Source organism: Coffea arabica, chromosome 11e (assembly GCF_036785885.1).
Source record: "Coffea arabica cultivar ET-39 chromosome 11e, Coffea Arabica ET-39 HiFi, whole genome shotgun sequence".
Lineage (NCBI taxonomy): Eukaryota > Viridiplantae > Streptophyta > Magnoliopsida > Gentianales > Rubiaceae > Coffea > Coffea arabica.
The window spans coordinates 49126288-49198376 of NC_092331.1; the positions used below are offsets into that span (position 1 = coordinate 49126288).

General features: G+C 36.0%; 4 protein-coding genes and 1 long non-coding RNA gene across 8 annotated transcripts; 3 read left to right on the forward strand and 2 right to left on the reverse strand.

The window, feature by feature from the left end:
- Positions 1-10245: 10245 nt before the first annotated feature.
- LOC113718380 (putative F-box protein At1g67623) lies at positions 10246-11310 on the forward strand. Its single transcript, XM_027243287.2, has 3 exons — positions 10246-10370; positions 10471-10633; positions 10900-11310. Exons 1-3 carry the CDS (start codon positions 10246-10248, stop codon positions 11308-11310), a joined length of 699 nt encoding a protein of 232 aa, XP_027099088.2.
- A 16028-nt stretch (positions 11311-27338) lies between these two features.
- On the reverse strand, positions 27339-30263 carry LOC113718381 (disease resistance protein RPM1-like). The gene has a single exon (XM_027243288.2). The coding sequence runs from the start codon at positions 30117-30119 to the stop codon at positions 27339-27341; it is 2781 nt and encodes a 926-aa protein (XP_027099089.2). The 5' UTR covers positions 30120-30263.
- A 6860-nt stretch (positions 30264-37123) lies between these two features.
- On the forward strand, positions 37124-41119 carry LOC113717872 (uncharacterized). Of its 4 annotated transcripts, none has more exons than XM_027242707.2 (4): positions 37124-37321; positions 39325-39502; positions 39639-39736; positions 40724-41119. In XM_027242707.2, the coding sequence occupies exons 1-4, from the start codon at positions 37157-37159 to the stop codon at positions 40811-40813; spliced, it is 531 nt and encodes a 176-aa protein (XP_027098508.2). In that variant the 5' UTR covers positions 37124-37156; the 3' UTR covers positions 40814-41119. The 4 variants fall into 4 exon arrangements, 3 of the variants coding, with proteins under 3 accessions (XP_027098508.2, XP_027098507.2, XP_027098506.2); XM_027242706.2 differs by having other exon boundaries at positions 37125-37321; positions 40342-41119; XM_027242705.2 differs by having other exon boundaries at positions 37128-37321; positions 39639-41119.
- A 20199-nt stretch (positions 41120-61318) lies between these two features.
- On the forward strand, positions 61319-62844 carry LOC140021103 (uncharacterized). The gene is made up of 2 exons (XR_011825073.1): positions 61319-61493; positions 61685-62844. It is a non-coding gene; the product is annotated as an uncharacterized lncRNA (long non-coding RNA).
- A 4356-nt stretch (positions 62845-67200) lies between these two features.
- LOC113718382 (abscisic acid receptor PYL4-like) lies at positions 67201-67728 on the reverse strand. Its single transcript, XM_027243289.1, has one exon. It carries the CDS (start codon positions 67726-67728, stop codon positions 67201-67203), a length of 528 nt encoding a protein of 175 aa, XP_027099090.1.
- Positions 67729-72089: the final 4361 nt, after the last annotated feature.

A 72089-nucleotide genomic window follows, 5' to 3' on the forward strand; every position in this document is an offset into this window, starting at 1 on the left:
CGATGGGGAGGTTGCTTTGCACATACACCTGCATACACCTGCCTAATAACCCTCTCGCCCAGGTAGTAAAATCTTCCCATGGGGCCATCCAAAAGCAATCTCGTTGCAGTTAGTTCCTTGGATTTGAGATACCGACTGGGCAATGCCATTGCAGGGAAGGGCAGCCAGTTCACCTATGACACACAATTAACAAGCGATGTAACATTGGTTTGTTCCACAGGCGGAACAAATTCATAACAACTGTTAACACTTAGGCGGTAGAAGCTATTGGATGTTCTAAGTAGGGGAACTAACGTTTTCCGGGTCAATGGTGTCAATTGCGCGGCGAAAATTTTCGACCGTAGACGGTGCTAGTCGATTGGCTCTATTACACGAGCGCCATCGCCACATTCTGGGCAATACGTCCCTCTCGTCCCGTTTCAGTTTATACGGACTTAACTGAAGAATTTCGTAAGCCCACACCTACACGTGGTCGTACAAATTATGTCCACCGTTCGAGATGAACACTAACTGCTAGAAAAGTTTATGTAACGGAACATGGAAATGTCGAATTGACACAAAGTGAAGGCAAATCTGGACTTACCTCCCAAACGAAGCTGTAGCCGCCTAGGCTTTTCGTCAGGCGTCGGGAGACGGCGGACATAAATCTGTACAAGGTTGCCATCCCCGCCCCTCCCCAGTTATAATCCCCTATACGATCTACGTCCTCCAGCGCTGGCAGACAGCACAGGTGAATTGTTTCGGCCGTGTTGCTAAGTAAAGTGCGGCCAAGCATGTATAGAAAGAAAGCTCTAGTCAGATGTGCCAGCTGGACGTCGTCGTTCTCGTCAATCGCCTTGTCTTTGTAGAATGACAATATATCGGTAACTCTGATGGCACCGGCAGAAGCAAAAGCTGGCACCCAACCCAATTGCTCCTTGATGTAATTGGCATTTTCCCTAACATTGTAATCCCACGTAATGGGCAAGCCGCCCACTGCAACACCGGTTATACAGGTGAAGTCCAAGGGTGTCAGTGTCATCTCTCCGAAAGGCAAATGGAAGGAGTTTGTTGAGTCCCACCATCGCTCCGCAAGTGCGACAGGCAACTTCCTATCTCTATCGGCCACGGGCAAGTGGCTCAGAAAATCCCCAAACCCAGCACTAACAACTTTCGCGGCCACCTTACGAGGCAGCCTCTTCCACCACTCCATAATTTCGACTGACGACCCTCTAGGATAAATTGAATAGACTTCCTGTGCATTAATGTAGAACCAATTCAGCCATTTTTATATATGTATAAACCAAATGAGGACTTAGGGCAAAATAAGCACAAGTAATTGTCGACATTGATTCTGCAACATTTACCCCCTGTGCAAGGAAAATGTGTGATATGTGGCTTTTCCGATCAACCAGCAGTTGTTGCGAGTGTTCTTCATCACGCGGAGGCCGGTAGCGATGGAGCCTGCCCATCGCACGGCTGTTGGAGTTGGATTTTGGACGAATATTGTGACGGCGCAGGCTATCACAAAATCCCTGTCGCCCCACCCGCGATTATGAACAGCTTTGCCGTTAAGTGTTGCGGCCTTGTATGTGCGTAGGCATCTTTCTTCGCTCAGAAATTTGAAGTGCAAGACATTTTGGACGGCTGTGGCCAGGTTGGGCGTGCAATGCCCTTGTACCTTCTAAGTAGGGTTGCAAATTGGGAAATTTGTGTTACAGTGACGGTCGGCGCGTGTAAAATGTCGTGTTTTCATTGGCCTTTACATACATACCCTTTTCAGTTTTACTTGGACGACTACGGAAACAGTATTGTGGCCAACCTCCGCGTCCTAAGCAATGAAATGTCTCCGAACGTTTCATTATAGCAAGGGGGGAATGGGATTAGAAAAGATGCAAAATTTTGAATTTAAAAACACAAACCGCAATTTCGGGACATTAACAGCTCAAATTGAAAAGCAACTTGGCATGGATGGTCCGGACGATAAACGAATACGGGTTGCCACAACTCCAATGACAGTACTATGTTGACACGGGTTAATATTTCAAAAAAAAAAGTAACATTCCGCATATATTCATACTAGAGGCCAAAACCACCAGCTCTTGGGCTGGTGGCCAGCACCGAGGCCTTGAGGCTTTGGTGGGGTGGGAGGTTTGCTTCCCACAAAAAATGTGTGTTAGTGGCTCTGCTTCAAAGGGATAATTTCAGAAACTAACCTCTCCTGTGATTTGACCAATTACACTGATCTCATTCCATTTGTTACTAATCCTTTACAAATTCAGTCCAAACGATTAAAACATTGTTTTAGAGAGTGAAATTAGGATTTTGTACCTGATTTGTCCTTTCTGCTACAGGTCCAAAGAATGACAAAGTATTTCAAAATAATTAACAATTAATAAACTTTAAAAAGCGTAGTTTATAGGCAAATATGTATTATTTATTTAAAGTACCAACTCTTTACAGGTATTTTACTTTCAAACATTTACTTTATTACAAATATTTATTCTCAAATACAGATTTGTATTTACCCTCAAATATTTAATTTTTGTTAAATACAAAATCTACCAGTTTTTCTTCCATAGAAATATGAATATAACACTTTTTCAATTTGCTGTGAAAAGAAACTTCTGGCTTATAAAAAGTTAACCCCAATTTATTGTACAATGGAAAAAGAATTTTTAACCACTATTATCGAAAAGGAATGATACCAAAAAAGAAAAGAAAGCACATCCATTATGAGTGCATTATCGGTTTAATAGCAGCATAGTTTTAGTTGTAATTAAATAATGAGTAGTGATAATGTTTCTAAAATTTTAATAATTAGAAAAAATATAGAAACCCACAAAAACTTAACTGTCACTATCTGCAACATCAATAAAAAAAATACAGACTTGCATATTTTTCTTTCTTTTTTGAGAGAAATAGCAAGTTAAGCTATCCATTTAAATCATGTCTAATAGCATTACAAATAGATGAAAACATTTCTGGCTGAACTTGTTATAGAATATGTATTGCAAGTTTAAATAAAAACATGAATTGCCATATTTGTAAATCTACATATGCAAATTAAAATCCACCAATTTGTAATATTGCAAAAATGTCTTCTTAAGCAAAATAGAATTTTGTAATAATATTTTGTAGAGTGACACTCTAAGCTAAAAGCCTGAATAATAACTTCCACCACCAAATGCATTGCTTCGAAAACTGCAATTGTTTTAGCTAGTCAAATGAACAAATTATTATTAACTTCTTTAGCCAAATAGTAATGACATGTCCATTTCTATGCCTAACAATCAGCTGAAACTCTAATTACATTATCTATCATTATGGACAATATAAAAGGATAAGAGTAAGTCATGTACAACCAGTTTCAGTAAAAGATGACATTATCTAATTTTGCATTTCTTTTATTTCCAAGCTATCATTTCCTAAAATTAAAACCATGAAAATTTTGCTACCTATCATGGATACAAGCTAGTCATCTACACATTCTAAATTGCTAGCCCCAACATTTATTTTACACGTCATCCACCTTATCCATTTTCTGAGCATTTTTAACAATTAATAAACTTTATATAAATTAAAATATAATTACCTATCCATAAATGAAGAGATTCTGATTATTTTTTAATTTAATAAGCATCATATTTTTGTGACTGATCATCGTTTACCTTCGATTTTCATTTATTAGATTTTTTTGTCCTCTATTGTAGTACTATCACCTCTAGTGCAAGTTTAGATTTTTAATACTGCCATGTTTGTTGATCTTTTAAATGCATGACATTATTTCCCTTTTATTTGCTAGTTAAACTCGCACTCTTATAAAGGTATGTCTATTTCATAAATATGTAGCATAGTTATAACTAAAATTAAGATAAGAAATAACATTTGATTAAATATCTTATAACATCACAAACCACTTAAGTTGCACATAATGAGAAGATGCTCCAATATGTTACCTGTGCAAAAACAAAAAGACGGAGCTGTAATATAAACATAATTATTTTCAATTAAAAAAAGATAAAAGTTATGTTAATATACCTTGAAATTTCATCCTCTTTTATTAAAAATAAATTGAGTTTTACGTTCTTTCATAGAACTAAATTCATCTCTAATTGAATCAATGCTAAATTTCAAGGAAACTTCCTTTTTTTATGTACATTGTTAGGCAATCATTCAAGAAATGATCTTTTATCTTGTTTTGGGGCTTTATTTTGATTGTTTTGATAAGTGAAAATGTCCATTCCATAACTATAACAGGATATATCACTCAATTTCTTGTCTTCACCAAGCCTTCAAGTAATTATTTGTATATTTGTATATGAGTCAACAAGAGGATAGATCACTAAGTTTAAATTTTTGGTTCAATTAGGCTAAGGTGTATATTTGTATATGGACCAATAAAGTAATTATTTTTATTGTAGCCCATTGATAATTATGAATTAAGTCTTTTATTATAATACATCAAATTTGGTAAATATGATACGATGGATCATCAAATTATATAATTTTTTGAATGTTAAATAATTAGTACAATTAAAAATAAATAACTTTTTTTTGAACAAAAAATTATATCAAAAGGTGGTAATTCACACACACAGACACACAGATATATATAATATGTATATTAACTGTCATAATATAAACTAAATTTCTAAAAAATTAGGGGGGGCCAACTTTGACTTATACATATATTTACATATTATGAATTAAATTTTTCAAAACTTAGGGGGGGCCATGGCCCCCCTCTGCCCCCTTGGCTCCATCATTGCAAATAAATAAAATGAACAACCCATTTGCTGAACCCAACTCTTTAATTCTTTCGCTAATCTTCACAAGCCGCGAATTGTGAATTAGTAACACTTAAGTTTATCAAATGTAAAGAAAACTGTGAATTTTGCTGATTTGTCATGATTCTCATGAATGATATCGGCTGCCACTGTTCCGCCCATGGCCTGCAAAGATAACCACAAATTTTTTGGGCGGGAACATGGTCTTGTATCCTTCGCCATACGGGATAGGGAGCCGCCAGTGTTTCCCCCCAGTTTCGCATATGTGAAGGGCCATGGTTCAGTAGTCAATCAAAAGCTTCACACTGATCTTTTCACAACAAGCAAAGGTGGGCTCCCCTCCACGCACGACCGTTCATTATCTGACGAAATTGTACAACTCTTGCATCTTCTCCTGTAAGAAAGACTGGCGCCAGTCTTGTCCGCACCAGATTTACACTCCAACCGAGCAAATAACTCCTCTATAAGGTTTTTTATCTCCCTGTACGTGAGTCTTATGAATTTTTCTTTTTTTTTTCTACCAAGTTGGGTAATTGAAAAAATGCCAGTTAAATTAAGTTGTGTATGGAAAAATTTGTACTCTTTAATGGTTTAACAGCTCCTTCGCCATTGTTATTCTATAAGTACAATTTTCCATAAATAAATTTTTTTATACGTTAGTAATTGACCAGCATTTAATAAGTACAGAGCCCATAAATAAAGTTTGTATCGGGTAAAAAACTTCCTTATTTATCGATTTACGTTAATTGACCTGATCTTTATGGCTTTACGCCATTATAAGAACAGAGTACCCATTAAGGAGCATAAATAAAATTTTTATCGGGAACAAATTTTATAAAATCAATTTTCCCATTAATTGACCAGCTCTTTACGGCTTTCCTCCATTATAGAAACAGAGTACCCATTTTTCCATTAATAAAATTTTTGGTCGGGTGTCAAAAAAATTACAATCCATTTACGTCAATTGACCAGCTCTTTATGGCTTTCCTCCATTATAAGAACAGAGTACCAATTTTTCCATAAAAAAAATTTTTATATCGGGTACAAATAAAATTAAAATCGATTTACGTCAATTGACCAGCTCTTTATGGCAATTTTTCCATTATAAGAACATAGTATCCATCGTACCCTTATGTCCTCCTATAAAAGCTTCACACAACTAAACTTCTTCCTTGCATGCCCATTCACCCCGGCGTTGGTTTCGCACAACAGAGAACCCTATTGCATGCCGCTTGAGCTTCATACAACCCCGTTGTATCAGTTTCGCATCTTCCTTTTACCACCCGTAACATGTAAGTACTGGTATATTCTCATAGGGTTCTGTATGTTTATTTCCTGAACCGACCCTTCATTCCTCGTAACATAATCGATTTTCAGACTGACTCATGGCAGGGTATGGACGACTTCCTGAAATGCATGTCCTCAACAACGGAGGCATGGTCGCCTACTTTCAACACGAGCTCTTACCACTTCACCACATTGGCGTGAAGTGGATAGTTGAGGAGGCGCTGGTGCGGTTAGATAGGTTTCCGGGACCGGACTTTCCGCAGTCGATGCTGGTGTCATGCATACCGGTTCGCAACCCCATTGCGAACGAGGAAGTATTCCGTTCGCTGGTCAAGTGGCGCCGTCGTCCACTCCCCCTTATGCAGAACCTGAAGGCGTTTTACATCATGACCTACAATGCCTGGTTTGTGGGCAAGGAGGAATTTGTTGCACATTTCCTCGGTCAAAAACCACTGCTCCATACCGACGTGTGGATCCTCTTCGGCGCCAACTTTGAAGACTGGTCTGTAACACGGTTTCTTGCTGAAGAGGGGTATGCCGCCAGCTTGACACGTAACGTTGCCATTGCGGACAACCTTCACACCGCAACCATTTGCTGGAATCCATCAGCTGTAGAGATCACGTTTGAAGACAGAGATGCTATTGACAGCCTTCTCCTCACTGTGCGGCGCAAGAAATACCGCAGCTTTCTCAGGGTAGCTACCACCGTTGCCTCCTTAAACCCTATGTTTGGTCTTATTGTGGAGCGTTTCGAGTGAACGTTCGCAGTTACAGCGGTGTGCTTTTAATTTTTTTTGTTGAACATCATATTTGGAGGTTGGGCGGTTTTTTGTTCTTGGCCCTTGGTGTTGTTGGGCGTACCATGCATGGTTTTGATTGTAAGCGTACGAAGGGTAGGGGTTAGGGGATGATATTATGCAAGGCCTGAAAATGTAAGCCGTGCACCGTATTGTCGGATATGTAAGCAGTAAGCGGATGTACTTAAATCCAAATATATAAGTAAGAACTTGTTTAGGTCGTTCAACTCCACAAATTTCGCATCCGTAAACCTAACAATGCTGTGCCACATCCCAATTGGTAAGCTTCAACTTGTTCAGTTGGCTGGCTAAGCTGAAGTTCATATTTAACAACGCAGCGGTTGCCATCGCAGTGACTAATGACGTTCATCGATCCATCTACGATCCGTAGTACCTCATCCGCACACACATTGCGGGGGACAAAGGGAACAGGCGTTTCGGAAAAACACATCATGCACAATGTAAACAAAAACCAAATACGGAAACCTAGTATGTTATATAAGGGAAAATCTTAAATTACACAGTATCACTCCGCCGGTTTGGCCAACTCAGTCGCATATGCGGCAACCACCGGTTGACAACGGATGGACAAAAGGCAATGCCACAGCAGTAGCAACCACAAAAATACAAGAGGCTGTAAACGAGCCTAAATGCCCATTCTATCCTTATTGGGACCATACAAACAGTACTGCAACGGGGGGGGCATCGAGGGGATGCAATCAACGGGAACACATTCATTCACGGTTTCAGAACTAGAACAAGGACTACCGCCACCACAGCTACCACAGCAATGTTAAGGATCGTCACGTTTCTTTGCATGCTTCTCAGTTCAGCATTGATGGCAGACACCTCCGCCGCGGGTCTAATGCTGACGGGGGCGGTACTTGACGGGGCGGGATCGGGAACTTCAAACCCCGTTGCTCGAGCAAACTCATCACACCAGCCAATGAACGTTCGACAGGGCCTCTGCAATAGAACCACGTTAGCAATCTGAAATATTTGTTCGGAACAGTTGTACCGTGGAACTTACCAGGGCGTTAGCGCAGCGATAGTAGTGGCGCCCCCTGTTTGCTTCAGACTTCCAGACAACGCGAACTGCACAGCTTCGACCACAATTGCAATATAATGTAGGCCAGACCGTGCTATTGGCCGACCCGGCTGAAGACGAAGAAGCCATTCGCAAAGGTTTATCTCCTCCGGTACACCGCCTAACTTTATCCCTGCCAAACACAAGCTGAAGCGCCGCTCCCACGGTGTCCACGGACACCGCCCTTAACAATAATTTGGGGGTTGGAAGGAAGGAATAGGTTTTACTTCACAGTAGTCAACACATTTGTTTGCTCCTTATGTTGACGTTTCGGAACGAATACAGTAAATATGAATAATGTCACAAATTTGTCCCTGAGGTTTCTGACACTTTCACTGGCAACCCCTGAGCTTGTCAAGATTTCACTGACCTCCCTTAATTTTAAGTTTTTTGTAACAATGCAGTCCAAATCTGATTACAATATTATTTTCATCTGTGAGAAGGTATTTTTATATATTTTGTATGCCCCGTTTGGTCCTTGTATTGGTAGAAGATTGAAAGAAAAATAAATTATTGGAATGATTACTGAAGTTGAGGGGTTATAAGTACAATACAAAAAAATTGTAGAGGTCCGGATGTGGCAGGAAAATTGCCGATTTTCACAAATTTAAAGTCACCTTGTAGGTTACCTATTTACCATAAAATAAGTGACTAATTAGACTAATTAAATGGAAGAAACTCGTAATAGTGGAAACCTATACAAAACGGATATATTACTGGGCAATCACCTTTTTTTTTTTTACTTTCACGTATTTAAATCATGTTAAATACAAAACCTATTACTTTTCCTTTCGTAAAAATATTAGTATATCACCTTTTAAATTTTACTTACGCTAAGTAATTGCCAAAAGTATCTGGCGGTTGGTAATTACATTTAACTAGAATTTTGCAAAATTTAATATCTACTGAAGGTGATTAAAAAATTATTACTCGTAGGCGGCAATAGAAGAAGTAATTTGGCGCCAATTTGTGAAAGTTAAATTTATGTATTTAACATACCAGCTCTTTATGGCTCTTTATTGGTTTTTTATGTGTAAAATACCGGCTTTTTATGGGAAACATACCAGGTCTTTATATCCAAATTTTGGTTACATAGCGGCCAAAGGAAAACTAGTATGTTTTGTACCAACTTTTTATGGGCAACATACTACCTCTTTATAGCAGCAAATACTGGCCAAGACAGAACTAGTATGGTTTTTATTAGGAAACATTGAACATACAACGCATACTATACCAGCGCTGAATGGGAAACTGGCATGTTTTGTAGTACGATTTGTCTCCGCTTTTTTGCTGGCAACATACCAGCTCTTTATAGGGAAAATGGGTTTAATAGCGGGCAAAAGGAAACCCGACGTCTGTTTTCTGTGTAACATAAATCAAATATGTGAAAGTTACATAAAATAAAAAATGTTATGAAACAACAATTTGTGAGTAGAGGTCCCTACGTATTCCCAAGAGGATTAATTCATGAAATATTGCTATAGTATGTATAGAAGTTACAATCCATTATAGGTACAATCCTGTACTCATTTTCTCTCATAATTGAATTGAATTATAGTATTTCATGAATTTTAGTTTATAACAAAAAAAATACATAATCATATTATAATAGAGAAAAGGCTTACAAAGGATAAACACCAGCTCTTTATTACTTTTAACCCACTTGGCGAATAAACACCGGCTCTTTATGCCTCTTCTCAATTAATGGGTGACAGACTCCACAAATACATCCGTGGCAGCATACGAGGAGTCAGGCTTGCGGGAGTATATGCATTCAACATCACCTTTTGCCCTTTCGGTTGCCATTTCACCCGCCGGACCTCTCTGCCAAATCTGTGATAGCGACCATTTCCCATACCAGCTCTGGTTGCCGACCCATTACAGCTACGAACTAAGGCTCCCTGTTTATCACTGTGGAAGCTCCTTTGCTCTGCGATGAACGTCGACCAATTTACGATGTAGGTGTACATCGTGACTGTTCATGGTCCCTTGCTACCGGTGTTTTGTTACGGTGCGTATGAAATAACCGTATTGGAATAATACGTTGGTCGGTTTGTAAAATTGTTTCGGATGACTGTTTTTTGACGACAGAATGTTGCGTCGTTTGCAGGAGAAGTTGTGCCTTTCCAAATTTCTGTTCGTTTATCGCTACGGTTACTCGGTCTCCCACAAACAGGGCTATATATTACACCTTATCAATCATTATTGGATTTGATTAGGAAGTAGGTGTTGTTTGAAGTTTACTCCATTCTTGGGCGTTCGACGGATTCACTCGACTGTGGCCAGTAAAAGAAATTAACCGGACATGGCCAACGAACAAAAAGGGCGTTCAACAACCTGCATCCTGTCCCTTCCGACCGAGGTGCTATCCGAGGTGCTTGCACGTGTCGCATCTTGTTCATCCACTGATCTTTTCCGGGCAAAACTATGGTTCGTTCTGGTATTGGTGATAGAAACAGGAAGAGGCGTTTAAAATATATGACATGTTACAATCGTTTGCGTTTAATGGATCATTTCTCTTATTTTGCAGCTGTAAGTTGTTTTACGAAGTTTCGGAAGCAGACAACATTTACCACCGGGTGTCAATGGATAAGTTTGAAATCGTGCCGTGGTCAAAAAACGACCAAGTGTCGAGGTTCTTGAAGAAGTGTAGAGAAAGCAAAAATCCAGAAGCCTTGTATCGAAAAGGAGTGGTAAGCATTGGGCCGAAGTCCCGTTTGCTCGAAATTTTCTAGACTAAGCTGAGGTCATCTATATCATTTGAACTTGATGATGATTTTGGTCTGCACACTTTACCCCAAAACGTATATATACAACAGGTTACTGCAGCTTTCTGCCCCAGTAAATAATTATTGTCCCGCCGCCTTGGATGTTCACGAAGCACTTTTTTTGATTTTTTCGTTACTATTTCCCCGATGACTTTTACGGAAGAGTGTAATATCAACCTTGCACTGTTTAGGTTGATTATTTTACGGACAAGCATGAGGACTCAGCATTGGAATGCCTGGAAGAAGCTGCCATTTCAGGCCATGCGGATGCGGCATATGCGTTGGGAATAATTTACATCTTTCTTGGTGGGGACGAGTTAAAGCGCAAAGGTATGCGACTGCTGAGCGGGTTGAAGAAATCCAGAATTCTTTATGCCAAACAATTTCATCCTCGTCACAATTTGCGAGCGCTGCTGAGGATGATATGGGTCAAGAACCCTTTGTTTCTAAAGCCAACGCCCATTTGTTGTGCCATGACACACGAGAGGAAAACATCTTCATGGCCTATGGATGCCGATGACGTGGAGGAGGAGAGTACATGTGAAGCCTGCGCTTGCGATGAAGAAATTGGAGCAATTTGTGCTGCCCTACCTTATCGTTAGTGTATAAGATTGAATGTTGACAACTCCTTTTGATGCACAAATTTGTCACCATGGTGTACAAATTAATTATGTTTTTTCAGTAAATTGACCGCTACTTCTTACTCTGTTAATATTACTGGTATGAAAAGCTAAATAGCTTATCTTCAATATGTTCTGTTCTGTAAAGTATCACTTTACGTCAATTGACCAGCTCTTTATGGCTTTCCTCCATTATAAGAACAGAGTATCCATTTTGCCATAAATAAAGTTTTTTATCGGGTAAAAAAAAAAAATCCATTTACGTTAATTGACCAGCTCTTTATGGCTCTACTTCATTATACTTCATTATAAGAACAGAGTACCCAGTTTTTCGTAAAAAAAATTTTTTGTTGGGTTTAAAAAAAAATTCTAAGCGATTTACGTCAATTGACCAGCTCTTTATTTCTTTCCTCCATTATAAGAACAGAGTACCCATTTTTCCATAAATAAAATCCAAACATCGGGTAAAAAAAAAAAAACGATTTACAATAATTGACCAGCTCTTTATGGCTTTCCTCCATTATAAGAACAGAGTACCCATTTTTAGATAAATAAAATTTTGTATCGGGTAAAAATAAAATAAAATCGATTTACATTAATTGACCAGCTCTTTATGCCTTTCCTCCATTATAACAACGGAGTACCCATTTTTCCATAAATAAATTGTTCACTCCGATGAAATAAAAATTTAATCGATTTACGTTGATGTTTCTGAACTCTTTATGGCTTTCCTCCATTATAACAACAGAGTACACTCTCGGACATAACTAAATTTATTTATCGGAAAAAATGTAAAAAATAAACTCGATTTACAATAAAAGACGGACCTTTATATGGCTTTCCTTTACAATAAAGTCGATTTACGTAAACAAATTTATTTATGGGATTAAATGAAAATAAACAAGTTCCTGAATAAAACACGAGCTCTTTTTGGCTATCGTCCATAAAGATAATGTTTCTGATTTTTCCATAAGCTAATTCAGGGGAGGTTTGTGAAAGTATCCCTTATAATATATGTGTATATAATATTAATAAATTATATAAATACATAATTACATTTGTTATTATGAATAGATTGTAATATAACCCCTTGTAATTTGCCTTCCGCATAACCCGCTTCGGAATAGACGCTGGAATACCGAATCGGGTTTATCTTGATTTGACCAAATCGGGTTTGCCTCCCCTCCACGCCCGTCCCCGCCTGATCAATTATCCCACAAAAAGCTCGTCTTTGCTGAACTTCTCATACTTTCTCCTGTTTAGCCCATTAAAAGCTCCGTTGTTGTGTAAACACACTTGAAAAGCTTCGGTTTAAACTTTCCCCCCTCCCCCCCTTCTGAAATTTGGAGCAGTTCAGGCGGCAAGGTCCAAATAAATCGGATTTTTCGCGTTCGGTTCCTCTGTTGCTCAACGTACTCAACAATTGAACCGCAGCCCGAAGCAAGCATAGGCAGTAAAATGGAGGCCTGTATGAGTCTTCCAGTGTATGCAGGCATGTGGGTCGACGTACAAGCTCTCGCTGGTGAGTGTATCGATATCACGGAATATCTTAATGCCCAAAATTTGTTAAATTTGCTGGGAAATAATGACAAGTGCTATGATGCAATGGTTAGGGAATTCTATGCTAACTGTAGGGCAAATAAGCAGAAGTCTGTTCTGCGTTCAGTGGTTAGGAATGTACACATGGAATTGTCTGCTGAGGTTTTGTGTTCAGAGTTTGGGTTGGTTGACAGTGGATACACTGTTGACTATAGACGGATTAGCGCAAAGAATGTAGATAAGGTTGCTGTGAAGGGGTACAATGACCTAGAATTTCTTGGAGAGATTCGGCTAAATGGTTACAGAGTTATGAACTTGGGCAAAAAGAATAAGTTTTATGCGCCGTATATGAAAGTGGTCCCACGGCTGTTACATCTGATAATAACGCATAGCATTGTACCTAAAGCCGGAAGTATCACTTCCGTTAGTGCATTAGAAAGAGTTATACTGTGGCATATGTTACACAAACAACCTGTAAACATAGGCAATTTGATCATTGCAACTATGCTCAACAGGATTAGGAAGATTAAGAGCAGGGAGAATAAGAGAACACATCTCCCTTTTGGTATGTTGCTGACCAGGCTGTTTAGGCGCTTTGATGTGCCATTCTTGGCTGACCATGTTGACAAAGGATTTTACGGCCACAAAATGGGAGTATCGTACATCAAAAGACTGGCAGTCAAAGGTGAAGATGGTGGTTGGATGTGGAAGAAATCCTATACCTCTGATGCTGTCATTGGTCAGAATGGGGACGCGAATAGAAAACTTGTAGAAATAAAAGAGATGGATAAGCAGGGGAAGTGTGCTGGGGTCGAGGTGCGGCCGGTTGTGGGGGAAAAAGCACACCTTGAAGAAGTTGTCATACTATATGAACAGACCAGAAAAGGGGCAACTGTATGTGACATTGTTATTTTACTCCTTGTTTCTTCTTCTCGATGGCAACCCAGGAGGATAACCCAATATTTGTATGACTAGGTTGTGGATAAAGTGAAACAAATTTTACAAGGGGTTGGTGCCATCAAAGTGAAGGACTGCGGATTTGAGACATTGCCATTTCTACGAGATGTAAGACATGCTCCTGCGCTTTCCTGTAATCCCCTTTATATATGCTAATACCTTAATTTATTGTCCAGTGTCTACCACAAACTTCCGGCGTACCACCTGATGAATTGAAAGAAGCCGTATGCTTTCATGTCAGACAACTCGTCCCGCAGATGTATGTTAAACTATCGGTACTGTCAATGGCTAACAATGGTCTCGCTTTCATCTCTTTATTGTAATCATGTCAATCATTGTTCACAGCTGTGCCAGTACACTAGATAGGCAGCATCTCTTTGATATTACTAGAGAAGAACTGGAGCAAGTGATGCTTCAGGAGACATGTCTCAGTGACAAAGTAAGTTTTTATGCGATTGCACAGGCCTACCTTGTTCACTGATCTGGCTTTGTATTTCCACTCTTATTCAATGTTTGAATTTGTTCCATTCTGTGAAGGTTGTGACCCAGTACCTTCACTTACTCCAGAAACAATATAAGCAATTTGTTTTCTTCAATCCTATGTTTTGGGTACGTAATGTTAAATTATTGTATGTGCTGTTGTGCCTTGCAAAATGTGGAACTAATACTTGCTTCTCAATCACTTCGTTGTAGCTGAAATGTGTGTTAGACTATCCATGCATATCTCCCGCAACCAAAAAGCCATTCGTTGATCAAAGCAATGACGACTCCATGACAAATCCTGAAAAGGTAAACATTACCTATCATTCTCGCCTTAACATTCTTATACAATATGAGTAGCAGCTGCATGTTAGTGGAATTGGATTCAGCCTAATATGCCTTAGCTTTTAACACATTCGACATTGCTCGTTGTATGCGATTGCAGATTTTTTTCCCAATCATTTATTCAAATCATTGGTTGCTCATGATTGCACATGTCAAGGACAAAGAAGTGTACATTGTTGATTCTATGGACAATTACAAAAGCTTCTACCAAGGTTTGATGCAATCTGTGGTGAGTAAACATCGAAATCGTACCTTAGCTTCATTTCCGAAGAAGGTAACATATTTCTAACATTCGATACCTGCTGTATTTATTTCCTTCTTAGGAATGGATTTTGATGGAAATTTTCCACCAAAATCAACCCTGGACATTTATTCTTGTAAAACACAAACTAAAACAGACAGACGCGGCGAGTTGCGGGGTTTTCACCTTGAAGTTTGCGCAATGTTGGGCAAAGGGGTGTCGGCCACAATTTGTAAGTGCACAAGTATACAACCCCTTGTGGCAAGCTCACTTTATTGCGTCTGACATCATTTCTGAATGTATGTACAGCTTGATGCTGTCATTGCTAGAAAATTTATTGCCTGGGAGATCGCTTTGGGGAAACTTGCGGACCCGTTCGCTTATGCTGCGTTCCTGATAGAAAATAAACAGGCACATGAGGCTGTAACCAGAGGAGATTTGCAAAATGATGCTACCAACGATGTGGGGCATCAGGAAACAGGGAACGGTACATTATGTCTCGCCTTTACTGTAATTGGTTCGTTGCATATGAAGGCAATATTAAATTTTAAATTCTTTAGGGCATTTGCAAATTATTGGTACGAAATTAATCTTGTATAAAGGAAACCATAAAAAGTGTACGTACCTCTGTTCCGATGCATCTCCCCGTGACCATCGCATTCACAAATTGCTTTTCTACTCCCGCTATTCCATTATTAATTGACTTCTGCTCACGACATTGTAATAAATTCTCGACCCCAGATCTTTGCTTTACACTTTCCAATTCCTCTTGTTTGATTTCGCATTATGACATTCAAATTGGATCTCACATGCAAAATCCATGTGCTGAAAAATTGTATGCCTTCATTTTTTCCCCAGTCGAAGGTACAAGGGTAACAAAAAGCCCGCCAGAACTTGCGTCCGCCAATGATTCAAAGAAGAAGCTTCTTATTGTTGATTTGAATGGAGTGGTTCTGGGCAGTGCATTTCGCCATTCGACCAGAAATCGGGAGTTCAACTTCAGGCCACATTGCTTTGAATTTTTGAAGGTGTGTCTGTCATATTTTGAGGTGGCTGTTTGGTCATCGAAGCTAAGGTATCCGCGAACCTATATTTGAATTACTTCATTAACTGGAACTTCAATACAAGTTTTTGTGTTATCATTCGAATTGAAGACATTTGTGTTTTCTGCAGCCACAATATTCAACCAGTGTTGGACAGTCTATCCAAAAAAATGAATGAACGTTTGGAGCAGAGACTGTTATTTGTTTGGGTGAGATGTAATTCACAAATTACTTCGATTGTGTGTAGTCAGTCCGTGTGCAAGACTTCTGATAAAGGAAAGTCGGGAACAATCAATATTGTGCAGGATCAGTCGCGGTGCACTATGACACAAACCAGCCTTAGGGAAAATCCAAGCAAAACGGTCATGTTTAAGGACCTAAAACATGTGTGGGGAGAATACAAGTCGTACAACAGCTCTAACACGATATTAGTCGATGATTCTCCGTATAAATCATTCCTTAATTCTGTAAGTGCACCATACCCACTGATCGTTATGATGTATATGTTCCGGTATGCACAAATATGTGTATAAGGGCTAACTGTTTCCATATTACTCATTCTTCAGCCGTACAATGCAATCTTCCCCACCTCTTATACATCTTACACTGTAGAAGACAATTATTTGGGTAAAACGCGGTTCGCGATGCTTTGAAATGTGGCTTTTGCTACGGTAAGCACAGCCTGTTCAGCTAGCCTGACACAAAACATATTTGCAGATCCTGAAGGAGATTTTGTACGACACCTGAAGAAATTGGCCAGTGCTGATAATGTACGAGATTTCATTAAGCGAAACCGTTTTGGACAATCACCTGTAACAGAAGGCAGTGTGGATTGGCACTTTTATGTTAATGTTGTCAGCAAGCTTGGACTGCATAACACAACAAAGCAAGTGACGCGCAAACGGGAAGCCCCAAACAGATATTCTCCGGAGGTATCCATTGCATTCATGTTCAGGAATATGTTCACAATAGTTCAACACCTCGTTATGATAGCTAAAATTGCGTCTGATCATATGCACAGAGCAAGAAAAAAAGGAAAATTTGAAAGCATGAGGAAGATCAGTTTATGGACCGTTCACTGTACGGAGGCTTCTCCAAACCATTGGAAGGAGAGAACCTCTCTTCTGATGGGACACACAAGCAAAACTGTTGTGCTTTAGTGAGACACTGGGCCTGTCTAATTCATATATGTTGGTACTACTTTCTTCCCCTACTTCTGTTTTTGTTTGCAAAGGATACAAGCTGAGTTTTTTTTATGCAAATTCTAACACTGCCGGCAGTTGGAAATCACCCTATTGTCTGCAGGTTATTGCATTTGGATGAGCAAAAATTATCAGATAATGGCTGTAATTGCTGTCAAATGCAGGATGCGTCAGCCATATACTCCTGCTACAAACGTTGGCATGTAGTAACTTTAGCCTGTTAGTATTGTAATTGTTTGTTGGCAACTTCTCGTCTAAACATTAAGGATCTAAATGTCACACACTAAATCTGTCCGTCTGCTTAACCTCTCGGATACGTGCAATACTAACAGTTGGTCAGGGAGCAATGGTTCACATTAATTGAGCTAGGCTCCTTGCTTTGCGTCTGTACCAAAATAAAGTCCAGCAATGGAATCTGTTAACCAACACGAAGTCTGTATGAGTTGGAGAGATGTGGAAAGACAGAATTTTATGAGAATGCAACTTTACATATTTGCCCTTTCAATTTTTAAATCAAAGTCCAAAGATTAGTTTTCTTGTTCCAATAAATAGAATATTTGAGCAAGACAAATTTCTAAAACGATTGCATATGCATTCCTACAAGGTGAATAATAATAAGTTGCGTTTCCAAATAATAAGTTGCTATTTTTTTCTTGCATCTTGACCTATTTGCCCAATTTTACTCAAAATGTTAACCTTCAGCTCATTGACATTCCACATATATACTTATAAATGTATATTATATGTGCATATATTTATAATATATATGTGTATGTGGTAATAATATATTATATAATTATACTTATATTTGTTATTATAAATATACTAAAAATTATACTACTTAATATATAATATTCTCTATAATTATAAAAAATATTAGTACAATTACATAATGTATTATATAAATAAATATTATAATTATTTAAATAAATAAATAAACTAATTCTAAATATTTTGGGATAATTTCATAACACAACAATCCCGGTCACTTTCGTAATGTATCACTTTCCCATAAAAGACCAGCTCTTTATGACCTTCCTCCATTATAAGAACAAAGCACCCCTTTTTCCATTAATAGATTTATTTATCGGATAAAATATATTAAAACTCGTTTTCCAATAAAAACCCAGCTCTTTATGGCTTTTGTCCATTATAAGAACAGAGTACCCTTTTCCATAAAAGAATTTATTTATCGAATAAAAATAAATCAGTTGTCTGATAAAACACCAGCTCTTTATGGCTTTCGTTCATAAATTATCCAGTTTCCCATTTTTCCATACGCTAATTCAGGGGAGGTTTGTGAAATTATCCCGTATAATGTATATGTGTATATAATATTAATAAATTATATAATTTTAATTATATAAAATATTAGTTATGGGTGAAGAACGGAACAAGAGAATTACGGGTGAATTATAGGTGAAGAACGTTAAAATTTTAGTTATTGGTGAATTATGGGTGACGAACGGAACAAAGCCCAGTTTTGTGATTCCTCGACTTGCTCGAATTTGAGAAAGTACATGACACAGTGACAGCGCCACCGAGAAAGCTTTGCAGTGCATTTAGAAATTTATTTTAGGATATAGTGGGAAATTTAGGAAATTTCCGAATTTATTAAAGGCGTTGTGTTATAAAAGTCAACCTCTTTATGCCTTTCTTCCTTCATACAGTCACCTAATTACCCAAGTTCCTCAGCTACAAATTCATTTATCGAAAAGCAAAAAAATAGACCCGTTGTTGATTAAAGAATAGCTCTTTAAGGCTTTCTTCCGTTAAACTGACACAGTCCCCGACGTGCATCAAATACAAATGTATTTATCGGACGAAATTGCTGTTAAACCCGTTGTTGAAAACTGTCGATCAGCTCTTTATGGCTTGCGACCCTGTTACACTGACAGAGTAGTATCCAGGTGCCTTAAACACAAATGTATTTACCGGATGAAATATAGTTAAAGCCGTTGTTGAATAAAGATCAGCTCTTTGTAAAAGAGCAGCTCTTTATGGCTTTCTCCGTACTAGGTTACCATTTTCCGTAAAAAAAAAATTCATTTATCGGCTAAATGTAAATTAAACCCCTTTTCCAATAAGCTCTTTAAACAATTTCCTCCGCTATGACAACAGAGTACCAATATCCCATACTTACAATTTTACTTATCGGATAAACTTTAATTCAACACGGTTTGCAATAAAACACCAGCTATGTATGGCCTAATTTATTTGTTCGATAAATCGGATCGATATTATACTTGACTTCCGTTTACCCGTTAGCATAGAATGCAAAGCAAGAAACTAACCTATTGCAGGTTTAAACTCCGTTTTAAGACAAATTGTTTCGGATACGTCAACACACCTAATTCATAAACTCTCGCGAAACATATATTTAAACGCGTTAATTATTAATTACCACAAATCAAATATTTCAATCTTTTTCCATTTCTTTCTAATGAGTGCATACAATGGATCACTGTGCGGTTGTCATAACCAACCACGAATCTTCTCTTAACTCTCCACCACATGAACATTGTGGTACTCGTTATCCCCATTGCAGGGTCTCCCCACACCACCGCCGGCGAGTTTGCTCGGTTGAACTTTGCTTTCCCTTCCTCTAATGAAACTCATACATACACACCAACCGCTTGCCTTACTATGCCAGCTTTTGCACTGTCTCCGTCTTCTACATTTTGGGCTACGACGACGTGCATCCGAGTATGACAACCCCTATTACATGCCCCTTTCCACAAAATGCCGCTACTTTGTCTCTCTATCTTGCCACCTTCATCCAACCTCAACTTTATTCATCTCCAACCGGGTGTGCATGTTCGCTTTCCGCATAATTTGATGACGGACAACGTTGGCATCATCCAGAACCAAAGACAGTGCTACTTTGCGCCGCTCCTGCTCCGAATTGTACTGCACCGATAAATTTGTTACTATCTCCATCGTTCGCAACCAAAGCAAGCAAACACAACTGTTACACCACAGGGCGCCATTCCTTTTTGCTTACCTCATTCCATTTCCAGCTTCCAATTCCACTTGATAACATATCCATGTACTTCAGCATGAATAACCCACAATCCCACCTGCATTACAAACCATAACCGCAAATTTAGACACAACCGTTGCTGAACCATGTCAAAAACTTCCAAACCTATGCACGTGCAACTTACGCATTCCGTTGCTGTGGACATGTGGCTGCAGCTTTTATTTTGTACAGCCAAAGGCATGACGAATACTGCCCCTCCAAACCATAAGTCAGCGCTGCTTCCAACCTTTCAATCTTAGGGCCATACAACAAAAACATATGCGATTTTAAGTATACTGCCACCAATTGTAAAGGTGATGGTCGTGTTCATGAAATGTTTGACAAACCAACTTAGTTTACCATTGTCTCCACGGAGCTGCGCCTATTAATTTCCGTTTCCTCGTGTCCTCTCATTGAATCATAAATTAATACTTCTTCGCTTGCCATGTCCACCACACACATATACCAATGCTCATTGTGCCACATTGGCACGAATATCTGAAGCATAACGGCGGTTAGTTGGTCATCGTCATGGGAATCTGTATCTATTCCATTATGCTACATAACAGGGCAGCTTCTCGTACCTTCTCACACTTTTTTATATTACCTCCTACTTTACATTCCTGTAGATATGTACAGTAGAGCTCGTCTGCTGATTTGTTGAACTCCAAAATCTCTTGCTACAACACGACAGTAAAATATGACATTTTAATATGAATGTACGTACTCACACCCCCCAACTTTGGCCGAACACTTGTACCTGAAACCAAGTTGGCATGAACCACCATCGAATAGACTGATCTACAGCACGCCTTTGCTGCCTTGCTGTTTTCATCGCACAATAGCAATTTATTATCTGCACCAAACTCAAGTCACATCACTTCGTCCTCCATGAAACAGTCCACATAACACCACCCAATTTCAATCCCTCGATTTACTCACATCGCATGCCATGGGTTTTTCAGGAAGCAAGGACCCCATTGCATCCCGGCTTGCTGTCTGCCCCTTAATTGACACCAGTACTTCCCTGTCATTACAACAGGGTACATTAATCTTTTCCCTATTTGTATTACGGTTTCATAATCTACAAACTTGATATCATCATTTTCAATGATGAGAGTTAAAACGGCCAGAGTTGGTTCGCTCTTCCTCACTAATACAGCCAGCAATCACGGTTTCAATGACTCAATCAGTCCTTAGGGTCATTGAGTTAGCCTAAGGCGGTTATGTACTCACCATAAGGGTCATTGAGTTATCATTGTAGTTCCATTCTCAAACTTCTTGAATACTCACCTTTTTTTCTATATGTTCACCTAAGTTACCTACCCTTGCTTTTTATATAAGCAGGCATGATTGACAGCACACAAAATGTAAGTTCTATGCTCACTTGTAAACCAATTTTAACTGCTTCCAACATTTTCGTTGCTATGCCCTCTCCCCTATGGGGATAATCATACTACATATTTAGTCAACCTTATAATTGCAAATACTTTTCTGTCCCTTTTGCCATTGCAATTTCAAATAAAGGATAAAACAAAATAGAACTGTTGATTTAACAAATCCAGTACATACCCTTGCGACAGCTGAGTGTCAAACAAGAACTTCAGTATTTTTGCTCGTCCCTCACTCAATTTTTCGCCGATAGATGCCAGCCTCGTTTCCTGCTACCACAAAAATATTTCATCTTTCATTGTCTATATTTTCCCATACTTTATTAATTCTGGAACGTTGGAATACTCACCTTTGCCAATAAAGCAACCATCTTCGTTTGACGCTCGTTCATCCCACTGCTATCCATCTGTACATAAAACTACAATTTATACTTTACTTTTCTAATGCTACGAAATACCTTGCCACAAACCGATGCATACCTTTATTCTTTTACCTTGCCTTCTGTTTTGTTTGTCTTCCCACACAGGCTTCTCCGTATTGTCCATCCTTAGTCTCTTTCTACTCCTCCACTTTGTAATTTTTGATGCACTCTTTTCACCCATTTCAGTACTATTCGTAGTTACTCTATCATTTTCACTCCTGCTTTTGGACCTAACATCTAGCGTTGTAGGACTAATCTTATGTAACTCACTCCCTCTTTTAACATTACCACGCCAATCGTCCTTCTGCCCACCCTCCACACCAAGTGCCCGGTTTGTTTTGCACACCCTTCCACTTTCATACATGCTCCTCAGCCTTTCGAAACGACATTCAATCATTGCTTCCATTCTACCAATACTATCCTTCACATCTTTATTACCACATTCAATTTCAATCAGTCTTCTATCGATGTCTTCTCTACAGCTTATGTTATTGTAAAACTGCACATTGCCCTGTCACTACAAGCCTTCAGTTTTGTACTACTAGTAACGTCACAAAATGCAGCTTGCAATTTCAACAACAATTCACACGAAAGGATTTTACATTACCTGTTCCCCCTCAAATATGTGATTCCTCCTCAATATTCGCACGCTTTCATTAATCTCGTACCTTCCCCAAAACCTTAGCCTCAGCCCTCTCGGCTGGAACTTGCGAAACTCGTCCTCACCCTCGATATAGAATCGTTCCAGATAGTAAATCTGCATGGACAAACACGCCTACCATCATTTACAGGTCCTTTATATCAAACTATAATTTCATTATTCCAGCAATTCCTTTCTCTAATACAAAATGGTGCGTATTTCTTATACCATCAAGAAAAGTGCACATCCCGCTATTCCGTTGCCGTCTCTATCACGGATGCTCTTCACCAAATTGTCTAATATGAATTTCGACCAGTTCAAATTTTCCATATTCTCCTCTGTAGCCACTACAGCCACCAGATCCCGGCTCACTGTGTCATCCAAACTTGGTGCTAACAACCTACCAACAACAAACAGTACGAACTTCACTTTGAATTCTAAGCCTTCGTTATGCAAACTACATATACTGTGCCTCAATTCCTCCACTACAATTTCACCGCTATTTATTCTGATATTCAATTCTCTTTCCAACTCTGTATCCATCTCTTGCCTTCGCTTTTCGCTTTCAATATCTTTCCCACGGCTGCTCAAGCCAAGTACACATTCCACATCCTCGGCTGTCACCTGTAGACAGTACCCATGAACGTTCAGTGTCCTCCGATCTACATCAAAGTTATCCACCAGCCAGTTCAACATCTCTTCGTCAACCTCTACTCCCTTCACATTCAAAATTGGACCGAATCCAAAGTCTCTGACAGCCTGCCGCTGCTCATCCGAGAGCCAATCCACCATATTCTTCACGGAATGAGTTGAGTGGCTTACCATTGTTTCCGCCGTCCGACGAATGCCCTTCCTTTCACTGCTGCAACTTTTATAATTCGAAGGTGTTCCACTCTCATGCATCAGCGATACTACATTTTCGCTTTCTCCTTCGCTATCCCACTGCATATCCGAAGCATCTATTTCGGCCGCCAGCTCCATAACAAATCCCTATCTTCTGCTATTCCTCCTGCTCCGGTTTTGGCGCTTCTTCCTTTCTAATACGCCTGCTCTTGTTAGCTTATCCAGTAAGCTTCGCGCCTTCTTTCCCTCCCGTACTTTCGCGTACAAACCCTCACTTTGCCAGTTGCTTAATTTCGCCCCCTCCACATTTCACGTGCGCACATGGAGTCCCCTTCAACGCCCAATAGCTCTTCCGGTTACAAGTCACAAAAGCCCTTTCCACGTGCCCAGCCAACACACTTCCCCTGCCGTTTGTGGCCACAAATGCTTCAATGTCTTTTCCCTTAACTTTCCACACCTCTGTTTTGACATCTAAACATACTGCAGCAACATCCATGATTTGATCGAAGCCTCTTCAAAATGGTATAGCGGTTTCTACCATTTCTTTGGTATTAGACTGACGCAATGGTACATGGTATTCTGCCTCACATCAAGTCAATAGGAACCAAAGGACAACAACTGACAAGGCTGGCTTCACCTTGAAAATGAAGCACAAAATAAGAGAGTAGAACTAAAAGATCACTGGTAAGCTGATAAAGAGGTGTGCTGAGAATTACGTCACATGATAGGCAGGTTATGAACGTGAATGTTTAGTTATATATTATTTCAATAAAAAAAATTTCGTCTCCAAAATTTATAATTTTAAGCACATTTAGAACAATTAATGGAACTTAATATTGATTAACAGTCAAAATCGTTTTAGCAATAAAATCCTATTTCAATTTTTCCTATACTACAACCTCCTAATTTTTGTTATGTATATCAAATGTGTATTAGTATCCAATTTTAACTTATTTAACGAAGATATACTCTTTAGGTTAAATGATAATGTTGTGCCTATATTATTCTATATAGAGTACATAGTGGTTAACGACACTATGTTATCTAATTTGAATTATTTATCTATAGAACCAAAAAAATAAAACAATCAAAATATATTTCATAAAAAAAAAAATCTATAGTAGGTCAACTTCATATAACCAAGAGACATTTAAAATACTTTGAACTCGTGCTAAATTGCTCTCGTAGTGGGGGCACAATTTATTTACTTTTCTGTCTATTAAATCCAAAGTTTCAATGGAAAGTTTTAAAATAATTACTTTGCTATTTGTTTACCTTAATATTTTAACACAACCCTCCCCCGGGCGGTTACTTTAAGAATTTTATTGAATGATTCAAACAATTATACAAAATATTAATTTCATCTTAAATTCAATTGATAATCTATTAAAATTGAAAAAAGAAAACAAATATGATTTACTTATAGTACATATTCTTTATAGTTTGAATGGATATCTAATTGAGTGTTTAAATATCAATACAAGTTAAAAAAAAAAGAATTCATTATCAATTAATTCTCCATAATGCAAAACCATACATACATATATTATGCTACATTTGAGACCAATTAAACAAATATGATTTACTTATAGTACATATTCTTTATAGTTTGAATGGATATCTAATTGAGTGTTTAAATATCAATACAAGTTAAAAAAAAGAATTCATTATCAATTAATTCTCCATAATGCAAAACCATACATACATATATTATGCTACATTTGGGACCAATTATGCAAGAGTAAAAGTCTATGAGAAACAAGTGGGATGAATACAAAAAATAAAAAGAATAAAAGAAAGAAGTTTCCTGAACTTTTGCACATTTTCAACATAATTTCAATCTAATTTGCATTTCTTTTCCTTTGAAATCGTTAATATCACTATTTAAAATCTAAGATACCATGATGATCCAAATTCGAAACATTGCTATAAAAAATGCAAAGTCAAAACTATTCAGTAGTGGCAACTTGACTTTGATCTTTAATCATCATTTTTTCGTCAATTTACTAAATATGCTTAAGATTTGAAACACTGGGGACCAAATTTGTTTTGATCCAAGCATTAATGATCAGTCCTACACACATGCAAAGTATTATAAACAGGAATTGTATTTCTTCCAAATTTTGGATATATGTTATGTATTGATTTAAATCACAACTTTTAAACTTATTTTCTTCATAATGGTTGGTTAGTGAGGATTTAGTTTTAATATTATTGTGATATCATTTTCTAATAAAGTGGAGGTGATTTGTCACTTAATCATAAATTTTTATCTCCTTTTGCCTAAAAATATGTTCAAGTTCGGGAGTACTAACTGTAAAAAGTTTTTATGTTATTTGAAAGAAAATTATTCATTCATTAGTAAATTCGGGCACATCATCTTGTATTATATTATCCATGAAAATATATGGAATACTTTTAATGTGAAGATTGTTTGTTGTCCACACTTTTTAGAATAGACAACGAGCAATTATATTTTTTATTTATACCTATTAAAAATATTTCTTAACTGTATCACTACATAGTTTAATCAATACGAATATTTGATTTCAAGCATGTATACATTAGTACAAATACCATTAGTATTGCTAGTGATAAAGGGCGCACTCAATCTATGTACAATTTAAACAATCACTTTTTATATGGAAGAAATTGGTATAAAATTTTAATAAACAAAAAACTTTGATCTTTTAAAAGTTTTTTTAATATTATTTTAATGAATTTGGTAATTATAACGTTTGTGGTTGGTTATTGGTAAAAGTTATTTGTGGTATTGGTTGACAATACATAGGCAACATGTTAATCAGATGATAAAAGTATAATTAAGTGATTGATTAATCTTTCCTATACTAACAGTGTATACACTATCAGCGTTAGATGAATTACAAAAATGCAAAATTTGAATGTAAAATTCAACTTTTACATATATGTCATACATTCAATGGTAATAGTGTATACACTGTCAGTATATATAACATTTGCTCGTAAGTGATTGCGATGATAATGCTAAAAATTTAAAAGTGACAAATATGGTTTACTTAAATTTCACCTATACGCACTGCAATTCTTATTCATCAATTCATTCTCATTAATTTGGTCTAATACCATTACAAATGCATTTTTAAAACATTTCTTTATGTTCTACCCGCAAATATAAAAAACAATCATGCAACAACATATTACTTCTGCTACAAATATTCCATCTCAACTAATTAATTAACCATTTGTTTACTCCTTTACAGTTATTAATTCCTATGATTGGTTTAATTAATTGTACATATTAATTTACGATCATTTTCCTCCTACCCATGATTGGTTTAATTCTGCTCGTTAATTGCTTCAACCACTAACAAAAAATTGCTTTGACAAAAAAAAAATTGCTTCAACTCGTTAATTGGTTTGACAAAAAAAAAAAAAATTGCTTCAACCACTAACAAGTTGCTTTTTAGTTTTTAACTTCCCCAACTCTGCCCGCCATAACAAAGCTCTGCACTTTCAGTTCTCTCAATCATCTTTATGTCCATTCAATCTGGTCCCATAACCCTGTCACAACAGCACCTCAGTCCTCTCAATCTGTATTAAGCCTTATGTCTCCCGGTAAAATTTACCACTCATGTGCCTGATCTAAACGGTTTTGACGTCAGTAATTGTAATCGTGTCTTACATTCACGTGATCCGTACCTCTTACCAACGGATTGGTACAGACCACTTTACCATTTTGTAGAATTTTCGATGATTTGATACAAATGTAGTAAGCAGTAGAAAGGAAAAAGTAAAGGAGAACCCAATGAAATAAAAGGAAAAGCCAGTAAGCAACCTGAGACTTATAGAAGAGATGAGTTAACTGAATACCAATTCATGTTGAAAGCTGCAAAGAGTTGTCTCTTAGAGGAACGTCCATTCCCACTGACCATCAATCCAGTGACCAATGAAAACTTGAGGGATATGAGAAATTGTCTGATAATCTTCACTCCGTTTATCCAAATTCTGTACTTTGTGCATTAGCTCATTAGACATTTCATAAAACCCAAGAGATTCTAGTCTGGTCAAGTTTTGGATGCCCGAAGGCAACTCCTGCATCAGTTTGCAAGCACCTAGGCGCAGAATTCTGAGACTAGGCATTGATTCCTCTTCCACTCTCACCCATTTCAGTCTTGTTAATTGCACAAGCTCTAAGTGCTGGAGTTTTTGAAATCCTCCAACCTCGAAACATAATGTCTCCCCTTCATAAGCACGATAGAGAGTAAGTGATACCAGATTGGGCAAATGTCCGAGGGAGCCTATTACATTCTCATCTTCTCTCAACCTACTGTTCAACAACCGTAACGTTCTCAAGGATTGAAGTGATGTCGCCCATTGCGGAACTCTCCCCAAACGCCCCTTCAATATCAGACGTGTGAGGAATTCAAGCTTTGGAGAGATGGAATGTTGGAGATCAAGGATCTCATCTTCTTTACTACAGGAGATGACCAATTCTTGAAGGTAGGTCAGCCTCAAGAGGGAGGAGAGCAACTCCTTTCCATCTTCTCTTCTCAGTTTTGTGATCCATAATCGCCGCAGCTGCATGAGGTTTCCAATCTCCCTTACTATTTTATCACTATCTGCTTCTATATTAGTCAGATTTTCCAAGCAAATAAGCTTTCCAATTCCAAGTGGACATTTACAGCCCCAAATTGCATACTCATTTGAATAATCACCCCATCCGCCTAACCAAAGAGAACGGAGTTTTCTTAGCTTCAGAATTTCCACAGGCAACTCTGTTACATTGGTTCTTCTCAGATCTATAACTTCAAGGTTTTGAAGCTTCCCAATAGATTTTGGAATAATTTTAACTCCAGTTCCATTGAGACTAAGATACCTGAGATGAAATAGTTTGAAGACTTGCTTTGGGATGTTGTCCAATTCAGCTCCATCCAAATCCAACACCTTTAGCAACTTAGGACCACCATGTAAAAACTTGGAAACAAATGTAGTTGTGAGAGGATCTTCATACCCAAATGTTACCACAGACCGAAGACACTTTAAGCTAATAAATTCTTGTGGATTATCAGTGAAGTTGTGGATTGCTAGGTGTCGAACTTTTTCAGGCCATCTTGTGTGATATCTGGTGGCTACAGTCGTGAAACTCTGCTCTTTAGATTTTGAAACAAGGATTTCACGCACAAAATCGTGGAGACCACATTTATCTAAGCTGCGATCGTCCAATGTGGATTTAACTTGGATTAAGCTTCTGTTGATGAGTTCTTTCATATAACTCATAGCAATATCGGTGGATGTTATTCCTTCTTCCTCTTCTACAAATCCTAGTGCAATCCACTTCAGAAGTATATCATCCACATCAATTGGATAATCTTCAGGGTAGATGCTTAGATATAATAGGCAGCTTTTAAGATAGTGAGGCAAATCATTGTAGCTAAGTAAGAGTACTCTTTTGATTCTGTCAAGCTTACCACTGCCATCTGCCTCGCCACCAAAACCATGAAGAATCATCTCCCATTCATCTGTCTTTTCCTTGTCCTTCAGAGCCAAAACACCACCTATTGCAACAATCGCAAGTGGTAGGCCCTTACATTTTTTCAGTATTTTTTTAGCAACTTCTTTTAGATATGGAGGACAGTCATTGCTCTGAAATGCTCTATTGCAAAACAGAGTCCAAGACTCTTTATCAGAAAGAGGCTCCATCTTATAGATGAAGTTAAGAGATCCTAAACAGGACGCAGAAGCTACATCAGCTATTCGTGTTGTCAATACAACACGACTAGCAGTATTGCAGTCAGGCAATACACATTTGATAGCTTCCCAGGCAGCTATACTCCACACATCATCAAGGACAAGAATGTACCTTTTTTCTTGGAGGAAGTCTTTCACAAATTCACTCAGCATAATATCATTCATGGATTCCACTTGGGGAGGGACCGGCTGTCTGATTTCGTTGTACAATTGTTGGATCAGGTTCTTGATGATGTCATTGAACTGAAAATTTTGAGAAACAGTTATCCAGGCATGGCTCTGAAATTGTTTCTTCACTGCAACGTCATCATAGACTTTTTTCACCAGGGTAGTCTTGCCGAGTCCCCCCATTCCCACAACAGAAACTACTTTCAATTGGGAATGGTCATCAAGGATTTTTGAGATGAGCTCTGCTTTTGGCTTATCAATCCCAACAAGTTGAGCTTCTTCAATGAAGAGTGATTGAGCACGAATGTCAAAATCTGCATTCGCCTGTCGGGAAGAGCTGAAGCCTCTTTCTTGAGTACCATATTGGGACTGGAACCTCCGATGCCTTTTTGAAATCTCTCCAACTCTGGCCTTGATGTCTTTTATCTTCAAAGAAATTTGATGGCGAGCTTTCAGATTCTTTATTGAGTTATAGATCTTTCCAGCCTTGCCACAGAATCCATCCATGTAACCAAGAGCAAAGCGGAAGGTAAAATCATCGAGAACATCCTCTGTATCATAAGCAACTTCTCGAACCTGCTTTAGCCATTCTTGGAGTTGAGAATCATTGTCTTCCTTTGCTTCAGCTTCTCTGAGGAAAGCCTTCATGCTCCCGAGTTCATCTTTGATGAATTGAACATCTGATTTAAGCCCCCCCAAAAGTGTGATCTCTTGGGAAAGCAAGGTTGAGAGCTGTTCAATCAAAATACCTACGACACTCTCTGCCATGATGCTCAATCAAATTTCTCAAGAGTCGGTTTTCTTATCAAGGAAATTTTGAGAGTTGTTCCAAAATTCAGAAAATATGCTGTCTTTCTTTTTTTCTTTTCTTTCTTTTGTGGTACACAGGATGGGTTTATATGAGCAATCAAATTCTAGAATTTTATGAATTTGACAGAGTAGCTATTCAAGAATGATATGAATTTGGGAACGTATGCTTTTTTTCCCCTTTGTGGTATAAACAAGGAGTTTTATTTGGCATTTTGGCAGTACATATCAAAAGTTATTGTAGTCAAAAAGTGAAATGTCAGTCTACTCAAAAGAAAAAGTATACAGAGCATAACCTAAAAAAATAGGTAAAGAATAACTATTCTCTTGGGCTAAGAAAGGCATAGAGAAAATTTTGGATTTCTTTTGACACATGGAATGTAACAATCTTCAGATAATGTTCAGCTCCCTTCTAATGTTTTCTTAATTTGCTCCAAAAAGAAATGGCTAGCTATGATTCTAAGTAAGACTAATGGATAGGAAAAAAAAAATATGTTGTCCCTAAGATCCAACTTACTTTGGTAGGGATGATATCACGTAAAACCTTTCCTTTATGTCTTCTCGCTTACAAGCTTTGGGAAAAAAAATGTCTTTTTTGTTTTCTGGGCTATCAAGGATGCATTTTACATGATCGTTCTTGAAATGTCAATCCAAAAATGATACTAATTTCAAAGAAGATCGTTCTTGAAATTGGCACTTTGGTAATACTTGCAAAGTAACACAAATTCATTGTAACAAAACAAAGAAAGATTGGCCTACCTGCAACAAAAAGCATATTGGGCATAACCTAAAAAATGGGCAAAGCATATTAGAATACATATATTCTCATGCTAAGAAAGGCAACGATAAAATTTTGATTAGTCAAGTTGAAAAGCAAGGTATTTGTCATAGTCAGTCTAACAATATTCTTGAGAAATGTTCAACTCCCCTTCTATGTTGTTTTGATTGGCTTCCAAATGTGTAGCTAAGATTCTAAATAAAACCAGCTGAAAAGAAAAAGTTGACAAGGAAAAGACGATACAAATTATAACCACATCATATTTCATTTCAAATGCCAAAGGAAATTGGAAACTGAACTATTTGGAATGTATTTGAGGAAAACTTCTATGGGCAGTTGCAGAAGAACTCAAGTCCTCCCTCCCTCTCTCTCTCTCTCTCTGATTTCATATACGATCACATAATCATAAAAATCTATATAGTTTTATATAAAATTGAAAAAGAACAGAAAGTAACTCCAATCATATCCTACTATCTCAACGAAGTTATAATATTTATTTAATCATCCTACTTTCTCATGTCTGCCCACAAAATTCCCTATAATTTTACAAAAAACTGTTCCTCCCCTTCCCCTCCCCCCTTCCTTCTCCCCCCAAAAATTTATTCCATACTTGAGTAATGGTAGTACAAGCATTTCAAATAACGATTCTATGAAGACTCTTTTATGTCAAATTTTTACTTTACATAAAATTATAGTGGGGATTATGTGAATATTTTGGAAGGTTAGACTTTAAAGGAATCATGTGGTAATAGACAAAACCACATGAAGTATATGTTTGCAAATTGTTTTTGCAATGCAGCATTATGACTACCAGATTATAAGATGAGGCATTTTCTTATTCCGCTGAAAAGTTTTCATATGTGAATTTACTATCAAGAAACTAGCTTCAAACGTCTTTTTCTTCTGGCACGGAGGTTTTGAGACCAAGAAGATGTTCAAAATCATAATCTGAAACTGAAGTCCGGCTTCCAACTCTAAAATGAGCAATGCTTGTAACTTCATACAATTTCTAACAGTGTTTAGCATTTGAGTTTTTAGGCACAGAATCTGCAAAATAATGATGACATTGATCAACAAGTTGCTAAAGATTAAAAGAAAAAAATTCAATGAAGATGCTTTTGAAGAAATGGACGATGAGATTGTGGTCATGGGTTAGTTATGCCTATCAATGGTTTAAAGGAGTTTTCAAAAGGCAAATAATATTAGCATTCCCCGAAAAAAGGTCTCACGCACTCTTTCTCTTCTTTTACTGGGTAAAAGGGCAATATTGCCCATTAATCAGTTTTGTCTACACGTGAACTACGGCTATTCCCCTTAGGTTTCACGGTTGCTATCAAAGAGTTCCTTTGCCTTTTTCTTCACTACCAAAACCATTCTTTCCCTACCACTGTACATTTTCTTGCAATGGCAAAAGACTAAGATTGCAAGGGCCTACTAGATCACATGAAACTGGAGGAAATCAATATGATATTTGAAAACCACAAGTCTAGAAGAATTCCTTAATTTTATCGATTGCTTCTATCTTCCATAGGTAATATTTGATAAGAGTTTATTTTACGTATTTTTAAGTGCATTTTATTAGTTAATTTTGAGTTGATTATTTAGTTTTATAAATAAAATAAAGAGGTTTTTGGTAAAATTATATATTTTTGGTAAAAGTGGATAATATTGCATTTTTAGTGATTTTAATGGTAAAACCTTCATTTTTATGCAGGAATGATGACTCAATCACCAAAGGATGGCAAATGAGGTGAAAAATAGAGATTTGGTGATGAAATTAAGTGGTGAAAAGAAAAATGAAGTGAAAAACGTTCAAATGAAGAATTGCACTTCAAGTCAGTTTTGACACTCTTCAGTATTTTGACCATATCTGGAGCTACACTTATCGGATTGAGGTGATCTTTATACCATTTTAAAGCTAAGAAAGAGACCTACAATTCGTATGAAGACATCGAAATCCATTTCTGCCATCTTCATGGGCAAAACGTTGGAATACAGAAGCTGCATTCTGTGGTCGGAAGTTAAAACAGAGGTTTGAACAGGTGACAGTATTTCGATCATATCTCAGGGTACAAAGCTCCGATTTGGATGATTCTTGAAGCATTGGAAAGCTAACTCAAAGATTCATCTTTTTCATTATTTTTTTTATTAGAAGCATATATGTTACAAGTTTGAACATAAGAATTCAATACTTTAATTAGAGATCTTTTTTTTTTTTTGATAGTTTAACTTATAAAAAAATATATTTGTAGAAAAGAGGTCAATTTGCAATAGTATGCCAATATTCTAGCTTTTCTGGATTGCCATTCTCTGGACAAAAATCTCATGCTTTTTGGGAATATTTCCTTGATACATTTTTCAATGATTTTTTTACATCATATACATCACATCTGAAAAAAGTGTTACAATAATTTGTTTCTTAAAAAACCCCTTTTAAAAAATGCAATCCGAACAATATACTTCCATGATCAATCATAGTATTATTGCGATTATGAACATTTTTTATGATTAGAATAAAAAACTAAAAAAGAAAAATAGAACCTGGACAACAAAATGGATCATGCGACCTGACTTTCATGATTACTTGAAATAATTCTAATCAAGCTGAAAATAACTTGTAGTTTTTTGGGTAAAGGTCAAAAGGCTGTTTGGGTACAAAAGAATATAGTAGCAAACTATAGGTTTAAATTTAATTTCATTTAAATCAAAATAAGGGAAGGATTGCCTCAGATTTTGGTGCTAATTCAATTCCCTCTCATAATGAGTAAGAAAGGGAATTTGGGGATCCGATGATTGGAGTGGGAGTTTGCTTGGTTCGATAGGTTAATTTGGTAATTTTGATTATGACATGTGCTTTATTATATTTTAGGAATATAAGAATTTGCCAAAACTTCTATCTGTTTAACAATTTTAAATCTTTCTATTACTACTATTCAAATTTTTCCAAAGGGAGAAACACGGTTTTGGTACTCAATGTTTGACTTGTATATCAAACTAGTCCCATATGTTTTACAGTTTTAGCCAAAATAAATCTATTCTCCAAAGTTTTTGATTTTGACTTTACATTTTTAGTTCCTAATGTTTGAAGTTTCGATTAATATGGTCCCTTTAGTTTCCAGTAGTTATAGCCAGGGGCTTTAAAATGAAAAAACAAAGTGAATTGAATTAAAGATGTGGCAAATGCCTTCATAAATCCCTATAAAATTTCATAAAAACACTTTATGTCAACACAATAGCATTGTTGAACTTAAAGAGTTTTTTTTTTTTTTTTGAATAAGTTACAATCGGATGACAATATATATACATAATATATGAAATAAAAAGAAAAGGAGAATTCTAGTATTAATATAAAATTTATTAGCATTCACACTAGTCTACTACACAAGTTCTTGCATGAATTGTGCATAGCGTCCTTAATTTGTTAGAGTTAGGAATTGTAATTATAAAAATAGTAACATAAATACCAATATGAAGTGTTTTTACTCTTTACGGTTAATTATCAATTAATCACTAATAGTATAAAACAATAGTTATGTATATTATACCAAATTTGAGACCGATTATGCAAAAAGGAAGAAGTATATGAGACATTAGTGACATGAATAAATGAAATAAAAAATAAAAAGTTTAATTAGAATCGTTAGTAGCCATTTAAGACAATTGCGCCGTAATTCACATCTTATTTTATCCAAATACGCTCAATATCACCAATGAAAACTTAAGCGACTAAAATGATCAAAATTTCAAACAATAGGGACTAAAAGAGCAAAGTCAAAACTATTAAATAATGGTAATTTGATTTTAACTCTTTGTCATTATTGAATTTTCGTCAAATGTCCTTAACTGATAGATTGCAATTTTACTATTTAATATATTATTAATTTTCCCTATTACCTGATCTGGTGTGGATTAATTGTTGGATTCTACTCACTTTTAGTATTTTGCATTTATTTATTTCAGGGAGTAGAACAAAAATATGAAAACAAGTGTCAATTTGACAGGAAAAGAGTCCAAGTCGCAGAGCTTACCCAGGGGCATTGTTGGCAAAGAAAAACTTTGGCCCATTTTGATAATTACTGAAGAGGAGAGGACGGCTGAAATTTTCTTTGCCCTGAGAGCCGCCGCACAGGATGAGTGGCAATAAGAATAGGAAATAGCTAAGGCCATTAAAAGGGGGAACTATTAGATAGCAGAGAACAAGCACTACCTTTAGCTTTTCACTTTGACTTTTCCATGGCCGTCTTTGAGTAGTTGTTCCCTGCGGATGTCAGGGACCATTAGAACCAAGCAATCTCTTTTGTAGTTTAGCTTTTCATTTCATGATTCGAACGAATTGGGTCCTCTAAATCGGAGACCATGGCCGCTGCTTTCTTTACAATTTTGCGTGGGCTCTGTGCATCAAGATTGAACTAATTTTCTTTGTCTAGTCAAGGGACAGTGGATGCTTTGGGTCATTTAAAATTATGAGATCGATTTAATTTTATTTTTTTCTTTATTTATTGATATTCGCATATATCCTGGTTACAGTGCTTATGATTGTTTAATTAATTGATTATCTTGGATCAGAATAATTAGTTAATTTGATAATCTATTGTCAATTGGGACGTTAAATCCGTAATTGTTTAATTGTCTTAAAATAGTGATAACTGGCATGATTGGGTTTGTGTCAGGGGAATACGCGGGCTAATCTAAAATAACCCTGGTAGTGCGTTATTTGGTTAGAATAGGACTCCTCTAATACGTAAGGTAATTGGGGAATTAAATCTTATGAGCGTACCTAAAATTATTTCTCAATTAGAGCAGTGATTAACGGGCGTACCTTAATCATCGACACAGTAAGGAGGGGTTAACTGTCATCGTTTGTTTGGCAGTTATAACCTATTTATTAGTAAATAATTAGAATTGCCTTTGTTTCGATGATCAATTAGGTGAACCATTGCAGAAGTTATTCCTTGGCTAGATCCTTAATTATCACTCATTTGATTTTAGTAATTGTTATTTAATTTCTAGTTGGCTATTTTATTTTTATTATTTTACTTTTAGTTGAACTGCTTAAATTGTCACCTCTGATATAAAAATACCCCCCTTGTCACTGTGAATTTGGAAAGAAACAATTACGCCCAGTCCCTGTGGATTCGACCCTGCTTACCACTATCTACAGAAATTATTTTTAGTTTGACCAGGTTTTTATTATTGCACAGGCCGACAACCTGTCAATTTTTGGCGCCGTTGCCGGGGACTGGTGCCAGATTAATTTGTTTCTTTTTTAGTTCACCTTGTTTTCATTTTTAATTTATTTTTCTCTTATTTTTTTTTATAAAGTTTATGACTACTAAAATTTCGTATTTTGATGATAGACTGGATTTTATTCTTGAATGGGGTTATGAGACTCATGTTTTTCCTAATGATCAATGCGCTGTTGCAAATTGTGGAACTTATTTTGATTCACACTACAACAAAAATGGTCTTTCCTGACATATCTATAAGGACACTTGCTGGTTTGTGCCATTATAAAACTTCTATCATGACACTAGTTATCAACTCAATAATATATACTCTAATTTTTTTTATTTTATTTGATATAAAAATAATAATGTACCTTTAGACACCCTATTATGACACTTACGAAAATGTGAGATACACCAAAAAAAATTAAAACACAAAACGACGTCGTTGGATTTTGGCGGAAGATTCCTTTGCCAAAACACTTAGTGAAGTCTCAAAACTTCATTTTGCCTCCCAGTGAAATTTTGCTTCTTCTTTATCTCTCGCACAAAGTCTTTCTCTCGGCAAACTGTCTCTCAAAACTCTTGGCCAAAATTTTGCTTTCCCACAAAGTTTTCCTGTTGAATCTCTCCGCAATCAAACTATCCTTGCTTTCCCATTGAAGGGATGTAATTCCATGATAAATTTTTGCCCTAAATTGATTTCTCTCGGTTGCCTAAATTTTTGCCCTCTGCCTCTCTCGGCCACTTTCCTCTCCTCTGCTCCCTACCTCTGCCGTCCCGTCGCCCCTACTCTTTCCCTCTCATCATCAGGTTTAGGTTCGTCAAAACCAGAAAATGGAACAACATGACATTGAAAAGGACGAAAAACAACGAAGCCCTAATTTTTGGTCCCGCTTCTCAAATCTCGCGGTTTCGCTATGTCGTCGACATCGGCTACTGCAGCTTCTTCTTCATCCTCAACGGCGTCGTCTCAATTCACCTACACTACCGGCATGTACTTTCCGACTCCGTTTCACCTACAACAGCCGCAAACCTATGTGGCTGCTGCCGCTGCCGCTTCAATTCTGCAATTTCCTGCTCCTCCTCCTGCGGTTCCCCACGTTTATCCTGCTCCCGCTACAGTCCCTACCGTGTACTCCCTCCCTCAGTATCAACAGGTACGAACTTTTCTATATCCAATCATTAAGCCACGTTGTTTTTTTTATATGAATTTTGGATGGAATATTTTTGGAGAGATTTAGGGCAATGATTTCGGCTCTTTTTCCTCTTCCCCTGACATTTGAATTCCCTTGTCAGTAGCTATGATGAGAAACAATTGATCTTTTTAATTATTGGTAGGAGTCGAGATATGTATACCATTGTTGTCTATGTGAGTGGAGGAACCAGGAAGTCCAATTTTTCGGTAAAATACCCGGTCTGTTCATTTATATATATGGCTTAATTCATTTAGGAAGTTGAATTTAGGCATTAGAAGAACTTTAGGTTAATGTTTTTCTTCTAAAATTATTGACCTTCTTTATTGTTGAGGTGTGATTATTTACTTAAGTTGATATGATAGTGGTGGAGATTTTAGTTTTTAGAAAAGAGGGAGGGGGGGCAATGTAGAAGGTGAAGGGGATTTCACAAATTTTAGGGTGCAAAGGTGGGCCAAATAAAATATTGGGGAAACTTGTCGCGTGCACCCAGGGGTTTTGTATGTGTGGGCAGAATTGCAGACTTGCTGAGTATTCATTTTGCTAGCTTCTGATGGGCTTCGTTTCTTTATGAACTAGTAGAGTGGGAACTGAAGTGTGGAAGTAGTATACTCTCACAGCTTCACAGTAGAATGTCTTGTCCTTCAATTTCTATACACCATCGCCTAAGAGAAACGGAAGCAAATGATTTTGAAACTTTCAATGTGTATAAGAGCTAATTATGAGCAGCAGACTTGAGAGTTACTGCAGAAATGAAATGAAATGAAATGAAGGAGTTCTCCTTCATGTTTGTTCTTGGATTACTGGCCAACACATTACTTGAGTAGCTATTGCATGACTACATTTCTGTATCCTAACTGCAGTTTCTTTTTTTCTTTTCCTTTTTTTTATTCAGACTTTGCATGGGGAGAAGCTGTACCTTAGATTATGCTGCTTTAGGAGGCCCTGAAATCTAAACCAGATATATAGAAAAATTATTGGGACTTTGGGAAGTGTTATATTATCTTGTTCTAACCTTATAACAAGAAGCTGATGCTGCTGCTTGCACGCAAGGAAATTTGCCCGGTGACAACACTGAGGTAGACGTGCTCATTTCAATCCAAAAGGTGGAGTCTAATCATTCGACAGATTTTAGTTGCTACAGCCACTATTCTTTTCCCAAGTTACTAAGTTGATTGCTTCAATTAATTAATTTGTTAGGCATACTAGACTCGTCAGTGAATGTGTCTTCATACTTGAAACATGTTGTCAAAATTTGCTGCTCTAAAATAGTTTACTGCAGTACTTGATCAACAAAACATCCCATCAAACCAGAAATGAAAGTAAATTTTGGTCCCAGGATCTTGAACTGATTCTTTGTAATGAAGAAGACAAACCATACCGGCCCATTGTTGGGACATCAATCTGCCAATTATCTTCAATTTCAGCATTGAAACAAGAACAGAAAACTAGAAATTCATAAAGGTATGACATGAATTGGAAAAAGGTAATCGAAAAATTGGTCTTTCAATGTCGGATTTCCATTATCTGAGAATACAGAACTATAGTACATTACATTCTACTAAAAGTTACTGAAATTTTGCAGCCAATTTTACAGGGCACATGCTTATTACTTGCAATGATTTTATAAATACAGAGTTTTCATATTCAAACCTACTTTAAGTTAAGCGATATCTAATACTGAAAAAAATGTTAATGTTGATCAAATAGATAATCTTGGATAGCTTATCCAGACGCAGTGGTGTATTAGTATTTTTTTTGGGGCTGACTGTTGCAGTGGTGATATTATTGTGGAAGTTTGGTGACCCAGGGGTTTTGTATGTGTGGGCAAGAGTTCTTTGTTTTTGGGAGGGGGGGTTTATATTTGCATCTTAATTTAGGTATAAGTATAGTTTGAGGAAGAGGAATGATGGCAATATTTAAAGTTAAACCAGTCAGTTCTTAATATCTGAAGTTTTGGTGGACAGGCCCAGCAATTATTTCAGAGGGATGCACAAACAATAACACTTGAAGCGCTAGAGAGTGTGAAAGCTGCGCTTGCAAGTAGTGAGATTGAGCACAAGGCCGAGACTAAGAAGAAAGCAGTACCTCGTAAGGCAGCAGGGCAGGCATGGGAGGATCCTACACTTGCAGATTGGCCAGAGAGTGAGTTTCATGTACTCTACTCCTTGTGTGGTTGCATTCATCATTTTTTATGACAATTTTCGCCTATCTTAATTCCTTCACTGATCTTGTTTTTGCTAGTATTAATGCCTTCAGTATTACTGTTTGTGTTGTGCAGATGATTCTCGTTTATTCTGTGGTGATCTTGGTAATGAGGTGAATGATGATGTTCTATCCAAAGCATTTTCAAGATTTCCATCTTTTAACATGGCCAGGGTGAGTTATTTGAACTCGTCCACTTTTTATATGTCTCAACCTTCTCTTGTTCGAATTATCGAAACTTTAATTTGTCTCCTTGTCGTGGTTGCCTTTGGTGAGGTTCTGACCTGATTTTGCATGATCCCTTAATCTGATTTCGAAGAAGTGCTTTGATCTGATGTACGAGTTTAAAACTTTGAACTTGGACAACATCTATGGTTATGTTTGTGTGAAATAAGATTAAATTTTGCTAGCATATGATTCTTTAGCTTAAGGGATGCTTGGTATCGAACACTGTTCTGGCTGATCATACTGGTGCTTCTACCATCATTTTTATAAAAGAGAGAAATTTAAGAATCTCTCATGCCTCTGAGCTCTTGAATCTGTGCACTTTTGTGTCTGCATCCACACTCGTCCCTTTTGTCGTGACAAATGCCCCTTGTAGTTAGTCAAACATAATATATATTATCTGATGTTTAAAGGAGAATGATTAATCTGCTTAGTCATACTGTCTTTTGTTCAGTGCATTACTTGACAGTGTTGGTACTGTGATCACTACTGTATGTAATGTTGCCTGGACGACGAGCTTTAGTTTCAGCTTGTTGACAATGTTGGCTGTTCAGGCACCAGTTAGTGATTGGGAGTACAATGCTACGCTCCCCAAAACTGCTTCAATGATTGATTTGGCTTCAAAAATAATGATGACTTGTTTAGCACTGACTTAAGTGAGGACCAGCTGAGGCAGAGACTTGGACACATGTCCCACACACCTTGTCAAGTAGGAAATTGTAGTACATAGTTATGTCCAATATCTATAATTTTTTCCATCGCATTTGATAGACCAAAGGCTATATTTCTAGCATGACATGATTTCTAGTAGGTTGAATTGCTTGAACGCAAACTATTTCCTGGGGTGTTATTATATTATTATTGTTGCAATTTTTTTCCTATCATTTTCCAATCTCAAATGCTCAAGAATTGGAAAAAAAATTTCTGTTTCCCCAGATCACTGTATACACTTTTCTTCATCCCTTCAATTTCTCGGCTGTTTTCTCTTCTTCTGAAGGATTGGCACTAATCTCTACTAAAGCATAGCCGGACTGCTCCACCTAGAGATGGCTGAAGGAAATGGAAATGAGGAGACAACTCTTGAGCATACATCAACATGGGCAGTGGTAGTTGTTTGTTTCATCTTGATGAGCCCAAACAATGTACTATATATATACTATACCTCTCGCGGATCGTTGATAATATTGTACAATTACGTTACCTGACTTTTAGCATTTCTTTCAACTTGTTAGGGATGAGAGTCTTTTTGTTTGTGCACAAGAAAGTCTTTCAAGTTATTGTAAATGAGAATCTTTCGGTACTTTATTGGGATTTTAGTACTTGCTTTGAGCACTTGTTTGTGATTTTAGTACTTGCTATGTTTGTACTTGTTATCGACTTTTAATTCAATGAATTATATTTGAGTATCGACTTCTTCTTTTAAATTGCTATATGCATTCTGCTCTTTGAGATAATTTTACAAGTCCCTTGGGATTCTGGTTGATGGAATGTACAGCAGGGAGGACTAATTGCAGGTTGCTTCCATATAAAAAAAACAGGGAAAAAACTCCTGGCAATTAAAAGTGTCAGCATAGCTTAACTTCGAAAAACACTAATGACAAATGGGCATGTCGTCCAAAGCAGTGTAAATTCACATGGCTACATGTCCTTAAAGTCATATATTAAGACAACTAAAGATGCCTTCATAAATTGGATATACTACTGATCCGCTACTGATGTTCTAATGCTATACGGACACTTTCGATTATCACAAAAAAAAGTTTTTGTTGGCAGAGGGAATGCTATAGCAGCATGATTTTCCTGACACGTTTGAATGTTGCTAAAGATTTGAGGCTATCCCCACATTGGAAGGGACAACACTCGCCCTAGGTGTGAAGATAGATAAAATGTCAGGTTAAATTGTCTATACTGACACTTTTAAATGCCGCTAAAGGCCATTTTTGTTGTAGTGTCAGCTTATTCAACCGACACATGCCCCGCATTTCAAGATAATCTAAGTGCTCAAATTGATACTTTTGGAGATTTTTCACCTCGATTTCAAACGTGGTATGACCCTTACCCAAACAGGTATGATCAAGGATAGTAGGATAATTCCAATTTTAATTATGCGACCGGGCCAATGGATTTTCAACAGCAAGAGTCTCAACAACCATCATCCATGTCAGGTATGTCTCTTCAGGAATTGATTGAATTATTTGCTACTAATACATATCGATTTCATCAGGAAACACAAGCGAGTATGCGTAACCTGGCGGATCAAATGAACCAATTGACATCCAGGATAGCGCGATTAGCTTCTCACCTTAAAGAATTGCCCTCACAAACCAATATCAACCTTGAAGAAAATGAGAGTGCAATTATCCGGCCAAATGACATGGAACTGCAAGAGTTTCAAGGAGACGAATCTAAAGATGCAGTTGAAAAGGAAGTTGATGTGCAAAAAATGAGCCCCCAATATCAACCCGTCCAAGTGAATGAATCCAGTGAACAACCTCCAAATGCGGTGACATCTCCTCCATTCCTTAATCAATATTCTCTTGACTCTTATTCTTCAATTCCTGTTAATGAAATTGATTTTATTATACCAGAAAATCTTGAATTTCATGACAGGAATAAATTAAGAGTGGCGATAGCAAGATATCTTGGACCAATAAATGCATGTGAGGGAGGAGTGAGTGGAGAATGCAAATTATCGATGACTTGTTTGGCGCCATTTACTAGTCCATGGAAGCCCGTAACTCGTGTGCTCAAGGATTACTCTATTTACGAGGGCTATCAGGACTATATAGAGAATGAAACATTAAGACGAAGCACAAGATTTTATCCTCCATGAACAAAACATGAAAATGTCTAGCCAAAGACATTAAAGAAAGGCGCTCATTGGGAGGCAACCCAATTTCTTTTAGTTATTTGTTCATTTTTGTTCGTTAGTTTAAATATATTTTTTTTCCTTGGATTTGACTGATTTTTTGCTTCAATTTTCATTTTTGATGATTCACAGGCATCCCTGTGACATGACGCGCCTGCGTCATGACGTATGAAGAGCTCACGGTCAGAATCGTCAGAAGGGGATCTTGCCCTCATGACGTGCCAGCGTCAAGTAACCTGGAAAGCTCTAGATTTCGTGCCTTCATGACGTGCCTGCGTCATGTTCGCGGGAAAGGTAAGTATTCAAAAAAACTCAAGAACGATTATTGATTTTCTATTAATCTCTACTTTTGAATTTCAAAAATAAATTTTGTCAATAATAAAAAAAGTTATATGTATAAAAAAAATTCAAAAAAATTTTTTTTAGTAATTTTTTTTAAAAAAGGGGAGAGTCTTCCTGTAAAAAAAAAATTTCTAAAAAGAGAAAAAAAAATAAAACGGAAAAGCAAAAAAAAAAAACTATTTCCTTTTTTTTTTCTTTTTCTTTCTTCCCTCCTCTTTCTTTTCTTTCTTTTTCTTTCTTTCTTCTCCCCTGTTCTCCTCTGTGTCGACCGAGGCTCCTTCGCAGGCCGCCATCCCTCCCCACGCACTCTCACTCTATCTCCACCATCGGAACTCGCTACCTCTCTCCTTCCTCACAGAGACCGCCGCCTCCACCTCAGCTCAAGCTCCGCTCCAGAGCACGCCAGTCCTTGCACCAGCTCCTCGCGGCCCCCAGCTCTTCCACGGTAGCGGCTACGCGCTCCACCAGCTCACAAACGCCACCACCACTCTTCCTCCATCTAGTCTCGCGTTCGCCTCCGTCACCCACCATCGCGCGCCTATCTCACTTCAGCAGCCGCGCGGCCCCAAATCGCGCATACCCAGCAAGCATTCGCAGCTGTCGAGCCCCCCTCTGTCGCGCGCCGCCTTCTCCAACCGTGGCACACGCCAGGCTCTTCTCCCTCTTGTGACGCTTGTGCTCCACCACCTCTCCTTTTTCCGCTGCCGTGCGCACCGTCGTTACTTGTCAAAATTTTTGACAGGTAGAGGTATTGTATGCTCCCAATCGCTAGTTCATTTTCTGGGACATCATTTTCTGGACTATCGTATTTTAATTTCTTGCTGCCCTTGCTTACTTGGTTGCCCTGTATTGCACTAGTGGGATTGATTTGCTTGATTTTACGCCTATTATTTGGGAATTGTTTGGGAGTTCTGTGCACGGTGGTTGCCATTTTGATTCCTTTTTATTTCTGGTGTCGTTTGCTATTGGTTGGAATATCAAGTGATTTGGGTTGACCGTTTGAGATTTTTACATCAACTGTGTGGCACACCAGTGGTACTGGTTGGAGTAATTGGCCTTGATTTTGTTGCTTATATTGGGTTGGTTGCCTGCCTGATAGCTAAGAGTTTGTAATTGAGTTATTATTGTCAAATTTCTAAACTGCTATTGCTGGAATTGCCGATTTTGAGTTGAGATATCCACTGTCCAATTGGAGACTTTGTTGAGATTTTGGGTGGACAGAGTTTTGCATTTACTGGTTGAATTGGGTTGAGATGTCTCAGAACTTGGCCGCGTACTCCATCACATCGATTTCACTCCACTGTTCCCTCCTATCCCTTAGCCATTCGACAGGGAAGTTTCATTGTTCTCTTCGCTTTACTTACTTTATTACCTCCATTGAGGACAATGTAGGATTTAGGTGGGGGGGGGAGGGAACAAATGGGGGTGCTAGCGTTTCTAGTTTTTCCTTTATTATTGTTACTTGGCCATCTTTCGTGCATTTTCTTTCTTTTTTTTTTTTAGTGATTATCTCACATGTGCATGCCAAGGTTTGATGTTGGATTGTTGCCTCTATTTCTACTATTGCCAAGTTTTAATAATAAGAATGTATCAAGTTAATGTGGTTGAATCAAAAAACATCTCTTTGGTGAATATCGATGATTGTTTTACTCTTATAATTTTTGGTTAACTTTTCTAGGCATAGGGAATGATTATTGGCATTTTCATGTGAATTGGTCCGGTTATTAACCTTAGTTCTCCATCAGGGGCGGATTTAAAGTGGGGGCAGTGGGGGCCCGTAAATTCCTATAATACATCTACAATTTTTACATAATTTAAAAGGTGCCCCCAGAATTTTTTTTAGAAAAAATGTGAAAGAATAGGTCACAAAATTTATATCATTCACTTTCCTCCTCTAGTTCTCATTTTCCCACCAACAGGGCCAAGTACCAATTATATCAGTCATTTCTTCTGGTCCCCACTCCCCAAGTTCCCTTTACTCCTGTGGTCCCCCATTTCCCTTCACAACCGGCTCCTCTTCTTCCATACCCAAGCCAACTATTTTTTCTTTTTATCACTTCATCCAATTATCATTTACTTCCTTTGTCCCCACTCCTCAATTTCCCTTTCCTCATCTGGCTCTCGGTTGTTCCCACTCCCCAACATACATACGAGAGCCATTTTTTTTCCACAACCAAATCTTGTTACTCTTTCTTTTGATCACTTCATCCTATTTAGAGATTGCACCAGAATCAATTGATCTTCTAGGACTTGGGTCCGCCATGTTTTGCAGCTCTTTTCACCAACTTTAGGAGACCATCAAAATCAGGTTCTAAACAATTACTTCTTATTATTATTATTTTAAATTTATTTGCAAATATATTTCTAGAGCATGAGACTATTACTATTTTAAAGAAATTTGAAAATTGATTAGTTAATGTAATAACTAATAAATGGGTTATTTGATAAATATTTTAACTTGTGAAATGGTGATTTTATGCATGAGACTTTTTTTTTGCTTAAAAAAATTAGAAAAAGAGTAGATAAAAAATTTTAGTGTTATTTTTGCCCCCACTAAGATTTTTTTCTGGCTCCGCCCCTGTTCTCCATATTTGAAAATGAGGCTAGCGGCTACAAATTTTCTTTTGATTTTTGTGTTATTTTGAATTTTTTGTGCTATGTGGCTGTGAATAAGAGTTGACTGTACTCCGCTAGTATTTACTACCGAGTAACCGGGGATTTTCACTAAAAGTGTCGATTCTCGAGTCAAAAAGTAGTAATTGCTATAAGTGCGTGGTCACGTGGCGATAGAAGCTGAGTAACCGGGCTCTTTCATCTAACAAATGTCAGAGTTCGCGTCAAAAGGCTCTAGTGGCTAGCGACTAAGTCTTTTGTTACTATTGAAAAAAAAGGAGAAAAAGAAAAGGAGAAAAAAAAGAGAAAAGTAGAAATATGTAATAAAAAAAAAGTGAAAGTTGTGTTAGTGTATAATAAAAGTCAGCTTGCCGATTTATGAATTTAATGTTGAGATTTTGGTTAATAGTTGGACCATTTGCTGATAAATGTTGTACGTCATTCCTTTTTCTTAGATTAGTTAACCTGAAATTGGAGGAGTTTGTGGTTTAGAAGCTAACCGGAGTGATGTTTCTTGGATCTTGATCACCCATGCTTGATATATATTTTTCTTGGTATTTTGGCAATATGGTAGACGGAGTAATGACCATTGTCAGATATTGGTACTTGTTTGCTGTTCTTATGCTTGAGAACAAACATGGTTTAGGTGTGAGGGGAATTGATAGATTGCAATTTTACTATTTAATTTATTATTAATTTTCCCTATTACCTGATCTGGTGTGGATTAATTGTTGGATTCTACTCACTTTCAGTATTTTGCATTTATTTCAAGGAGTAGAACAAAAATATGAAAACAAGTGTCAATTTGACAGGAAAGGAGTCCAAGTCGCAGAACTTACCCCAGAGGCATTGTTGGCAAAGGAAAACTTTGGCCCATTTTGGTAATTACTGAAGAGGAGAGGACGGCTGAATTTTTCTTTTCCCTAAGAGCCGCCGCACAGGATGAGTGGCAATAAGAATAGGAAATAGCTAAGGCCATTAAAAGGGGGAACAATTAGATAGCAGAGAACAAGCATTACCTTTAGCTTTTCACTTTGACTTTTCCATGGCCGTCTTTGAGTAGTTGTTCCCTACGGATGTCAGGGACCATTAGAACCAAGCAATCTCTTTTGTAGTTTAGCTTTTCATTTCATGATTCGAACGAATTGGCTCCTCTAAATCGGAGACCATGGCCGCTGCTTTCTTTACAATTTTACGTGGGCTCTGTGCACTAAGAATGAACTAATTTTCTTTGTCTAGTCAAGGGACAGCAGATGCTTTGGGTCATCTAAAATTGTGAGATCGATTTAATTTTATCTTTTCCTTTATTTATTGGTATTCGCATATATCCTGGTTACAGTGCTTATGATTGTTTAATTAATTGATTGTCTTGGATCAGGATAATTAGTTAATTTGATAATCTATTGTCAATTGGGACGTTAAATCCGTAATTGTTTAATTGTCTCAAAATAGTGATAACTGGCATGATTGGATTTGTGTCAGGGGAATACGCGGGCTAATCTAAAATAACCCTGGTAGTGCGTTATTTGGTTAGAATAGGGCTCCTCTAATACGTAAGGTAATTGGGGAATTAAATCTTATGAGCGTACCTAAAATTATTTCTCAATTAGAGCAGTGATTAACGGGCGTACCTTAATCATCGACACAGTAAGGAGGGGTTAACTGTTATCATTTGTTTGGCAATTATAACCTATTTATTAGTAAATAATTGGAATTGCCTTTGTTTCGATGATCAATTAGGTAAACCATTGTTGAAGTTATTCCTTAGCTAGATCCTTAGTTATCACTCATTTGATTTTAGTAATTGTTATTTAATTTCTAGTTGGCTATTTTATTTTTATTATTTTACTTTTAGTTGAATTGCTTAAATTGTCACCCCTGATATAAAAATACTCCTCTTGTCACTGTGAATTTGGAAAGAAACAATTACACCCAATCCCTGTGGATTCGATCCTGCTTACCACTATCTACAAAAATTATTTTTAGTTTGAGCAGGTTTTTATTATTGCACAGGCCGACAACCTGTCATTAATGCACCTAATATCAGAAATTTTGAGAACTAAATTTATTGTGGCCAAACATGAGACTCTAATTTAGCACATATGCTAAAAATTCGAGACTAAAACTACGATTCACTCAGTTTCCAAAAGAAAAATCTATACCTTTTTTGTTTTATTTTTGTGCACGCATGTGATTTTTTTTTTTCTTTTTTTACCTTTGATATCACGCAATGGTCCAAACCAACTGATATATGTTAATATATTCAATTGTTAAAATGACTTTATGAATTGTGAGAGCGGTAATATGTAGGAAATTTTGTTCGGTAGAATTTTGGGTGGAAGGACTAAATCATTTAGTTTCAATTACATTTTAGTAAACTAAGTAAGTGGAAGAATTAGGTTATAAAACCTCATTTATACCCAAAAAAAGAGGGGGGGGGGAAATAAATATAAATCTCATTTGCCATACAAATAATTACAATCCATTAACTCAATGGAAAACATGACCATTGGAAGCTACGACAACTTATCGCCAAACATTGCATTAGTAAGCCAACTTGCAACTTGTGTCTCCGGTGACATAATATAATTGCTGAAAAGACCAATTAATTCTTGTTGTTTTCAACAATGGGTCCTCTTTAATTCTCCTTTAATCACAATGCCGAAAGAGCAAGCCTTAATATTAAGTTGAGCAATGTTCCTTTTTTAAGAAATAAATTAACATAGTTTTTACACGGCTAACTACATATTTGTTTGATTCTTGTCATATGTAAATTAGAAATCAAGTGCTTCAGAAAAAAAAAGTAGCTACCTCGGCATTTTATCGTACTTTGGAAATTTACTCAAATTTACCAAATTTGATGGTTAATATGCTTGGGTTTTAGCATTTTATTTATGACTATTATTGTTTTCAGACTTAAAAGTTTTTTTATTTAAAATACAAACCGGATATAATGCTGCCAAATAAGGATAATTCGGCATTTTCTTGTACTCAACACGTGGCCTCCTTTTATCAATCATCATATTCGTCAATAGAAACTGATGCTCAAAGTTTTGTTTCGCAGTTGATCTTTTAACTCATTTATCATCATATTCATCCATAGAAATTGATCTCAAAGTTTTGTTTCTTTACCATTAGTAAGAGTACAAAATATTATTAGTTTATTTGTCACTAGAGCTTCCTTAGATTCATGTTGTAAATGGAAAATTTGCATAAAAATTTTGGTTTTATTTATGGTGTAGGAGAGTTGCTCCCAAGTACAATCAAACTCCTAATGACAAAGGGGATACTAAACCTATTCCAAGTTTGAGTATTTCCTTTCTTTAGATTGAATTTTGATGGTTTGTATAGATTCGACTCATTTGTTTTGATTTTACCTTCTCCCTTAACAATCGTATTATATTCAATCATTTGTATCTCAAACGAAAAGTAAATGTAATTATTCTTTTGACAAACAGGTTTGTAGAATTGCTGAGCGAAGTGCATATATCCTTGAAAAAGAAGATCCAGGGAATTGCTTGAGAAGATGCACAAACTAGAATTTTTGTTCAAAGTTATTAATGTCTTCAGTACAAATGTTGGTGTTAATTCTCAATGTATTCAAATTCTAATGGGAAAAATAAGACCACCATTGAGATACCAAAAAAAAATTCAAAGTCTAATGCCATTTAGATATAAATTTTTCATAATTAGTGATGGATGGAAATATTCATTTTTTGAAATGTGAGGGATGAAGAAATTCATTTTGTAAAATGTGAGGGATGAAAAAATTATTTTATAAAATGTGAGGGACGAAAAAATTTGTCTTATAAAATGTGGAGGATTATAGATCAGATTATGTAAAATATAATTTGACAAATTTACCCTTCAAAAATGATCACGTGCCTTGCACGTGATGGATTTCGGCCAAAAAATGATCGGAAACCTAGTTAGGGACTAAATTTGACCGATGTGAATATGTAAGGGACATAAAATTACACTTTTAAAAGTGAGGGACGCAAAAAGTCATTTTACAAAATGTGAGGAACGTTTTGGTCTATTTTCCCTTAGTTTTAGTGTCAAAGATGGGCAAATTACGCTTTATTTTCCTGTGGTTTAGTATTTTTTTTTTTATATAACTTTTCTATGATTTTAAAAACTATACATAGCCCCTCATAGTTTAGATTAAAGTGTCAAAATGACGAAATTTACAATGCATAACAGAGTCAACTGAAATATCAAAAATATCACTATGTAAAATTGAAAATTATTTATTAACTACAGGGGGTTATGTATATATACTGAAAATCATAAGGGGGTTGTATGGTAAAATACTAAACCATAAGGAGGTTATATGATAAAATATAAAAATCATACGAGATTAGAGTGTCATGCATATTATGTTTATATATTTTGGTCACTCCAACTATTTTAGTTTTTAAACAAAAGTAATTTCGACATTTTTATAAGTTCCATTACGGATGATCATTTCCGTCATTTTGACACTTTAATCCAAATTATAAGGGATTATATATAGTTTTAAAAATTATAGGGGATGGTGTAAAAATTAGCCAAGTTGATTCATATGCTCATTCGACAATTAACTTCTGCTTAGTCCACGCTATAACTTCAAGCTGGCTGCTTTTTCGACTACTATTTTGGCATCTCTCTCCTATTTTTAACACCTTAGTGGTTAATATGTCGAATGATTCATAGAGCTTATGAAACCGGCCACAACCAGTAAAATCCAAACTCTGGAACCGATTTACTATTTTTCTTTTTTCTTTTACAATTAAATGTTTGAATTGGGGTTGAAGAGTAAACTAAAAACTTATCATTTGCTTCACGAGGAATTTTATGTCTGTTCGAAACAACTATTAGACATGATCCGGGAACAATAGAAAAGTTTCAAGTGGATATATGAGGATCTCACTTACTAATTTACATGTTAAGTGAAATCCACTTGACATGTTATATAAAATCAGGTGGAACCCTTGTATGTTCTCATGGAAACTTTTCATTGGTTCAGAAACAATTATTAGGCATGATCGACATAAAATTTTCCTCCATTTCACTTAGCAATTCAAATTTTTTTTAAAAAAATTAGACAAATTACATTTTATCCCCCTGTGATTTAGCATTTTTTTACATAACCCCTATGGTTTTAAAAGCTATACATAACCCCCTCATGGTTTTGATTAAAGTGTCAAAGTGACGGAAATTGTCATTCGTAACGGAACTTCTAAAAATATCAAAATTACCCTTATAAATACATGGCACACTAACCCCCTTATGATTTAATACTTTACCATATAAACCCCTTTAGTTTAATACTTTACTATATAACCCCCTTATGGTTTTCAAAATATACACATAACCTCCCTTGGTTAATAAATAATTTTCAACTTTACATAAGGGTATTTTTGACACTTTAGGTGACTCCGTTACGAATGATCATTCCCGTCACTTTGACACTTTAATCCAAACCATGAGGGGGTTTATATATTACTTTTGAAACTATAGGGGGGTTATGTAAAAAAATATTAAACCACAGGAGGGTAAAGTGGAATTTGCCCAAAAAAATTTGATTAAATCAAGTTGCTCTCCCCCCCCCATTAGCACTATCTTCTGTCTTTCAATTCCTCTTCAATCGATACATGAATGTACCATCGGAAATAGTGACTGAACCCTTCCATCCTTCCTTGGCACTCCCTTGCGCTAGCCATGTTTTGATCCATAGACCAGGTCACTATAATCACAAAAAATGTGGATGTATGACAAGCTTCTCAATGTTCAAATGCCCTATATTCACAATTTATTATTGGAATGGAATTTATTATTGGAATGGTACTCCCAATTCTATGAAGATAATACTATTATTCATAAATTTTAATAAATGTTAGTTTTTGAAAAAAGAAAAACAGAAAAGAGGAGATTCTCAAAAGTATCTGACACCCGTAGTTGACTCAAGTCTCGCCATATTCGTTCTATTTATCCGCTAATACCAAACAAACATACCTTTGTTTTTTCTTTTTCAAATTTCAGCTACCAGAAGTAATTTTATAAAGCAAGGGGCAAATATTAACTTAAGGAAAAGTCATGCACGAACCAATGGCTCTCTGTGTACAAGCTTATTCCTCCAATAGTTAAGTAGGATGTTAACGCTTATACGACAAATTGTAAATGTTAACAACAGTTGTTTGACATATTATAGAACTCAAATAATTGACAAATGTACACATCTTTAGCCTTACATAGAACTTTCAATTATTTATTATATATATACACACAGAGAGTCATGTACATATAGACAAAGTGGCTAAGGAACTTTTCCAGTGATTTTCGTCGTCCTCTATTTGGTTATGGTTTGCACGTGAGTCTTTGTTTTGCCATTTTGGTTGAGTGAAGAAAGCTAGAAGTGTGAGGCTTGTTTGTATTTTTTTTGGATTAATCTCTTTTACACTGATAATGTATATACTGTTAGTTTTAGACAAATAATAATTGTGCAAAATTTGAATTTGAAATTCAACTTTTATACATGTATTATAAATTCAATAATGATAATGCATATAACGTCCGTGTATATAAGATTTAGTCTTTTTAATTGACAGTGGTAATTATATCATGTCCCGTTGGAGATTAAAGTATCGCACTTTTAGTGGTTGCGGGTTTATTTTGTTTGTGTGTGATTCATTTTGTGTAGAGAATCCTATGATCTAAAAAAGCAAGCCAAGTAGGTTGAAAACTCAGGTTCTTCAGTTGTAGCACAGATTAGAAAGCAAAAAGAAAGCGGCAAAGTTATATTACTAAGACACCATTAGGTCACATTGAAACAGGTGTTTGGACGCCTGGTTCTGAACTAGTTGCCACTCATAGTCACGGTGGTAATATAGTAGGCATTGACAAACTTCAACTCTATAATCAGAATCTACATAGAACACTGTCTCATAATGTAGCTTCTACATTAGATAGCCTATCCTTTCGATTTGCTTCAACATCTAAGGATAATGCAGAATCTCAACATAAGAGCTCTTCTTCTCTTGCACCGGTGTACCAACCCTCTGATCAAATGGAAGGTATAACTATTGTTTGGTTTCCTCTTTTGATTCCATCTAAATAGCATAAAAAGCTATTTGATTCTTTCTATAGAAATTCTTTCTGTTAATGCAGTTGAGCTTCCACTACCCTCCCATTTAGTCTGCCTATGATCCATGCCGAGAATTCTTATATACAGCTTGGGCATGTCCTAACCTATGAACAATGTGATTTTTGAAGCTAGACCCTCAAGTGAAGATATATAGTTAATTTTTAATGATATATATTCCAACCCCGTAGAGGATTCATTGGGGGAATGAACTTCTCACCACTTCCAGGCGTGTCTTTCTAATTTATTGTTCTACAGAAATTTTTTATCAGACATGTCAATGAGTCGGATATTATTCAGATCCAATCCAAGTCCACCATATTTATTTTGGGTTTGGATTTAAGTTTTTAAATTCATATCCTACTCAGAGCCATACCCTATAAAAGAATTATATATTTGACTAGGGTTTGATTTTGTATGATCCATACTTAAATCCAAACCCAAACTTAAATCCTATAATATATAAGAGATTTTGTACGATCGATTCAAAAGTTTTATATTGCATCAGGCTATGTTATAGATAGATTGTTTTTCCAGAATTTTTGAGTTTAGAAACTTGTTCTTTCGGTGATAAGAGATTTTCTAGGATCAGTTCACAAATTTCATATTGACCCAGGCTATGTTATTAACTGATTGTTTTCCAAGATTTTTGAGCTTGGAGACTCGTTCTTACTGTGAGTACTCTAGCTTGATAAGGCTCGATTTGGTTTGATAAGTACTCCAGCCTTATCAAATCAAGTTTGAGCTTAAACAATTTCCTCACAAGTCAAGCTCAAGCCATATATTAGTTGCTCAAACAAGTTTGAACTCGAGTTCAAGTACCAGTATCACCTATCGAGTTCGAGATTCAGTCAAGTTTGAGTATAGCACTATTCAACCTCGACTCGGCTCGTTTTCATCTCTATACCAACTAGCCTTATTTTATTGTTCATTTAAGTCCCAAAACATTTTACTTACAGCACTAAGAGCATAGTTGATAAAATACAGGATGGTTATAATACGAGATGCTATCTGTATACATATTAGACAAGTTTTTTTTTCTCAAAAGTATGATTAAAATTCAGCATAAAAATACGTGTTCGGGAAAATTACTCGTATAAATTCATACATAAATAGTATGAACATATTTGAAAGTTACAAAACTAAAAATATGGATAAAGTGAAATTTGGTCTTAAAAGAAATATCAAAAGATAAATGTTTAAGATCTATTGCCATAATTTACACAAGTAAAACAGCTAAAGTTTTTATTAAAAATCGCACAAATAAGTGCGTCCAAGTTACCAAAAACATAGCATATATTGCACGAAATTATGCCAATCCAAAGTGATTACCATTTGAAAGCTAATACAATGGTCTAACCCTTTAGAAGAACATCTCTAGTACACTAACATTATGGGACCACCCAATAAAGATTTCATGACTACAAATAACTTCCAAAAACATCTGAGAACGAATGAGCTGGATGAAGTTTTTTACATTCCCCATCATTACTAATCGTACCCTACAAAACAATGTTAAAACTGTAATTAGTATCACATTATCACCAAAGAAGTTAAAAAAGCACAAAGTCAATATTAAAGTACATTTAGAATCCAATTCATGAGCCCAAGAAAAAAAATACTAAGATCTGCTTTGTAGCCACTGTCACAACACAAAATTAAACATTGTTGAAATAATCTACTAGCACAGGCTGCTCAAACTAGTTTGCATAAGCAAGTAAACTCGGTCCAACCAACAACTCGGTTGAAGAAAGATATGCAGCACATATCAAAGTTACCACAATGATTAATCAACCGTGGCAAATAGTAGCATAATTACCACGATTTATTGTTGTTACCACCAAAAGTGTGGTAAGAAGTTTTTTGACATCACGGTTGCTAAAACCATGTCAAAAAGTCACTTTTACACACGAATTGAGAACTATGACAAAAGAAAGTGTGGAAATTTTTTGTAGTGCTCAGATTTTTGGGCTAATTCACTTCCCACTCAAAAAGAGAAGAAAGGGAATTTAGGGATCAGATGATTAGAGTGGGCGCTTGCTTGGTTGGATAGGTTAATTTGGTAATTTTGATTATGACATGTGTTTTATTAGATATTAGGAATATGTAAATTTGCCAAAACTTATATGTCTTTAAGAATTTTAAATCTTTCTATTACTACTTCTCAAAATTTTCCAAAGGGAGAAACACAAATTTGATTCTCAATGTTTGACCTATACATCAAACTGGTCTCTAATGTATCAGCCAAAACAAATCTGGTCACTAAATTTTCTGATTTTAACTTTACATTTTTAATCTCTAATGTTTGAAGTTTCAATCAATATGGTCTCTTAAGTTTCTAGTTATAGTTATGGGTTTTATAATGAAAGAAAAGTTTACTGCATTGAATTAAAGATATGAAAAATGTCATCCTAAATTCCTATAAAATTTTATAAAAACACTTTATATCAACATAATAACATCATTGAACTTAAAGAGTTTTTTTTTTTTTTTTGAATAAGTTACAATCAAATGACAATATATACATAATATATAAAATAAAAAAGGAAAATTCTAGTATTAATATAAAATTTATTATCATTCATGCTAGTTCTTGCATGACTTGTGCATATAGGCCTTAAATTATTATAGTTAGGTATTGCAATTATAAAAACCAGCAAACATAAATACTAATATGAAGTGCTTTTACTTATTATGGGTTAATCATTAGTTAATTACTAATAGTATAAAACAACAATCACATATATAATACCAAATTTGAGACCAATTATACCAAAGGGAAGACGTATATGAGACATTAGTGGCATGAATAAATGAAGTGAAAAATAAAAAGTTTAATTAGAATTGCTAGTCTCCATTTAAGACAATTGTGTTGTAATTCGTGTCTTATTTTATCCTAATACCCTCAATATCACTATTGAAAACTTAAGCGACTAAAATGATTAAAATTTCAAATATTAGGGTCCAAAAGTACAAAGTCAAAATTATTAAATAACAATAATTAAATTTTGACCGTTAGTCATTGTTGAGTTTTCATTATTATTGAATGTACCTACTACCAAAAACTTTGAGAACCAAATTTATTTTGATTGGAACATTAGAAACTAATTTAGCACGTATGCTAAAAATTGGAGACTGAAACTGCAATTCTCCTTTTTTTTGTCTTATTTTTGTGCACACGTCTGATTTTTTTTTTTTTTTAACCTTTGATATCACACAATGGTCCAAAGCGACTGACATTAGTTAATAGATTTAGTTGTTAAAATGAATTTGTGAATTGTGAGTGTGATGCCCCCACTTCCCTCTGAGGCGAACCAAAGGGTATCCGCGGGACGTCTGCCTAGCTCTCGCCAGGACTCAAGCAATTCCATTCAAACTTATTACCGGACCACACAATACGGTCAATAACTTAGATACAATAAATGCGGAAGCGTTCAAGTTTAATAAAAGTCATCCGTTATCCAACCCGTACATCGGGTGTTCAACAACCATCATAAATCCCAAATATACATCATGCCCCAAAAGTTACATTCGGATTCCAAAATACAACCCAAAAACCAAGACATAGCCAAAAGTAATAGAAACCCTAAACGAAAGTGTATCAGGAAGGTTTCTTCGATACCTCGCCAAGTTCAATCCTGTTAAGGAAAACAAATCTACAGGGTGAGCAAAACGCTCGTGAGGTCAAGAACACACATGCAGGCACATAGCTCAGGTAACAAGCCCAAGTAATAAATTGAAAGTAATTAATAATGCCAACAAAATGTAACCAAAAACAATTCAAGGATATGGTAGCTCTCAGGAGCTAAGTTTCACATTTTGCCGATGTCATTCGTATATCTCCCCGCGTTGACTCTCCGTCAACCGGATTGATATTTCATAACCATAGTTCACCACTTACTTCTCATCCGTCCACCATACACCGCTTCGGACCCGCACGACATTTATAGGGCGATACTTCACGAGTATGCCAAGCGAGATCTCTCAATAGATCAAGCTTATCATGTGAATCTCATGGCTCACCGAGGTTCCCGACCAAACCCACGCCGGCTCGAGTTCCAAGGTCGGCCTATGAGTTTGGGCGTCCCCCATGTATCATGTAAGTGTCGAGGAGATTCACTCCAACGACGTATGCAATCATAGCATACCATGTCATGTATTCAAGCATTTGACAGGTTTAAGCAGGTATTTCAAGTCATGTAAACCAGGCAAATCATGTTAAGCATGAGTCATTCGTTTCAAATGAGAACGAGTGCGATCAAGTACACACTCGACTCCATTTTTGTCAAAATCGAATAGGCTAAGCATGTAATCAGGTAAATCAAGCATGAATCAAGTCCCTAGAGTTCAAGTAATCATACACTTGACACTCACCAAGTTCTGCAAGTAAGTAGGTTGGATTGAGAGTTCAAACTTTCACGGTGGGATCCTCTTGGAGGTCCTCGTGCGTGCCTGAACATCGAATAGAAGACCATTACTATAGGTCCCTAAGAGACGAGGGGATCGAACACAAATGTGGTCTGGAAATATTTTGAAAATTTCGTTTGAGTTTGTCTTTGAAGTTGGATTCACAAAAAGGTACGAGACTCGAGTAATATTGGATTATTATTCTTGAAATCATTGGATGGAAACGAGTACGTGCGAATAAATCTCAAAACGAACGACCGAAGTTGAAAGTGGACTGGCCACGTCACAATCCGGCCGGAATCTGGCCGGATTCTTGGCCGGATTGGAGGCAGTAGCCATCCTCATTTTTTTTCAAATCCCAACTACAATCCGGCCGCCTATCCGGCCGGAAACTGGCCGGATTCAAGGCCAGATGCTAGAAAAATGCTTCCCGCGCGGATTTCTTTTGAAATTCCAGAATTCTAGATTTTTGGTAAAATCTTTGAAAAATCATAACTTCTTTTCTACTAGTCAAAAATTGATAAACTTGGTACCGTTAGAATCCTCTTTGAAAGTACTAAAAGTTCTTAGAAGACACCGTTCCATGAATCTAAATGGAAGGTATTCAAAAAGGAGCTTAAAGTTGCTGTTCCGGATCACCCAGGATTGAGCCGGGGTTGGTTTTTCGCTAACTTTGGAAATTCGGCAGAATTCACTCGTTGCAAACCAGCCCTTGAAATTTATAGCTCAATTGGAGATGCAAGTAAGGTTTTGGACAGAACAAGCGGATCGAGAATCGGAGTTTCGAGCACCAAGATATGGTAGCTCAAAGTTGTGAAAAATTCAAGACTGTTGAACAATTTCCAGATTTGGGTTTCCGACTTTGGACCTTTAGTTAAGTATCGAAACGGATTTGGATTGGTACCAAATTTTTCAGTATAGTACTCCTATATGAAGGGTATTTCTCTATCAAATTTCGTGGAAAAATACCTTCGGGAAGATGGTTAACCAATCAACCAAAGTTTTGAAATACTAAGGCAAAACTGCCTTTAGCTCCCTTTCTCTCCGTTTCCAAACATTCGGCTAGGAAAAACCTCCAAACATGGTTCATTTGTGCAAGAAAAGTCTAAGAAACATTCATGGTACATTTGGTAGGTGTTTAGCACCAAGAAATTCATTTAGTAAGACCACAACAAGTCTCACATCAAATCTGTCTAAATCCAAGGTTTTCAAGAACAAGGCAGTCACCGTATTTTGATCATAACTTACTCAATTTAACTCAAATTTGAGCATGGTTGATAGTGTTAGAAACTACATTCATAGGGCTATAATTTCATAGAAGAAATCGTTTTAAGATTCAGCATGCAACTGGCTCGAAATTAAGCCTAAAGTTGCAGCATCATCAAATCGTTCCAACGGAACAGAGAAACAGAACAGCTGAATTCAGAAGAGTGGTGCGGCTCACACACATGGAAACAGAATGTGAATTTTACACCGTTGGAAAGGTATGGATGTCTAGTTTCAAATGCCACCAACGGAACTCGATTTCGACATCGGAGGACAAAGTTACGGCCGAAATACGAACACTGGTCTGGTCATTACGAAAACAGTTTCCAGATTACTAGATTTGGGAAATAAATTCATTTGACCAACCAAAACTCAATATTTTCCAATGAAAATTTTTACAAAACTAATACAACATATAAACATCATATTCAAGCCATTAGATCATCAAAAATTGGCCTTAAAATAACCGGACAGGCAGGGGCAAAATCAGAAATTTCTATCCCATGAGTTCCTTGAGGTTTCTACTAATTAAACTCCATTAACCCACCATTTCAAACACTAAATCAACATTATAAACAGTATCAATCACCATATCAGCCATCAAGACAGAGGTGGGAGTTAATAGAGTCCACCTTCCGTTTTTTTCCAACATCAACAACATTAAGATATACTAGAACTTCCAAAAATTGAAGTTAGAAGGCTAAATTAAAACTTACTCTAGTTGATGTCTCAGTCAGAGATTCGGTCCCTCCTTGCTCCTAAGTGAGCCGTGAAAATCCTCCCCTTTTTAGCTAGATGTGAACTCCAAGGCTTAGGCTAAGTAGTGCTAAATTTTGAGAAAATTTGGTGGTGATTTGAGTGAGTTTTGTAGAGGAAATGGTGAAGAGCTGCGGTTGTTCCTTTGCAGTCAGCTATCCGTCCATGGCAGCTAGGAGAAATGAAATGTTGGTCTGATTCCTTTGCGTACAAATGAAGCTTGACGTCTAATATTTTAAGGCCACAAAAGTCAACCGCAATTGGTGCGCATACGCACGCTTTTTGTGCTCGATTTCTCTTAAGTTTGTTGCACTAGTGCACTAAACCTCTTAGGCACTTACATTCATATAAAAATTATTCATTCTCAATTGTCCCAAAATAATGGTCCAAAGTCCCTCAATTAAGCGCGTACGTGAAAACACGTATTTCCAATTTAGACGCGATAAAATGAAACATTCGAGAAATTCTTATAACGATCGTACCACTAACTATCACTTGAGTACTTAAACCTAAATTTACCTATTTTAGGACCATTGTATATGTCTTAAATTTTCGAGCTTATTGTATTCCCAATTGGCTAAAGTGTTTGGACACGTTTTCACCTTTTCACTAAACAAACTTATAAGAAAATAATTTTTGAAACGAGACACTTTAAAAATATAACGAAACTATAAAACCTTGTACTTAGGTCTAATAAGGATATAAAATAATATTCGGGGCAAAAATCAAAATAGATAATTAATTGAGCCAAAATTAGGGGTTTTAAAAATAATAATTTTACGAGTCCTCACGTGAATTGAGTATTAATTCCTCCATTAACCTTTCTTAATCTATTATTGATCGTTCTTAATTCTCCAATATTAATACACTCCCGATTCAAGTATAGCCTAGAAAAACGTGTACCCGTTGTTTCGGACTAAACAAATTTTCGAAAAGCGAATTTTTCAACAAAACGCTTTAAAAATATAAAGAGGTGTCGTTCCATATAAATGGATTTAAAATGGTCGAAATAAATAATTCGAAGAAAATAAGTGAATAATCATTTAAATATTCCAGTAATATTTTATAAAAATAAGAAAATTTTCGGGTCCTCACAGTGAGGGTAGTAATATGTAGAAAAATTCTTTTTGATAGAATTTGGGTAGAAGGAAGGTGCGTTTGATAAAATTAAAGTTGAAAACTAAAGTGTGAAGTTTGAATTCTATAAAGTTAAGTTGTTGAATTGTTAAGTATTAGGCTCTATTTGATAACTCAATTTAACACTTAAAATTAATGAATTCAGATATTAACATGTTTGGCATATTTGGTAACCAAAAATTGTACAACTAAATTAATTAAATAACGCTGAATTTTTAGGCAAAATTTGCTTCAAAAATAAATTATACTGAATTTTCTAGGCTCCAATGTATCATATTTAGTATTTAACAATTAAATAATTTAATGAATTCAAACTTCAGATTTATATTTTCATTTTGGAAGCAAATTTTGTCTAGAAAATTCAATGCCACTTAATTAATTTAGACCTTGTTTACTAACCCAATTCAGCACTTAAATTTAATGAATTCAGATCTTAATATATTCTCATATGTTTGATAACGAAAAATTGAACATTTGAATTAATTAAGTGGTATTGAATTTTTTAGGCAAAACTTGTTTCAAAAATAAGTGATAAATTATTCATTTATCAATGAATGTGATACACTCAAACATATTTGATTTAATATTTAATAAATCAATAATTTAATGGAATTAGATTTCAATTTTGAGACTCTAGTTTTATCAAAGGCACCGTTAAATCGTGGGAAATTGAGTTATAAAAAAGGACCTAAATTATTTAGTATAAATCACGTTAGTGGAAGAACTAGTATAAACCTCATTTGCGAAATATAAATACGAGTATCATTTGCCATACAAATTACAATCCATTAACTCAATAATACTGGGAATGAAACACCAGACTCAGAAAAGAGGGCCTAAATCATTTAGTATAAATCACATTTTATTAGTAAAGTAAGTGGAAGAACTAGGGTAAAATACCTCATTTGCCATACAAAAGAGGGGGCGAAATATAAATATAAATCTCATTTGCCACACAAAAGATGATCAATAATACTGGGAATGAACACCGATAGACTCATAAAAGAATGGCTAAAAAACTTGTGACAGCAAAAACAGAAGAAAAAGCAAAAGAAGTGGAACTGAAAACCAAGGAGGAGCTGAAGCCCTGGGAGCAGCACTCTGCTGTGATCACCATTCCTCGTTTTGACTACAACGCCCCTCTTCTCTTCTCAGTCATTCCCACTCCGGATTCCTCATCACCTGCCCCATCAGTAAGGCCTCTCATCCCATCTCTTCTGTCCAGAAAGCTATGTTCTTTTTTTTTTTCTTTTTTGCTATTTTTGTACTTCACTGGCATTTATTTATGTAATTTGCATCTGGGTTTTTGAAAATTTTCAATTTGATTGTTTGGGATAGTCTGGGCAGTGTGGTGATTGATAAAAATGCTTCCTTTGTTATGTAGAGAGGGAGAAGAGTGCAACAAAAGTAGCCATGTCAATTCTTGAAAAGGTAATGAATTCTGCTGGTTTTGTCTCTTGTCAGTTCTCTGGAATAATGTCAAAATAAGGAAATTTTAGACACAAAGAAAATTCATGCTGACTTGAGAATCAGGACAATTAAATTGGTTTAGTGAACTTGGTTTTATGGGATTCTTAAATTCTGGGCAAGGTTGGGAACTTTGGGTATTTGGAAGTGAATAAGACTGTAGCGGACTTGAATTACTGGTATAATGTGTTCGCTGCTATAATTGTTTTGGTTTAAGATGAAGAGTAGCAATGTTACGGAATTGGTTTCTAAAGAAAGAGATGCTCGAAAGATTAAGCATAAGTAAACGGCGAATGGGACGGCGACTAATTGATAAAACTGAGGAAGTTTGGAGAACTGGGTATTGGAGAGGGGGGGGGGGGAACAAACAAACTAAAGTTGTTTACTGTTTTAAACGTGATAAATTTTTGGAAATGAAGTGTAATGCTAATGGTCTTCATTTGTGAGAATAATGGCAAAATTATGCGTTTAACACTATTTCCATCTGTTGAACTTAGTCTAGGAAAAATGTTTATGATTTTTGGGTTCTAAACTTGATTAAGATTTCGGTTTGCCGACAAACAGAAGGATAAGATGTCAATTATCCTGCCAATAGGTTATTAACATATGAGTCTAGTAGCTGGTTTCAAATTTTTTTGCATATGATCTTCCACTTCATCCATTTATTTGTAGCCGGTGCATTTTTAGGTCACAGATTAGTATGGTTTAGTCCTTGTTTACAAGTCTTATTCAACTTGTTTTGCTGACACTCTGTCATTTGTCACTTGGTTCAATCGAGTGACTGCTTAAGTCTGCTGTGCCTTCTTGAGTAAATGACATGATTCGACATCCAAAATGCATCACTGGTTAAATTCTTTATCACTCACAGCTTTCCAGTATATATATATGAGTTACCAATTTCCTTGAATTTGAAGAGGCTTATGGATACATAGTAACCTTAGCTTAAGCTTGAGCACATAACTCATACAGGTTAGGCACAAATTCACCTTACTAATACGGAACCTTTGCATTGTTTTCTTTGAAAATAAATCAGAAACAATAGATAGAAGATATGCAATATTTTCTGGCATAAGAAAATTTTTTTAAATATAAAAGCAATTTAATAAGTGTATTGTTATATTTCTCTAAAGAATGACATGGTCTTAAGTGATCATATTTCTGGAAGGAGAAGACCATTAGTCCAATTTTGTTAGGCATTTGAGACATCAGATATTATATGCATGAAATATATAGCTGATTGCCAATCATCTATTTTGAGTTCTCAAGAAATAGATATATAAGCTTCAGTTTTGCTTTTAACATTAAAAGGCATTCTTCATTGCAACAGCTTTGGATAATTGTCTTTTATTCATACCTAAAGGGACTTGTATAGGCATGAGATGTTGCACTCTTCTAGGGCCCAAATAATAAGTGGACAATTTAGAGTTAGCTTAAAATCTTGTGGCAGACAACTTGTTTGCAATTGTTTTTGGATATATTTACACCAGAAGCCAAGCGTTGCTGAGGCTTATCACTATGTGACAGAAATGAATGAGTTTCAGTTATATTTGAAGTCCTCTCCAATGCCTGTATCATTTTTATTTCTTGGACCGCTCTAAAAAGGGGCTCAGTTTTGGACTGAACGAAAACTCTCCGTGCAGGTTTGAAAATAAGCTACTAGCCCCCTTCAATCTGCAATTTGGCTATGTCAAATCAGTAAACTGTCAAGTTAATTCTGAAAATTTCTTAAAGCTCTATAAAAATGCTGGTATACAATAATCAGTTTATGTACTGGTCAAGGAATGGCCCATAAGCTTGAGCCTATATATATATATACATATATATATATATATATCTGTGAACATTTTTCAATACTTGAGACCAATAAGCATTAAGACCTGATTTACAATATTTTCTTTTCCTGAATCACATTCTTCTCTTTGAATTCGGCCTAGTATACAATAGTTCACATACCCTGTTTGCATTATCATTCTTTAATCACATAAAACCACCATAATTGAGGAAAATTTGAAGTGTTGATTGAAAAGCAAAGAACTATATGGAGATTTTCACCAAAGATGCAGTTGTAACCACGTCTGCAGGCTATCACCAACTGCCAGGAGACCCCGCCACAAATTCCAAAATCAATAACATTGCCAGAAAGACATACTTTCCACTCACAGAGTTTCTAATCTACACACAGGACTTCAAATCCATATGTGAGCCCACGAGTTCTATAAAAGCTTGTTCATTTAATTAAACTGTAACAATACAAAATTGCATTAGACTGATCCCATAGAATTATCCCTGCCAAGAATTGCAAAATTAGAAAGTAATCAGCATCACTTCGCTCTAAACATCTGTTCTAACTAAAATGGTATGAAAGATATTATTTTGCCGATACAAACTACACATGTATGAAAGATCAGCATGAGATAAAACAAAGTTCATTACCTTTGCAACAGCAAGTGAGCTTAAGAACATATTACAACACAATTCAGGTGACTCAATGAACAGAAGAGAACCAGCTTAAAAGTTCCTGTCAATTTCCAATGCCAAACGTACTAGTGCATGTTGATTACTTACAGTAAAAGCAGTTCATTAGCTGCTCTAACACATAACAGATTTATGTGAACAAGTATACAAACTCTGAAAAAGTAAAGTGCGGTTGTAAAACAAAGCCAAGTAAAAGAATGAAAGAAATGTGATTGGATCATAACCCGGGATAGATGCTAAAACCCAGATCAACTATGAAATGAAGACCAGAAATTCAGCACTACCAAGAAGAATGAAACAAAAAAACTCTCATTCACCAACCTTTCATATATAATCTAAACAGAAGGATTTGAGAACGTACGCTAAGAGCAGCCTTCTAAAGCATAAAAAAAATCCCTCCTCCTTCATCCGGACTTGGGACCGGCTGTGTGATGTATTGTGTCAACACAGGTGGAGTTAAAAAACTTCATGTCTCAAGTGCCAAGCATGATAAGCCATCTCTTCGCAATCATAGACAAGTCACCTTGGACAATGAATACCCCCTATGCCATTGAATGCGAGGAAAAATTGACGAGTACTCCCACTCAAAAACATGTAGAGCAGGCTGTATCAAATAGCAGTAATTGGTTAATTCCCAGTCTTCAGCATGTGTGAGGGATGAAATGTCATCTAGCCTAGTAAAGGGAATTTGTTCGAGCATAACAATTTGATATGAATTCAGCACTAACTGGCCCATATGACAATTATATTAAAAAAAGATGGTGTGCTCACAGCAGTTGAGTTAAAAACGTCCAAAAGACTCGTCTCAACTTTTCATCCGAAACCAAGTTTTTTGGTTTAAAACCCCAATATACCCAAAAGTCGAAGGTCCAAGTGAGATCTAGGATTGCTCACCAAAACCAGGGCGTTAACAATGGTAACGACAATGGTTGGCCTGCACTATAGTTGCGGTGGGGTTCCCCCCATTGCCCCTCGCTGTGTGAGTGCAAGGACTTGGCTGCAGCTTGTTAATAGATTTTGTTTTTCGACTGCAAAGCTGTCCCTGTTGTGGCAATTGCAATCCCAATTTTTTTCCGAAGCACCCTTTTTTTTGGTGCTATTTTGTGCTCTTTTTGCACTTATTCAGTTTTAGGTCTCCTGAGATTCCAACTGGCTCACTCAGGAGATGTTTGGCATGGGAACCACAACTGCACCCTCACTTATTATTTGGTATAGCGAGACTCCCGACTTGGCTTACTCTGCAACAACCGAACAGGGAACCACAACAGATACATGGCACTAACCTGCCCCTGATTGCTTTATCGCCTCACCAACTTATTAAGTATATTAAGATGTCAACTCCAATCACTAGGCGCAGACTTCAAGTTTTAACTCATACTTCTTTCAGTTTCTAAGCCAAGGTAGAAATGGAAAGAGGCCAATTAGTATTTCATTCACATCAAAAGCTACACCGTCGCATTATAACACAATTATAGGGCTAGTTGTTATAAGTGCAAAGGTGTGTGAAGTAGCTTTAGACAGATTCCCAAGTATAGCTAACTTTGATGCCTGAAAGTGGAAGTACCTATCATTTTCACCTCTGCTATTTAGGCACATTTATAGGGAACGCACTTGGACATACTGATAGGAACTCAAGTGATCAGTACTAATAGGAACTCAAGTGATCAGTACTAATAGGAACTCAAGTGATCATCAGTAGCTATTAAAATGTTCACAAACAGTTAAAAAGTTAAGAAGATAGAGTTTATAGGCAGGCTAAATAGGGCAAAAAAGAATCAAGTGCTGTTTAATTAACAAAATGACAGAAATTTCAGTATTGATCGTGTAGAGTATTTATGAGACATTAGAGTGGCAAATTTAAAATTATGCATTACCCTTTTTTTTCTTTTGAAAACAATAACACCTCATGCATAGTTGATAGATACGTGTTAGGTAGAGCTAAGCGAATTTTCTATTTTTGGGGAAAAATAAGACATTCAATGCCTTTTTTTCATTTAAAAAAAAAATTCATTCCCTACTAATAAAAAAGTAAAGGAACAAAGAAACCAAAATCCTTTAGTTTTTCGAATTTTTTTTTTCAATTTTTCGTTCTTTACTTGCAAATAAAAAAGTAAAAAGGAAACCATAATCATTTTTCAGTTTTTTCTTTTTTTAAAAAAAATGCTTTTTCTACTAAAAAAAGTAAACAAAAAAAGAAACCAAAATATTTTTTGATTTTTTTGGTCTTTTTTGTTTTTGTCAATGTTTTTTTGTTCTTTGCTTGCAAATAAAAAAGAAAAAAAGAAACGAAAATCTTTTTTCACTTTTTTTGATTTTTCAAGTTTATTTAAAATTCTTTTCCTACCAAAGAAAAGTAAACGAAAAAAAAAGAAGCCAAAATATTTTTGTGCTTTTTTGGATTTTTTTTATCTTTTTTTTCAATGTTTTTTGTTCTTTGCTTGCAAATAAAAAAGAAAAAAAAGAGACGAAAATCTTTTTTCACTTTTTCGATTTTTCAATTTTTTTGAAAATTCTTTTCCTACCAAAGAAAAGTAAACAAAAAAAAAAGCCAAAATATTTTTGTGCTTTTTTGGATTTTTGGATTTTTTGTCTTTTTTTTCAATGTTTTTTGTTCTTTGCTTGCAAATAAAAAAGAAAAAAAAAGAGACGAAAATCTTTTTTTCACTTTTTGATTTTTCAATTTTTTTTGATAATTCTTTTCCTACCAAAGAAAAGTAAACGAAAAAGAAGACGCCAAATCTTTTTTGCTTTTTTAGATTTTTTTTATTTTTTCAATGTTTTTTTAGCAAGTAAAAAAGAAAAAAAAGGAGGAAACCAAAATCTTTTTTTCTTAATTTTTAAATTTTTTTTGTCTTTTTGGTTTTTTCATTGTTTTTTGAAATTTATTCTCTTCCTAGCTACTACTAGCCTAATTACTTAGCTAATAATCAGATAAACCAGTGAAAGAAATGGAGATTTTCAAACCTGTTGTTGCGCTTTGCCCGCCAAATCCTCGGCAACTCTGGAAAGGGTCCTCAAGTTCAGTTTCACGATCGTATCCACAAAGACACACGTCTCTTCTTTCGTGTTCGCCTCGGCCGCATCAATCACGTAAGTCTCCACAACCACCGTCTCATCGCCGCCATTGGGGTGTAGGCTCATGATCGAGCAATAGTTCGACAACCGGTGGTCGCCGCTGACAATGCTGAACCCGAAGATGCGCTGATCATGATCAAGAATCTCCAGCCGCTCGATGCTATAGGAGGCTGGAAGTCCTGACGCGACATCCACACGGCGTAAGCATCCGACTTGGTTCACCTGGCCATCTATGATTCTGCAGGATCTCACGAACGGCTTGTAGCGTTGAGGATTTTCAAAGTCGGAAACCAGAGCCCAAACGACGGAGGCAGGAGCTGCGATAGTTTGGAACAAAGTAGATGAACATTCGTTCGGCTGCAAAACAGGGTTGTGGTCGCTAGAAACGGTTGGGGGAAGCTGAAAAACCATGGTTGTGGAAGGGGGCGTGGGAGGAAATTTTTTAACAATTTCTTCAATGAAAACGATGAAGAAGTTTCTCTTCTGTGAGGAAGTTAGAAGAATAGTGACTGTGTATTTATAGGCGTAGGAGAAATTGCTCCAATTCCTAAGAGGAGAAGGATTATTGCCAAAATAAGGAAGGATTAGGATTATGATTTCCTATGTGGAAAAGGATTGGATATCAGGTGGCAGTGGCAGGCTAGCTGGCAAACCATCCGTTCTGTTAAATTTGGGTTGATCAAATTACGCCATTAACAATTGGATAAAATATAGAAAAGCCCCTTAAGGTTAAGTGAACATACAAAAAAAACCCCTGTAGTTTCTAAGCATACACTCCGGTAACTTATGGTTTGAACTAATTTTAATAAGTGATGGAAATCGTTTGAATTAACGGGTTTGAAATATACGCTCTTCTTTTGCGAGTATTTATACTGGAAATAAATAAATTTTCAATTGATATACATATTATACTCCTAGAGTTATAATATAGAAAAGCCCCCTTCCCCTTCCCCCACCATGATTAATCAAACCTGCAAAAAAAACCCTTATAGTTTCAAATCATACAATCCAAATCTCATGGTTTGAATTAATGTGAAAATCGGCAAAAATCATTTGAATTAATGAGTTTGAGGTTGCTTGACATGAAAAATAATTTTTTAAATTCAAATTTTTAGTTGATATACCTATTAAACACCTTAGAACTCATAAAATTTTCAAAAAAACTCCCAATATAACTCATCTTTATTTCTATATATAAAATAAATAAATGAAAATTCTCAAATAAAACTCATCTTATTTCTATACATAAATAAATAACTAGAAACTTCCAAATACAGCTTATCTTATTCCTATGCACAAAATAAATAAATCAAAATTACATGTAACCATGGGGGTTTTTTCCACAGATTGGTTTAATCACAGGGAGCTTTTCCATGAGTTTGCTTAATAGGATGGTTGTTAGAAGGTCTTTTATTGCTTATATACATTAGGGTAATTGTGTCATTTCGTCTGCCTCCGCTAGTTTTGACGATTTCCATTACTATCTCAAATTAGTTCAAACCATGAGAGGTCAAAATTTATGATTTGAAATCATAAGAGACTTTTCTGTAGGTTAGCTTAATGACTGGGGAGTTTTTTATATTTAGCCCTACTTTTAAAGACTGAACTTTTTCATTTTTTTTCTTGTTTTATTAGAAGCATATATGTTACAAGTTTGAACATAACAATTCAATATTTTGATTAGAGATCTATTTTTGGGATAGTTTAAGTTATAAAAATAATATATTTGTAGAAAAGAAGTCAATTTGTAGTAGTATGCCAATATACTGGCTTTTTTGGATTGCCATTCTCTGGACAAAAATCTCATATATTTTGGGAATATTCCCTTGATACATTTTTTCAATGATCTTTTTACTTCATATAAATCACATCTAAAAGGTGTTACAATATACCCTTCCAAAAAATGCAATCCAAACAATATACTTCCATGATCAATCATAGTAGTATTGCGATTAGGAACCTTTTTTGCAGTTAGAATAAAAAAATAAAAAAGAAAAATTGAACCTAGACAACAAAATCGATTATGTGACTTGACTCTCATGATTACTTGACATAATTCTAATCAAGGTGAAGGTAACTTGTAGTATTTTCGGTAATTTATTTCAAAGGTCAAAAGGCTGTTTGGGTACAAAAGAATACGAGTACTAAACTATAGGTTTAAATTTAATTTCATTTAAATAAAAAACGGAAGGATTTAGGCCTGTCAATTGAGCCATCTGAAGTGAGGTTTAACAAACTCAGATTCGGCTCATATAGTTAGTACCACTTTTGGATTTCGAATTATGAGATTTGAAGTGATAAATATGAAACTCATGCTTGACTCACAAAATATTCGGATTATAAGTTTAATTCTGACTAACTCAAGCTCACTTAAAACTCCTTAATTTCCTTAATATAATTACTATAATTGTTAAGTTTTAAACTAATTTAATATCCACAGAACCATAGAATTAAAACTATCTAGGAACTGGTAACAGTTCATTCAAAAGTATATAAAACCAAGAATTTTTCAACAATCATATATCCAATTAATTCAATATACATGAAAATAGTAATAAAACATTATCAACAGTCAATACATCTTCAAAGGTCCTCAATTTGCTCATACTAAGATTTGTCCTTCTAATTCTTTTGAAATTATTTTATATATTTAATATTCCTTATATATATATATTTTGACAAATAACTCATAAGTATTAGTATTATATATTTAGATATATAATTATATATATATGTATATCAAAATATGAATATATTATATATGATTATATAGATAGATGCATATTAAAGGGTCTAGCCTATATCGTGTTTGGCCCTAATAAGATCCAAACTCTACTTACATTTAATTCGGGACTAATGTTTAGACCCAATTTTAACCCAACTCAATCAAAGGTTTGGCTCATTAGACTTTTTCTCGAAACTGAGTTGAAACTGACTCGGCCCTACTAATAGTCCTAGAAGGATTGCCTCATATTTTTGTGCTAATTCATTTCCCTCTCAAAATGAGTAAGAAAGGGAATTTGGGGATTAGATGATTAGAGTGGGGGCTTGCTTACTTGGATAGGTTAATTTGGTAATTTTGATTATGTGTGTTTTATTAGATATTAGCAATATGTGAATTTGCTAAAACTTATGTCTTTAAGAATTTTAAATCTTTCTATTATTACTTCTCAAAATTTTCCAAAGGGAGAAACACAACTGGTCTCTAATGTATCAGCAAAATAAATATGGTCTCTAAATTTTCTGATTTTAACTTTACATTTTTAGTCCCTAATGTTTGAAGTTTCAATCAATATGGTCTCTTAAGTTTCTTGTTATAGTTAGGGGTTTTAAAATAAAAAAAAAGGTGTGAATTGAACTAAAGATATGACAAATGTCATCCTAAATTCCTATAAAATTTCATAAAAACGCTTTATATCAACATAATAACGTTGCTGAACTAAAGAGCTTTTTTTCTTAATAAGTTACAATCAAATGACAATATATACATAATATATAAAATAAAAAAAGGAAAATTCTAGTATTAATATAAAATTTATTATCATTCATGCTAATGACTGATAGGGTATAATTTGTTAGTAATTTTATTATTAATTTCCCCTTTTATCCCTGATAAATATTGTGTTAATTGCTGATATTTACTCATATTTGGTATCTGGACTTAATTTCAGGAATGAAGCAGAAAACTACCAAAAAGAAGGGACTTTATGGAGAATATGGAGACTTCTAAGGGTTTCAATCCTTGGGCCCTTGGATTGGTGGGGACCACAAAGCTATAAGTCATTTGGGCTTTTCAAAGAAAGCTACGGAAAAGAGACTTGGGAGAAAAAGTACTTTGGAGGTTTTGTCCACATGTGTGGGGACCACCTAGATAGCTTTAGTCTATCTTTCTTTTGTCTCTTAAATAGGGATAACGTAAGGAAGGAAAACATCTCTAGTTTTAGTTTATCTTTTAGTTTAGTTTTTAGCCTAGTCTTTAGTTTTTCTTTTCTTCTCCTGACTGGCCTCTGACACACGCCAGGTGTTCGACAATATTCCCCAACGGGAAAAACACCTTTTATTCCTTGCTTCCTAATAGAAAACGCAATGCCTTTGCAATTTATTAATTCGTGTGGTGATTTAATTATGCGGCATGGCTAAGCCTTCCATCTAGTCAAGGGTCAACTCGACGGCGCAGTCCCGAAAATCTGTGAGATCTAATTAGTTTTCACGTGTTCCTTTATTTATTAATATTTGCACGTTGTCTGCTTGAACTTTCATGGGATTATTTTATTAATTGGATGTCAAGGGTCCGATGTTCAATGTGATTTATTAATCTCGTGCCAATTTAGTCAATTAAATCCGTAATTGTTTGATTGATTAATATTAGTGGCAACTGGTGTGTTTACACATTAGGGGAACATGCGATCTAATTTAAATAACCCTCGTAGCGTGTTATTGATTAGGGTTAGGTTTTTCTAGTTATTAATGCAATTGGAAAATTACTTCCTATGGTCGTACCTAGGAGTATTTGCTGATTAGGGGTAATCAACGGTCGTACCTTGGTTATCAATAATTTAAGGAAAAATTGGTCGTCAGACTATAACTAGCCTATTAATACATTAAGTGAACATCTCTTGCATCAATGATCGGATGATTGGACTGTGCCTGAGTAGTTGTATCCTTGACTAGAATTTATTTATTCCTGATTAAATTCCTGCTATACTTGTGCTAGTTATTTATTCATTTTAGTCAAAATTGTTTAATTGTTTTTAGTTTCATTCCGGTGAAAT

Bases quoted from the DNA above. Each gene is read 5' to 3' on its own strand.
- LOC113718382 (XM_027243289.1), bottom strand. From the start codon at position 67,728: ATGGTTTTTCAGCTTCCCCCAACCGTTTCTAGCGACCACAACCCTGTT.
- LOC113717872 (XM_027242705.2), top strand. From the start codon at position 37,157: ATGTACTTTCCGACTCCGTTTCACCTACAACAGCCGCAAACCTATGTG. The intron at 37,322-39,324 runs GTACGAACTTTT...TTTGGTGGACAG, and splicing joins CCCTCCCTCAGTATCAACAG to GCCCAGCAATTATTTCAGAG. The intron at 39,503-39,638 runs GTGAGTTTCATG...TGTGTTGTGCAG, and splicing joins ACTTGCAGATTGGCCAGAGA to ATGATTCTCGTTTATTCTGT.
- LOC113718380 (XM_027243287.2), top strand. From the start codon at position 10,246: ATGGCCAACGAACAAAAAGGGCGTTCAACAACCTGCATCCTGTCCCTT. The intron at 10,371-10,470 runs GTTCGTTCTGGT...CTTATTTTGCAG, and splicing joins CTTTTCCGGGCAAAACTATG to CTGTAAGTTGTTTTACGAAG. The intron at 10,634-10,899 runs GTAAGCATTGGG...TGCACTGTTTAG, and splicing joins CCTTGTATCGAAAAGGAGTG to GTTGATTATTTTACGGACAA.
- LOC113718381 (XM_027243288.2), bottom strand. From the start codon at position 30,119: ATGGCAGAGAGTGTCGTAGGTATTTTGATTGAACAGCTCTCAACCTTG.